This window comes from Myotis nattereri (genome assembly GCF_964212035.1).
Source record: "Myotis nattereri genome assembly, chromosome: 2".
NCBI classification, from domain to species: domain Eukaryota; kingdom Metazoa; phylum Chordata; class Mammalia; order Chiroptera; family Vespertilionidae; genus Myotis; species Myotis nattereri.
Window position 1 is genome coordinate 166,569,352 of NC_138076.1, and position 56,258 is coordinate 166,625,609.

The window sequence follows — 56,258 nt, forward strand, 5'->3', positions numbered from 1 at the left end:
GTTGGAGGAAGCGCTGTGATTCAAACCCAGGCAGTTCAGCTCCAGATGCTGTGCAGGTGATGCGAAGAGGGAATTGAAAGGAACAGGATAAAGTGTGTATGTGTGTGTGGTGGTGGTGGTTGGGGGGTGGGGGGTGAGTTTCAATGCACCCAAAGTGGAGGTGAGAAGGGGAGAGGATGTGAGAGCTGGAAGGATGTGGGCTGCGGTCTGAGAGTAGAAGTCTAGACTTTCATATCGGATGCAGCTGGCTGAAGTGAGGCAGAGGTGACAGTCACTGGAAGGGTGAAGATCAAGGAAGCTGGGAGCCGGGGTAGGGAGTGGTGGGTGGGGGTGGGGTGGTCATCCACAGGACCACTGAAGTATCCCAAAGTGCTGTGGACATGGAGGTAGGGCCACGTCTGGGCAGAGGGCAGCTGGAGCCCAAAGCAGCAGAAGCCACCAAGACAGCGGGTTTCTGTTGCTGACTCCTGTAGAAGCCAGCAGAGGAGCGCTGGGGGCTTCTCTAAGGCAGGAGCACTCCAAGGAGTTATTTAAAAGTCACAAATTTAAGTTTGCCATATATGTTCTTTGTTTAGGATTCTTTATAATAATTAAAAAAAAAATCTCCTGCAGAACACTTGGAAAATGTATTGCCACCTGGTGGTGAAATAGGGGCAGCACCCATCCAGAAGTTTGCAGGCTTGAACTGCCACCCTGCGGTGAGAAGAGGAAATACAGGTGCCCTCCCTTCCCCATTGGAAACCAACCCACACAATCCTGGCTGACATCTCTCCACACCCACATGTGTTGCACAAAGTACAGAAAATATGAGTATGTGGACTTGGATGGACATAAACTCTTCCCTGTTCGTATCCGTCTCCCCCTGTTCATATTCATCAGCCGCTGCCTGTGTTCTGCCCAGGGCCACCTGGCATGAGCTACAAAGTGATCTGCAGATGGCTTCTACTCATCCTGGGCTTGGAGATGCACAGGAAAGGCCAAGCTACAAACCAACACTGGCTGCTGCTAGTGCTGGTCCCAGAGCCACTTAGTGAGAGGTACAGGGCACACCAAGGCCAGATGCTACTTGTTTGAGAGATTTTAGGAAAGTCTGAAGCAGGAGCCAAGACAGGCCATTTGTATGGAAAAGCTACTTGAAACAGCTTGGATGGGCCTGCAAGTTGGGGGGGGGGCAGGCTGAACAGAGTGAGCCAGATTGATGGAGACTCGGGGCACCTGCCTGCTGGCTCTTTGAGGGAAGGGCTCAGAAAGGGAACAATGGCCTCTGCCAACACTTCTGTCTGGGAGAAAGCTGCCCCTCCAGCTCTCACCCTGATGCCAGACACTTCATCTCCTCCTGTGTATTCTTGGTGCCTTTTGAGCTGCTTCCCCAGTGCTGGAACTCAGAGTGAATGAGTCCAAGTAAGTCTGTGCGCTGTCCCTTTAAGCAGTACTGCCTGGGGCTCCAGCAGCCTCCATCTCACTCAGCCACAATCCCCTCTAGTTTTTACAGCCAGAAGTTATGGGCACTTCTTTTCCCAGCACTGGAATCCTGGCCAGGGAGCCTAGCGTGGGGCTGGGACCCCTTGCTCCTCAGGGGGGACCACTATAGCCAAGATATCCCTCTCGATTTTTATCCACCATGTGGGATGGACCTGTTCTGCATCTCTACCCCTACCAGTCTCGATGTGGCTTCTTCTTTATATCCTTAGGTACAGGACATCCATTCATCTAGATTTTAGGCAGTTCTGAATAATGGTTGTTCTGTATTTTAGTTGTTGTTGTTTTTAAATCCTCACCTGAAAATTGATTTTGAAAGAGAGAAAGCCAGAAACATCGATGTGAGGGAGAGACATCAATCAGTTACCTCCTGTATACACCCGACCAGATATTGAACCTGCAACCTAGATATGTGCCCTGACAGGGAGTTGAATTCACAACCGTTTTGGTGTACGGGACAATGCTCTAATCAACCGAGCCACCTGGCCAGGGCTTTAGTTGTATTTGTTATGTAGTTGTGGGAGGATGCAAGTACCACTTTTAATTACACCACCATCTTGACTAGAAGCAAGAAAATTTCAATCATACAAAAAAGTAGAGAGAATAGTACAATGACTGTTACAACCAATATAAATTCATGACCATTCACTTCATCTGTATCCTCCACTCCTCCCAGCCACCCAACTGCATTATTTTGAAGCAGATTTCAGCATATTAATGCATCAGTAAATAATTTCAGTATGCATCTGTAAAAGATAACTTTTAACAAGAGCAGAAGGCATCATTTTAAAATATATATATTTTTTATTGATTTCAGAGAGGAAGGGAAAGATAGAAACATCAATGGTGAGAGAATCATTGACCAGCTGCCTCCTGCACGCCCCCTACTGGGGATCAAGCCCACAACCCAGGTACATGCCTTTGACCAGAATCTAAGCCGGGACCCTTCAGTCGGCAGGCCGATGCTCTATCGGCCTGAGCCAAACCACCTAGGGCAGAAGGCACCTTTTTTAAAAACAAACAAACAAACACGTTTCTATTGATTTTTAGAGAGAGAGGAAAGGAGAGGGAGAGATAGAAACATCCATCAGAGAGAAACACCAACATTGATCAGCTGCCTCCTATACGGGGATTGAGCCTGCGACCTGGACATATGCCCTGACCTCCTGGTGCATAGCTTGATGCTCAACCACTGACCCATACTGATTGGGCTAAATGATAACTTTTAAAAACATAACCAGAGCATTATTAGCATTATGCATTAGCTGTATTTCTTTAAATCAACTATTTAGTCAGTGTTTGTATTAGGTATCCATTGCTGTGTAACTTAGTGGTTTAGCACAACAATGAACATTTATTGTGGCTCAGAGTTTCTGTGGGTTAGGACTCAGGAGCATTTTAGCGAGGCAGCTCTGGCCCAGTGTCTCATGCGATCGCAGTCACCAGAAAGCTTGATCTACTTTCCAGGTGGCTCATTTTACACGGCTGGCAAGTCGGTGCCGGCTTTTGGGGGAGCGGGCCTCAGGTCCTCTCTGCAAGGGGTCTCCCCAGGGCAGCTTGAAGGGCTTCAGAACCTGTGCCTGGTTTCCCCCAGAGCGAGTGAACCAAGGAGCCAGGAAGGAAGCCACAATGCTCTTTTTTTGACTGAGCCAGCTTCTGAAGTCACACACACAGTATTTCTTTGGTCAGATTTGCCAGCCTGCTTCACTGTGAGAGGGTGTGAATACCAGGAGGCCGGATCCTGGGGGCCCATCCTGGATAATGGTTACTACAGATTCAAATTGCCCCAGATCTCTTTCCAGCTCATTGATTTGAATTAGGAGCCAAACAATTTCTACATCATTGCATGTTGTTTTTTGTTTGTTTGGGTTATATATACACTGAGTGGCCAGATTATTATGACCACCTGACATTTGTAGGCAAATTAGCTATAATTTCGCACTGAAGTTGCTAGAGGGCCAGACCATTATAAACAGGGAAGCAGGTTGTTTACCACGACAGTAGAAGTGATTTTTTTCTGAAGATATGGGTAAATAACACGATTTAACAGTCTTTGAATGTGGGATATATATGTATATACACACTGAGTGGCCAGATTATTATGACCACATGGCATTTGTAGGCAAATTAGCCGTACACTGCATCATATGGGATATGGAAGCCTGTTCGAACACCTTTGCTGTCTGCAGTTACCAAGATAAAACGTCTCCAATTCGCACAGGAACACAAGGATTGGACAGTCGAGCATTGGAAAAAAGTCATGTGGTCCGATGAATCACGTTTCCAGTTGCATCATGCAGATGGCAGAGTGAGAATTTGGCGGAAACAGCATGAAAGCATGCACCCCACATGCATGAGTACAACCCTTCAAGCTGGTGGGGGCAGTTTTATGGTTTGGGGCATGTTTTCCTGGCATGATTTGGGCCCTTTAATTCATGTGGAACAATGTCTGAATGGCACAACATACCTAAGGATCGTTCTGATCAGGTTCATCCTATCATGTTGATGGCGTATCCCAATGGAGATGGCTTCTTCCAACAAGACAATGCGCCATGCCACGGTGCCCGTATTGTGCAGGAGTGGTTTCAAGAACATGAGGAGACTTTACCTTGCTTAGGTGGTCCCCACAATCACCAGATCTCAATCCAATTGAGCATTTGTGGGACGAAGTTAAAAGAGCCATCAGGCAGCTGGTTCCACAACCATCAAATCTCATGGAACTGGACAGTGCTATTCATCAGGCATGGTGTCAGATTCCTCACATCACCTTTCAACATCTCATGGAGTCAATGCCAAGGAGAATCGCCGCAGTATTGAATGCAAAAGGTGGCCCAACGAAGTACTGATGGGGTGGCCATAATAATCTGGCCACTCATAATAATATATAGCCCACATTCAAAGGCTGTTAAATCGCATTGTTTACTCATATCTTCAGGAAAAAAAATCACTTCTACTGTCGTGGTAAACAACCTGCTTCCCTATTTATAATGGTCTGGCCCTCTAGCAACTTCAGTGCGAAATTATAGCTAATTTGCCTACAAACGTCAGGTGGTCATAATAATCTGGCCACTCAGTGTATATACTAGAGGCCTGAAGCATGAAATTCGTGCAAGGGGCTCGGCCCTCACAGCCCTCACCGTCACAGCCCCAGCTTCGTCGTCCAGAAGGACGTCTAGAAGGTCATTCAGCTGTCCGGTCTAATTAGCATATTATGCTTTTATTATTGTAGCTATTTCAGAGAGAAAGGGAGAGGGAGAGATAGAAACATCAATGATGAAAGAGAATCATTGATTGGCTGCCTCCTGCACACCCCACACTAGGGATTGAGCCTGCAACCCGGGCATGTGCCCTGACTGGGAATTGGAACGTGGCCTTCTGGTTTATTTGCCGATGCACAACCACTGAGCCACACCAGCCGGACTACACCATTGCATATTGTTGATATGGCTCACTCATAAGTCTGAAATTCTGGGTTCCCTTCCCTCTTTTGGTTTTGTTCTTATTTCTTAGCCTTAGCCTTTTTTTTTTAAATTTATTGGTTAAGGTATTACAAATGTGTCCTCATTTCCCATTAACCCCAACCTCCTCGCCCCCCCGCCCACCCACCCACCCACTCATGCTCTCATCCCCTTGTTGTCCGTGTCCATTGGTTTGGCTTATCTGCATGCATACAAGTCCTTTGGTTGATCTCTCCCCCAAGTTGTTTGTTCTCAGAGTTTTACTGGATTTGGGATTTTGCTGCTTTGCATCCCCTTGATGTGATTTAACATTGTTCTTGGCTCCTGTCTTTCCTGTAAACTGGTACTCAGATCTAGAATTTAAAACGTCATTGGTAATGATGTTTAACTTCCATCAGGAGGCACATGTCAGGATCTCTCTCTCTTTTTTTAATTTATTGATTTCAGAGAGAGACACACATTGAGCTGTTAATCCACTTATTTGTGCATTCATTGGCCGATTCCTGTATGTGCCCTGACCAGGGATCAAGCCCACAACTGTTGCATACTGGGACAATGCTCCAACCAGCTGAGCTACCCAGCCAGGGCAACAGGTTCTCTCTCTTAATATGATGTCGGTGGCTATTTTTTTTAAAAAAAATATTTTTATTGATTTCAGAGAGCAAGGGAGAGGGCGAGATAGAAACACCAATGATGAGAGAATCATCGATCAGCTGCTTCTTTGCAGTCCCCCACTGGGGATTGAGCCTGCAACCTGGGCGTGTGCCCTGACCGAGAATCCAACCATAACTTCTTGGTTCATAGATCAACGGTCAACCACTGAGCCACGGCGGTCAAGCTGATGTTGGTGTCTATTGATTATCATTGCCTACCTTTATTATTTCATCAGAGCTTTACAAAATAGTGATAAATGCTGTAATTCCTTTGTCTATCAGTTGGACTATTTCTGTAGAAAGAAACTTTCACTTACACTACTTTTTTATTACCCTGAAGTACAGTTAGTACAGAACAGAAAGGATAAATACTTGTTTCTTTCCCTTTATTAACAAGTATTCAGAAGTGACTGGTTTCTAGCATCCTCCAAAGGTGACCAGTAAGATATTTTAAAAATATCATGAATTTTAAAATATTTTATTTCAATCCATTGCACTTATAATTCTTATCAATGAGGAAACAATCCCATCTGTAGCCAGTAAGAGCCTCTTTAGGTTGGCCTCTGATTCCCTATGAATTATACTAGTCAGCTCTGATAGCTTTTTTGCTTTCTGCAGTAACAAGATTCCAGGTTCATCTTGTACATTTCCTGGGCAGACCTTTAAGCACCATTTATCCAAGGAGCTCTGTTCCTTTTAGTGGGTAATAAGAGAGACCACAATTTGGGCATTAAGAGTGTAATTTCCTTTCAGTGGGCTCCTCTCCCAGGTTATTTTCCAGTCACCTGAAATGGGAAAATGCAAACACCTTGCTCAGTGGCCTTTCAGTGCTTCCTGTTGCCCTCAGGACAAAGTCAACTCCTTAGCATGGAATTCAGGCTCACCTTGTTCTACTGAGTTCACAGAAGTTGCCTTTTTTTGTTGTTGTTACAATTTGAAGGCAAGACCCTCCATCATCAAAAAAATGACAACTCACTTTATTGTGATACTTGCTTTATCGTGGTGGTCTGGAAAAACCCCACAATAACTCCTAGGTATGCCTGTACTAGGTCTTCTCAAACTTCACAACCTAGCAACATCGAACTATTGACCACACCCAGCACTCCCCATGCTGAATCCTGCTCCTGCGCCTTTTCTCATATTAATCCTTTGACCTGGAAATATCCATTCCCACCACTGCGTTTCACTTTGACTCAGTCTTTGAGATTTAGCCTTACTTAGCTCAGGCATCATCTCCAAAACCCTTCCCTGCTTCCACTGTTCTCAGGGCCCACCGTGCTTACCCATGGAAGCACATAATGCCTGCCTGTAGTTCTCCTGCGCTCAGCTGTCTTTTTTAAAAAAAAATTATTATTGATTTCAGAGAGGGAGGAGGAGAGAGAAACATCAATGATGAGAATCATTGATCAGCTGCCCCCTGCATGCCTCCTCCTGGGGATCAAGCCTGCAACCAGGGCATGTGCCCCTGACCAGAAATGAACCCAGGACCCCTCAGTCCGTAAGCCGATGCTCTAGTCACTGAGCCAAACCAGCTAGGGCCGCTTGGCTGTCTTTATCCCCATCATGGAGATGCCCCCATCTGCTAACCTGCTTAGGCAGGACAGACCGTCTCTTCACCCAACATACAAGGTCCTTCCACTTGTGCACCAGTGACTTCCTCACTCTAGTTCAGGCCAGCAGGTCTGCTAGGATGGAATGAGCTGTTAACCACTTCTGTTTAATTTGTAACTGGGCTCATTGAGGAAAAGACTTAGAAGTTACAAAGACTGGGGTTGGGAGATTTTGCTCAAACCACCGCATATTTCCCTCTTCATCTGGGTTGGAGCTGTAGCCAGAATGACAGTCAGGATGGAAAGGATGGCACTGGCCCAGGGGGCGCTAACTTCAGGGTTGCCTACATAGGGCAACAGTGAAAAGCTGGGGCTCCAGAGACTGCGCTCCTTGGTTCTTTGTAGACATGATCTGCAGCTGCCTGCAGGCATGGTTTTGGAAGCTACTGATCATACCACCTTATTAGGTTACTAGAGGCCTGGTACACGGATTCGTGCACCAGTGGGGTCCCTCAGCCTCACCTGCGGGGGTTGGGCCGAAACCCGATGACATCCCCCGGGGATCCCAGATTGCAAGGGCGCAGTCCAGGCCAAGGGACCCCACCGGTGCACGTGCACCGGGCCTCTAGTATGCATATAAGATCTTTGGTTAATCTCTTCCCACCCTCCCCTCTTCCCTCTGAAATTCATCAGTCTGTTCCATGTTTCCATGCCTGTGGTTTCTGCTCCTGCATTGAACGTCTGCGCCCTGGTGGTCAGTGCATGTCATAACTACCAGTTGAACGGTCAGCCCGTCGCTTAGGCTTTTATATATATAGACTGGGAACATTAAAACCTGTAAAGCATTTGCACAGGGCCTGATATGTCAGCACTATGAAAAAAAAAATGTCAGTACTATGTTGTGCCTTATATCTTACCCCTCACCCCAAATAGAAGGCAGCAGAGAGATAAAATTGGGTTTTAAAGAATCTGACACCAGGGGGGAGGGGAGGGGGAGGCTGGAGAGGATTAATAGAGGGAAAATAGGAGACATATGTTAATACTTTCACCAATAAAGATTAAAAAAAAAAATCTGAGACTGGCCCTGACAGGGTCACTGTTGGTTAGAGAGTCATCTCAATACACCAAGATTTTGGGTTCAATCCCTGGTCAGCATACATACAAGAAGCAACCAATGAATGCATAAGTAAGTGGAACAACAAACCAATGTTCCTCTCTCTCTAAAAGAGCAATGAAGTAAAAATGATCTGAGACTGAGGTTTTTCAGTCAGCGAGAGAAGAGGAAAAATGCTTTAGGTACACTTTCCAAGTTGGGGGAAGGGGTGGCTAGGGGAATGTGGAGTCCAAGGAGGTCAACTGGGAGTAACCTGGACAAACCAGTCAGTTAACAGTCAAATCCTAACAGGAAGCTCTGTGGCTACAATGAACATGACAACCAGAGGGCAAACATGCCAAAACGGAATAACCAGATTGTAACACAAACTTTGGTTTATAATCTCATATATGAACGAGGAAAAGGATGTTTTTCACTGATGATTCCTAGCACCTAGAATAGAGCCTGGCCAATGTGGCTGCACACTGGAACCAACTGCACATGCTGCTACCACAAACCACCTACAATAAAGGTTGGGAAGGGGAGGGCCAGAAAAAGGCCTGGGCTCTATATTGGACAGAGAAAATCCCCAACCTTTGTGGCAAGCTGGGGCTACAGAACGGGTGCCTAAGTGGGTCCTTTTCTTTCTAGTCACACCTAGAGCAAATCTTATCCCATCAACTCCCACCAGTAAGTCCCCCAACCCCATGTTCAGCTGTAGCCTTGAATTTAAAACACGTTAACACCAGGAAAGGTTAAGGAATTTTCTTTATTATTTTTTTTACAAATTAAGACTATGTAGATTTCATATATTTCTGATCAAAAACACCTTTGTCTTCACAGTATGAGTTAGAGAATGCAGCCTGAGCTGAAAACCAATGAACTAGAAAAGAAAGTGGTAATTACAGTGATTACTGGTTTAAAAACCTGTTAGACATTTTCTTTAAAAGTATTTTTTTTAAATTTTTTTTTTAAATATCTTGTCATTCTTGGCACTGTTTCTAAAGAAAAACTCCTTTATCCAAAGCATAAAAGCACAAGAGGTGGAGTTTGGCTTCAAGAGATGTAACTCATTCTCAGACCTAGCAGAGAATCAACAAATTTAATGGAGTTGCTACTGGGGTTTAATGGGAAGTCCCTTTAGTAAGTTCTCAAGCCAGAGGCTGGAGGCAGCACTCAATCAAGGGGCGGCATCCTCCGTGGAAGTGAGCCATTCTGGGTGTCATGCCACCCCGGGAATACACACAGCCTGGGATGAATCTTTTCATGGGATGGCTCAGGAATATGGTGCACTGCAAATCAGTAGGCACTGGGTCAAACTGTACTGGGTGTGAACAGGCAGGGCCAAAAATGGTGTCTTACTGGCAATAAGCTTTCAACGGCTCAGTCCCCTTACACTGAAGCCCTGTGAGCAGCCAGAGCCACAACTGCTCCAAGGCCTGTCCATCTGTGTCAGCTGACTGCTTAGCCCACAGGGAAGGAGCGCGTGTCCTATTAGCACTGCCCTCCCTCCACTGGTGACCAGAACGCTGCAGGGAATCAGGTGTCTTGCAGGTTTGGTCACCTGGGCCCTGCCAGGAAAACTGCAGATTTATGGAAACAGGTGTACAGCCAAAAACTAAAATGCATGCGTAGAATAAACATTATCTCCTGCCAAAATTTCTGGCTTGACACCTTCTATAATTAGGTAGGACACTACCAGGTGGGAGATAACAAAAATGCACCAAACAACCCTTATGAATGCTGCCTCCCAAGTCATCACAGCCCCATTCTGTTGATCTGAACAAATAATCACTCAGTAGAGATTTTGTCCCAAGCAAGCCCTTATCTAGGTTTATCTGACAGGATTAGTAGAGGCTCAACCATTACCCGCCCCTGTCCTTCCTCTCCTGGGATCTTTCATCACAGCCATCTGGTGGAGGCCACTCAGCAACTAAGGTGGTAACCAATAAAATAAAGGCCAGGGGAAATTTGGGAATTCTAGGCTCTACCTTGCCATAAATAATCAGCCTTTCATAACTGCCTGACACGAACAGTCTTCCTTTGGGCTGAAGTCCTCCCAGCTGGGGGGGGAAAGCAGGCAGATTCCCTGAGGGTCAGACAAGAGACAGGAAAGAGAACACAGGGATCCGCATTCCTTTTGTGATGGCAAGGCAGACAGGTGTGTGTGCCAGACCAGCAGTGATTTGGGCAGCTCTGAAGAGGCAAAGCATCCACCAGAGGAGGCTCTTCATGTTCTGTGTAGGGGTGGACTGAAGCTCAGATATAACGAGCCAGAGTAACAACAGGACCAGCAAACTTCCTTCCAAAGGAAAATACACCACCCAGTCCCATAGGAACTGGGCACCAACCAGTGCTGAGGAAGGAAGGGTCGAGGTGGCGCTACCAAACAGTTCAGATCCACTTGGTACAGCTCAGCCGGAAAGCGGACTCCTGGGGTTGTCTCCCTCTGCGGGTTCCACTCCTCACCACGGTGGACTGGCTGCCCAAGTGGAGGTTCTTAAGAAGCTAGGGATGGGGATGACAGAAAAGAGTGGGGAAGAACTCCAGGAATATGAAGCCAAACTCCAAACTATATTCTGCTAATCAGTTTTTTGATCAAAAATTTCAAAATAGAGAAAACCACAAAGTACAAAAGCTTTTCTGATGCTTTTCATTATCACAGAACACGCCACCTGTAATGTGTGCAAAGAGAAAATGAGGGGGCGGAGGGAGTGGAAGCCAAAATGGGAAAGGCTGGATGGTCATTTCACTTCTTCTCTTTCTTCTTGTCCTGAAAATAAGAAAAATTACCCAATTAATTTTTTTTCTTTTTAATTGTTTTATTGCTTAAAGTATTACAAAGAGTATTACATATGTCTCCTTTTTTTCCCGCCCTTGACAATCCCCTGGCCTCCCCTACACCCCGTGTCTTATGTCCATTGGTTATGCTTATATGCAGGCATACAAGTCCTTCGGTTGATCTCTTATCCCCCATCCCCCAATTAATTTTTGACATCAGACATTCAAATTAAAACTCTTTGAGCCAATACTGGCTGTGTTTGGTTAGGGACTGGAAGGGCTTAAAACAAAAAGGAATGAGAAATGCTTCTTTAGCGTAACAGTTGGTCCACTGGTGGACCCCCAAGTTGCTGACAGACTTGGTAAGACTAAACTTCAAGCAATTGTTCCTATGCCCACCACAAGAATACTTAGGTGGGCCACAGAACCACTCTTGGCTACTCACAACCACCACAGCTCAGATCCCAATCAGTGAAGGCTGCAGCCTGGCAGTTTACCCTAAAAGAACTAAAGAGGTCAAGACCAAGGCCAAGACCACCAATTTGCCATTAGGCCTGAGAAGGAAGCATAAATCCTGGGTATAAACCAACATTCAGAAATACTCTAGTCTAGGGAACTCTTCAGTAAATCTTAGGTGGAAGCTCAGTGCATTAAACAAATGAAAGATGAGTTGCTTTGACTGAAACTGGGACACTTGTTTGGTGCTCAGTCCAACTGTGGCACAGACCAAAGAACCAGCAAACCCAACTAGTCACCTGCTTCCACCACCACTGACTGTGTCTTGTTCCACAGTAAGAACTGTAAGAAAAGCTTGTGGTTTCATTGTTCCCCTGCTGCTGGAGTAGACTAACCAGACAGAGACAGAATGCTTCTCTGAAAAAAAATCCAAGACCAACAAATGGATCAACTGGCCTACTTCTGAAATACAATTACAAAAGCTGGTTGCCAATATTATCCTCTAGAACAGTGGTTGGCAAACTGTGGCTCGTGAGCCACATGTGGCTCTTTGGCCCCTTGAGTGTGGCCACGAAGTTTCAATCGCACTGTACGTGCGCGCCCACACGTGGTATTTTGTGGAAGAGCCACACTCAAGGGGCTGCAGTTTGCCGACCACTGCCCTAGGATATTCTTTTCTGAGTCATAACCATCTTTTATAGCCTTTATATTCTTCATACAGACTGCTACCACTGAAGCTCTTTTCACTTTGATACTAGGATTAGTTTGTGCTTTTTATTTTATTTTTTTAAAGGACTGTTTTTACTTGTTCCTTTGGCTCCACTAGCTAAAGACTTCAGGTTTACTTCTTACTCAATGGCCTGCATTACATAACCCTGGACCTACACAGTTGTAAGTAAGTTTTCAAATTCCAAGTACACACAGATACTGAGCTCAGGAGCTATTCTCTCATCTTCGGGTAGTGGGCTGACTGACCTTCTCGTTCATAGCCAGGATCATCATGAGTTTTCTGAAGAGAGTAACGAAGTCTAAGAAGAGGTCAACACAGTGCCTGAAAGAGAACCAGATCACAAACTGCACTTCCACTTTCCTTTACACAAAGATACAAAACACAAAACCCCCACCCACAAGTACTTTCACCAACAAAGGAAGTAAAACTGTCAGAAATCCTTTCAACTCAATGAAGCCATGTAACATAGGAAAAAAAGAAATTCAGGCCTAACTCTAAACCCTGAACTACCCTAACTTTGAGAGAATTTCAACATGAAAAAATACATATATTTTGAAAACTATGGGTATATACTCTCATTATTAAAGAATACAAAAGTATAAAGAATAAAAGGTAAAGGGTCCCTTTCCTTCTCCTTTATTAAAAGTATGGATCCCTAGCCTATTTGGTTCAGTGGGTAGAGCATCAGTCTGCGGACTGGAGGATCCTGGGTTTGATTCCGGTGAAGGGCACTTACCCCGGTTGCAGGCTCCACCACAGCCTTGGGTGTGCACGAGGCAACCAATCAATGTGTCTCTCTCACATCAATGTTTCTCTCTCTCTCCCTCCCTTCCACTATCTCTAAAAATCAATGGAAAAATATCTCCTGGTGAAGATTAACAAAAAATAAAATAAAAACTCCTTAAAAAACAAACGAACACATTAGGGGTTCAATTTTTAAAAATCTGACATTTTTCAGGAATTTAAAGAAACTATGCTATTTGGCACATTGTTCCAAAACCATGGGTATCCTCCCACTTACACCCCCAAAGCTTGGCCAGTACCACCTGGTCTACTCATCACTATAAAGGTGGGTCAGGCAAAGGATTATCCCTAGGATTCAGGAAAGAGCTGCAGAATGGAGTAGTATGCCTCACCCTTCATTCTTGTTAAAGACCAGTTTTCATACTTACCAGATATAATCCTTATCTCCATTTTCAGCCTTTTCAATAATGAGTTGAGTATCAAAAAGGACAAAGCCACACATGACCATCAGCCCCAAATACAAGTTTGCCTAGCAAAAGAATGAGATGAGGTTACCATCTGGTAGACGCCACGGGGGGAAAAGCCATACTTCTTTCTGGCTCGTGGCCACTTGAAAGAACATCGAATGCTAATCCACTGACACTAACATTCATGGGAACTGAAGCCTATAGCGAAGACCTCATTACTTCTGTCAGCACAATTCTGCACTAATTGTTTTGGTCACTGGAAGAGAGTCAATCATTTTAACAATGAGCTGCTGGCTGGGCAGACCTTAGAGAAGTGATCTCTGAGCAAACTGTCTTCTCCTTAGCAACATGCAACCCCTGTTTAATCTGAACTTTTACCCATAGAAGGCTCTATCCTAGTGGAACTTAGTGGGGAGGCTTCAAGGGCACTGCCCAACAAGGTGAGGATTCTTGGTCTATCTTGCTTTAAGGTTAAGCAAGAAAAAGTGTGAGGCAAACAGACACTAGAAAGTTATATGCAAAGACTCACCTGGAAAAGCCAAACGGATCCAAAGAAAAGGTTCCCCAGGGAAGACAAGAGCATCAGGCTCATGGCTGACATCAATATACCTATAAGAGATGACAAAAAGCCATCGTGAGAGGAGCCAAAGTAAAGTAAAGCAATCCAGTTAAAGCCATTACATTTCTGCCCAAATGAAGGCTTCCTACTTCAACCCAATAATCACAAGAAGTTGGGGGGTGAGGGTAGGGAAATAGATCTAGCGAGAATCCTAGCTAGAGTGGAGACCCTCTCCCTGTTTTCCAATCCATACTTACCTCCCAAAAAGAGGTAACTACGGCGTCTGGCATAGAGTGCACTCAGGGTGAAGCAGGTGAATATCATTGCTGTGCCCATGAAGGCAGTGGGAATGATGCTATTAAGGAAAAGACCATTAGATTGAGGGAATACAGTTTATATTTAGAAGGTACATTACAAAAGTAGAATGAATAAGACACTATCAAAATAGTTACCTGGGGTTGATGGCAATGCAAAACTCCAGAGCAGGGCCCAGGCCAACCCCTAGAAAACAAAAAAGTCCAGAACACATTACTACCATCAATTCTTTCTTTTTTAAAAAAAATATTTTTTATTTCAGAGAGGAAGGGAGAGGAAGAAAGAGATAGAAACATCAATGATGAGAGGGAATCATTGACTGGCTGCCTCTTGCATGTCTGACCAAGCCCACAACCCAGGCATGTGCCCTTGACCAGAATCAAACCCGGGACCCTTCAGTCCGCAGGCCAACGCTTTATCCACTGAGCCAAACCAGCTAGGGCACTACCATCAATTCTTGAAGAGGACCCTCATCCAAAAGCTCGTCATTAAATAGCATAAGCATGCCCATTCTCCTAAAAAGACAGACAAAACATGTGGACTAAAGTAATGAAATCTCTCCATTTTCCTTGTTTTCAAGAGAACTTAAACTTGACTAAGTTATTTATTTATACAGAGCTGCAAAATTGTCCTCTTAGCTGAAAATCGTTGATGACCCCCAGGAGGAACAGAGATTAGGAAAAGGAAATAGGATGTCAGACATTTTTGAGCTACATCATAAAGGCTGCAGAATCTGAAGAGGAGTGAGGTGGGCCTGCAATGTGGGCCAGATCAGGAATTAGATTAGAAAAAAAGGACTAAGAGCAAAGCAGAGCCTTGTAGCCAGCAACGTGTAGTCATCCAGGACTGACTCTCTTTGTAGCAAAAAAAGGCCAGACCAGTTCTGCAGGTGACATGTGCCAATAGGACACAGCAGCAGCCTGTTTTGGCTCCGACATTGCCTCTACTTTGGCTACTCTTCTTTCTTCTGATTCAACTCCAAAAATGCATTTAAAAACTAGTTTCCCTCATCTAAAAATCTTAATCTCTAAATCCCTGCCTTTCTACAATTTCTTCAACATGGTATAGATTAGACTCACTCAGAACAAGTTGTACTAACTCAAATGTTGCTGTGCAAGTATTTTTACTGTGTAGCTTTAGTCTGGTTTCTCTTAATGATAATTCCAGAAGTGCTGTGCTTTTAATTCGTTTCATGAGATCAGCAAAGGGCCCTGTGTGATGGTTCTCAATGTATGGCTTTCATTAATTGTCTGCAAGGTTCAGAATAGATGGATGCTTCTATGAAAGTTGCCAGTATTTGTCCAACTAAGATTCTTGGGCCTTGTTTAATCCCATGTCTATCATTAACAAGTTATGCTACCTAAGCTCTTAAACCTCATTCATTCAAGCACACAAATGCTTATTTTTGGATATAAAAATAGACATCGATCACTAGTCACAAATAGCTTACCCTCTGGATGGGGAAGCAAGGTGCACCTACATAAAATAAGAAAGCAGCACAAGGCAAAATACATTCAAATATAAAGTTGGATAGTAAGTATACCAGTTGGAATGAATCAGAATAAATACAAGTCTCGGACCCTGGTCTAAAGAGATACTAAAATATACAGTCTCCACACCCCAAGCCCCAAAATTAGACCAATCCTGTAACATACATACCTGTAAGGAAAGCAAATCCAGCAAGAAGTCCCAGTCGTTTTTGCTCAGTTTCATGGCTATGAGGTGTTGTCATCAGCCAAATCATCAACCCCAGGGAGCCCAGGGCAGAGAGCAGGCCAGCCTGTCAGATCCAGAGTCATAATTGAATACTTGAAAGCATCGAATTTATTTTGCAAGAGACTTTACTAGATTCAATTATTCATCTCAACTTCCTAATATTTGCTTCTAACCTGGAGGCAGTGGAACAGGCATGGGGGATAAAAAGGAGATTTAGCCGAAACCGGTTTGGCTCAGTGGATAGAGCGTCGGCCTGCGGACTGAAAGGTCCCAGGTTCGATTCCGGTCAAGGGCATGTACCTGGGTTGCGGGCATATCCCCAGTGGGAGATGTGCAGGAGGCAGCTGATCGATGTTTCTCTCTCATCGATGTTTCTAACTCTCTATCTCTCTCCCTTCCTCTCTGTAAAAAATCAATAAAATATATTTTTTTTTTAAAAAAAAAGGAGACTTAAAGGACAGGGTTAGGACCGTGGTGGATGCTGGAGGCTTTTCTGACCTGGGGAGTCCATCAACCACAACTATCCTAGTCCAACTATGAGTCTTGCCCAAGAAAGAGGAAAAAATGAATCAAAGTGACAAGTGCTAGAGGCACATTTCAATCTGTAGAACAAGTAGAAATGACCCTTTCTGATCACTTTAAAACACAAATACGTGTACATACAGAGAAAAGAGACTGAGAGAGGGTGTTATAAATGGAATGTGTCCCCCACCTCAAATTCATGTTTAAACTCTAACCCCCAATATGATATTTAGAAATAGGGTCTTTGAAAGATGATTAGGCCATACAGGTGGAGCCCTCATGAAGGGGATTAGTGTCATTATAAAAAAGAACCCTTATCCCTTCCGCCATGTGGAGACACAGCGAGAAGATGGCCGATTATGAACCAGGAAGTAGGCCCTCACCACACAACACAACTGCTGGAGCTTTGCCTTGGACTTTGCAGCTTAAAAAACTACAAGAATTGTTTGTTGTTTAAGCCACTCAGTCTATGGTATTCTGCTATAGCAACCTAGAAGGACTGAGACAAAGGGTAAGTATCAAAAAAGTACCCAAACTGCCCTGGTTCAGTGGTTAGAGCATCCCCGCCCAAGCACAGAAGGGTTGCAGGCTCGATTCCTGGTCAAGGGCACAAGGGCAGGTACCTGGGTTGCAAGTTCTCTCCCTGGCCTGTTGGGGCGAGTGCGGGAGGCGCCAATAATGTGTCTCTTTCACACTGATGTCTTTACTAGTATGTCTCCCTGCCTCTCTCCTCCTCCTTACCCCCCCCTCCTCCTTCTATTCTCTCTAAAAATGTCCTCCAGTGAGGATTAACAACAATAAAAAGTAGCAAAACATTAAGAGCATGTAGTTATTTCTGGGTGATAGGATTATAGTTTTACATTTACTTATCATTAGTCTGTTATCCAAATTCTCTACAATAAACATGCCTTAGTTTTCTAAGAAATTTTTTTTTTTTACAAAGCAAATGGGAAAAACCTATAGGCATTTAAAAAGAGAGAAATCATTAAGGATGTATGTAGGTACTGAAGTTCCTCTCTTCCTTTAAAGTATACTCAAAAAAAAAAAAAAAGTATACTCAATTGTTCTCCACATTAGTTATGTTCTGTAAACTCACTATGGACAATGAATTAGTGAATACTCAACAATTGCTCCTGTGGGAAATAAAAGGTTAGGTCCTTGGGAGCCACCAATCACATTTTCATCAATTGATCAATACATAACCTTGTTTTATGTGTGTTTTCTGTTTGAAGGCACTTTGATATATATTGCTGGTTCGTTAACACTGAGTTCATAGTCACGGCACTGTAACTCATGCCTGAACAAAGCTTATCTAGCACACATTTTCTCCATAAGGAACATAGTAGTCTTCTTGCAATTAGGAACAGTAAGAGGACTGTAGCACTATGCTTGGAGCCATTTTAAACAGCAAAGTTATCAACAAAAAGCACAAAAATGAAAAAAGAAATGTCGCACTAAATAGACCATGAAAAGGACTATTGTTTACAGCTTGAGAGTTTGAAATAAGGTAGTGTGTTGCCTGGTTCAACCTCAGCTGGAACATGGATGTGATGGGCAACTCAAACGTTTTGCTGCTCTGGATATGATTGCAAATGTCTGCAAAAATACTGATTTTAGGCTTACAAATAAATTTTAGTGAGTAGGTATATTTGCAAATATGAAATCCATGGATAATGAGGATGACTTTATTTTACATTACTTAAAAGGGCCACTCTTGCCTAAGAGGTAGATTATGTTTTAGTCTAAATTCAAGGGATCAAATTCCTATCCTTTGAGTATCTAGAATAATTTTTCACATAGTCCCTGCAAAGAAATATCTGAGTGTGGGATAGTTCTCAGCAGTGCCAATGCCAACACAGGCACATCCTTGTATTTACACTAAAAGCAACAAGTCGTGGCTAGTGAGAACTTTAAACTTACTTATTATTTCTCAATTGTCCCCCTTCTGTCCCTGCTGATCAAACCCAAACTCTCCCTCAACACAGGAAAATGAGTTATTGAAGCATTTTTCACTCAAATGTGCAGATATAAGTGTATCAGAGAGTAAAATGGGTCAAATCCTTAAAGGTCTCAACCCTGCCCCTCCCGATAATTAATTGTACAATCAGTGTTTTGTATCTTAGTAGTCCACAGTCATTCAGGCAAAAAAAAGGAAAAAGGAGGAAAAGATAAAAAGGCTACTGTGGAGAAGAATCCCAGCATGCACGTCATGTCTCTACTCAGTGGTTAGGGATCTTGTATATCAGCAACACCATCACTCAGTGTCAGCGCTCAGACTTGCGAAGCTAACCACTTCAGTATCTAGAGCAGCGATGGCGAACCTCTTGAGCTCGGCGTGTCAGCATTTTGAAAAACCCTAACTTAACTCTGGTGCCGTGTCACATATAGAAATTTTTTTGATATTTGCAACCATAGTAAAACAAAGACTTATATTTTTTATATTTATCTTATATATTTAAATGCCATTTAACAAAGAAAAATAAAAAAAAATGAGTTCGCGTGTCATAGGTTCGCCATCACTGATCTAGAGGCAGTTGCCAGAAAATTTAAATGGCTCTGCCTATGTCCTGATTTACAGGCTGCCTCTGGCTGAGTTCAGATGCCAAACTACCGAAAAGGATTAAGGAGGGGTACAGGCTTTGGACCACTCTGCTGAGCTAGTTTCTTTCGATTATAATTTATTGCTCTTACCTGAATGAAATGAGTGACCACATGGACATAGGCCCCCGCAGCCGCCACAAACATGCAGAGGGCAAAACTGGCATAGACCTTCTTCAGGTGCTGCTGTGTGGAGGGGGTTCTGGGAAAGAATGTTAATAACAGCTATCACTCTGGGTCCAATCCAAACTCAGCTCTAAGCTAAGAATCATTCCCTCTCTTCTCCTTCCCAGGGAATATGTGCACGTTACATAACAATTAAAAAAAGAGTATTTTGAAAATAGGTTAACTAATAGAGAATCTTAAATGCTGGGGAAGAGCCCCAAACCCAAAATTATTAACAATCAGCACTGTAACTAGAATAACTAAATGGTTTTCTAGTGATCATACAGCAGTCCTTAGAATCCGGGTGCTTATCTTCAGGATTCTAGTAAAGTGTCTGTGTTAGTTTATATACACACAGAAGTTAATAAACTAGAGGGAAAAAAGATATGAAAGGAAAAGAAACTGTAGACAAGATCAAAACACTTACATATGGGAAAATTTTAAGAGCGCATCAAAGTTTATCTTCCGATCAAATATGTTCATGATGTCAAAAGTCTGTGGGACACAGTCTCCACTCTGTAGAATAAAGGAAGGAAGATTATTTTAAAGGTATCTGTACAGACAAAATAACAAACAACTTTCTTATTAAGAAAAAAAAAAAAAAGCAACATAAGCCCAGCCGGCATGGCTCAGTGGTTGAGCATTGACCTACGAACCAGGAGGTCACGGTTGGATTCCCAGTCAGAGCACATGCCCAGGTTGTGGGCTCGATTCCCAATGTGGGGTGTGCAGGAGGCAGCCGACCAATGATCTGTCATCGCTGATATTTCTCTCTCTCATTCTCTCTCTCTCCCCATCTTTTCCTCCCTGAAATCAATAAAAATATATATATTTTTAAAAAGCAACATACAAGTTTGGAAAATGAAAGCTATTTAAAACCCCAGTTCTAACTCAACCATCTTAATTTTTATATATTTCCTTCTAGAATACATTTGCAATCATAATAAACAATTTTAGTTATTAATAATTTTTCCCATAATTTACCCCTCCATAATCAACCATTTTGAAGGACACAGAGGAAATGAACCTATCTTCCTCTCCCCAAAGTATTTCATTATTAGAATTTTATTTCTATTCTTTCAGAAGGCGATTTAAAAGGTTGTTTCTTTGAGAAATTCTCAATTAGCAACCTAGTCACTGGAACATAAAGCAATTTTTTAAAAAAATATATTTTGTTGATTTTTCACAGAGAGGAAGGGAGAGAGACAGAGAGCCAGAAACATCGATGAGAGAGAAACATCGATCAGCTGCCTCCTGCACACCTCCCACTGGGGATATGCCCGCAACCCAGGTACATGCCCTTGACCGGAATCGAACCTGGGACCCTTCAGTCCGCAGGCCGACGCTCTATCCACTTAGCCAAACCGGTTTTGGCGAACATAAAGCAATTTTATGTCATTGTTTCAAGATGCTACAGAATTCCCTCAGCAAAGGTATAGAACCTCAAAGATTAAAAAACAAAACAAAAAAACTATAAAGGTCTGCACTAGGACTTGCATTTTAAAAATATACATGTAGAAGCTTCTTACCTAATGCATTTAATTGTTAATTTTTATTTATTTTAATAATTCTTTAGTGTTGAAAGTATTACATATGTCCCCACTTTCCCCCCATTGACCCCCTTCCAGCTCACCCCCACCTCCACCCCAGGCCCTCATCACTCCATTGTCTGTGGCCATGGGCCCTGCATATATGCATACAAGGTTCTCGGTTGACTATTTCCCACCCACCCGTCCACCCCTGCCTTCCCTCCGAGATTCCGCACTCTGTTCCATGCTTCCATGTCTCTGGATCCACTCTGTTCATCCGTTTATTTTGTTACTTAGATTCACATATGAGTGAGATCATGTGATACTTGTCTTTCTCTGATGGACTTATTTCACTTAGCATGATACTCTCCAGGTCCCTCTATGCCAGCGGTTCTCAACCTATGGGTCGCGACCCCTTTGGGGGTTGAACAACCCTTTTATAGGGGTTGCCTAAGACCATTGGAAAAACACATATATAATTACATATTGTTTTTGTAATTAATCACTATGCTTTAATAATGTTCAATTTGTAACAATGAAAATACATCTTGCATATCAGATATTCACATTACAATCCATAACAGTAGCAAAATTACAGTTATGAAGTAGCAACGAAAATAATTTTATGGTTGGGGGTCACCACATGAGGAACTGTATTTAAGGGTCGCGGCATTAGGAAGGTTGAGAACCACTGCTCTATGCTATATCAAAGGGTAAGAGATCCTTCTTTTTTACTGCTGCATGGTGTAAATGTACCACAGCTTTTTTATCCACTCATCTACTAATGGGCACTTGGGCTGTTTCCAGATCTTAGCTACTGTAAACTGTGCTGCTATGAACACAGGGGTGCATACATTCTTTCTGACTGGTGTTTCAGTTTTCTTACTACCTAATGCATTTTAGAACTGAACTAAAAAGTGATTCACAATTTTAAAAAGAGTAAAGTTCTTACCTCCATAAAAAGGAAATTTGTGCAAAAAAGATTTTTAACATACCCTTCACCCAGACTAAATGTTACTATTTCACTATATTTGCTTTATTATCTCTCTACACTTAGCAATATCTACCTACCTATCTATCTATCTATCTACCTACCTACCTACCTACCTACCTACCTACCTACCTATCTAGAGACACACACACACACACACACACAGCCCGGCCAATGTGGCTCAGTGAATTGAGGATTGTCCCATGCACCAAAGAGGTTACTGGTTTGATTCCTGGTCAAGGCATATGCCCAGTTGTGGGCTGGTCCCTGGTGGGGGTGTGTGCAGGAGGCAGCTGATCTATGTTTCTATCTCTCCCTCTAAAGTGTGTGTGTGTGTGTGTGTGTGTAATTTTTTTTTGACATGTAGACACAATTCCCCTTTACCTCAAAATATTTCAGTGTGTACATCCTAAAAGTGAAGATTAAAATCAGAAAATTAACACTGAAGCAATTCTATTATCTGATCTACAGACCTTATTCAGATCTTGCCAACTGTCCCAGAAGCCATTTTTATTGACTGAGTGATTGATTTTAGAGAGAGGGGAAGGGAGAGAAAAGGGGGGAGAGGGAGAAGGAGAGAGATATATATCAATTTGTTGTTCTACTTATTTATGCATTCATTGGTTGCTTCTTGTATGTATCCTGACCAGAGATCAAACCCTAAACTTTGGCATACATAACTATGCTCTTACCAACTGAGCCACACTGGCCAGAGTCCAAAGGGCATTCCCCCCTCCCCCCTCCCCCCCACAAACTAAACTATACCCAGGTCACATTATACATCAATACCATAAAGTCAGGCTCTTAAGCTTTGTTCCCTCCTCTATCTCACATGCAATCCTAAATAAACATGCCCAATCTATAGAACTAAAAATCTAATCAAAAGCTTTCAACTCTCCAAATATAAATCTTCCAGATTCTTATTAGACCCATAACCATCCCTTTCAAATTTACCAACAAAAAGGGGCGCACGACTAAAACAGAAAAGGTAAGTTGTTTGAAAGACAGGCCAACTACTCACATCCATTCTAATCAGCATATAACCCGATACTCAGCAAAATTCATCTGCGCAATAAAATTCCACAAACCAATTTTCTGAGGAATCCTGGGCCAGTGGAAAGATGCCACTCTTAGAATTCAAAAGCATCATTACCACTTGTTTCCTCAGGCTCTCCCACAAATGAAACAATTAAAATGGCTGGCTTGCTTTCTAATTTCTTCTTTCCTTTCTTACCATCCCTACTCACCTCAATTCTTTTGTTCTGTTCTTAAGGATGGATACAGTGAGAAGCTGCAGAACCTACTAAAGCTGTTGCTCTCATCTCTAAGTCTCAGGGCTCCGGTCTTCTTGATCTAGATGGTGCAATTATTGCAGGCTGTTGCACTGCCAACCACGCCTTCCATAACCATGATGAATAATACATTCTCTAGAGAGCACACTTACAGGATGGCAGAATCCAGCACCTGGAAAGTGTCTTTGTTTAAAGCTGCCATTAACACCCCTAATGACATCCCTAGACAGAACTTGCAACAGTACTGAAGCAACCTTCCCAGCCAAGTTTCTCAGTAGCATTCACAACAACGATAAAGCATCTCTTGCTTCCAATTTCGAGTTAAAAAAGGAGGAGGTGGGGGGAGGGGGGGTAAATACTCAAATATCCAGGGGATTGTTGGCCAGAAAGGGGCAACACTCTGTAACCAGACCCCACTGAGTGGAAACTTAGGAGGAGAGAATGTCAGAAACTCCTCTGTCCCCGTTCACTCTGACATTTCCCAGGGGGCACTGACTGCCTCTTTTCAGGGCTCTCTTACAACTGCTGATGGAAAAACCAAAATCATCAAAGGTTGTGAGGGTCAGAAGCTATACAGAAAAGATATCTACATTTTAAAGGTCAATAAACAAACTCAGCTAAACAAGATTAAATTGCGTTCAAAACTCAAAAGTAACAGCTCCCGCACCAAAAGAGAGCTTGAGTATTCAAAACCATTAACTAAGTAACTCAGCTAACATCCAGAAGGGCCTCCACAGTTAAATGAAAATCTTTGTTTAAAAAAATATATATTAAAAAGGTAGCCGAAATCGGTTTGGCTCAGTGGATAGAGCGTCGGCCTGCGGACTGAAGGGTCCCGGGTTCGATTCCGGTCAAGGGCATGTACCTGGGTTGAGGGCATATCCCCAGTGGGAGATGTGCAGGAGGCAGCTGATCGATGTTTCTCTCTCATCGATGTTTCTAACTCTCTATCTCTCTCCCTTCATCTCTGTAAAAAATCAATAAAATATATTAAAAAATAAAAAATAATAAAAAGGTAAATTTTGTTATGTATATTTTACCGCAATAAATAAAAAAAGTACACTGTATGTTGCTCAAAAGTTCTTTAATACAGCAGTCTCAACACACATCTAAGCCCATTACAAAACTGACACCAGCATTGGTCTGCCTTACCCCAAATCCCAACTTGTATAGAAAATCTAGAAATTAGATCCTTTCTTCCACTATCCATTTTATATTCAACTCATTATGAAATAAGGAAGTGGGATTATTTACACAGAATACAATGAGGACAGTGCCTCTTGGGCTCATGGGAAATTTGCCTGTTTTACATTTGTACACAAGTAAATATTCAGGTGTTAATCACAACCGAATTCCTTTAATTTGGTTCAGAGCCTCATTTTAAGCCTTCAAGCTTACAAGAGCAAGAATCCCCAAACTTGTCAGAATCTTCAAAATGTGTCATGCACATAATACTAAAACTGTTAGAAGGGTCACCATTCAGTGCCTCCTCTGCCAGAAGCACCCAAAAGCAAAACAAAAAACTCAGTGCATAGCTTTACCAAGAAAGAAAACAAGTAAAAACATTGTTTTGAGTTAGGTATTCTGTGATCTGTTTTTGCTTGGGGAGGAAAGAGCAGCAGGGACAGGCAGGAGGAGACATTATTAACCACCACCACCCCCCCAAGCAAAGAATATATTGCTTATTAAAACAAAGCAAGGAAAACAAAGGGCTTCGCCCTTCAAAATCCCTCCTATTTAACATGGCTTTAACCAAGAAATGAAACATAAATGCAAGAAATATGTACAGGTAACAAAAGTGTATACTCACCAACCCATCTAACGTGGTCTATTAAACCCTGAAGGAAGGATATTCTTCAGATATAAAAGATAGGTCTTTAATGAACAATTCTACCCTACTGCAATTCTGAGCTTTAACAACTATGAGACGACAGACATTCTTATCAATGAACATCTATGTCTAGTTAAATCCATTGTTTTGTTCTAGGTAGCTTCCTTTCCTTACCCTTATCCTAAAATAAAAAGACTACTAAGTGCCAGGCCTTAAATTTAAAAAATTCTTTGCCCTGGCCAGGTAACTCAGTTGGTTAGAGCATTGTCCCTATACACCAAGGTTTTGGGTTTGATTCCTGGTCAGGGTACATACTAGAATCAACCAATGAATGCATAAATAAGTAGAACAACAAATTTCCCTCCCTCCATTCCTCTCCTTCCCTCTGGCTCTCGCTCCAATCAATAAATAAAAAATTACAATAAAATTCTCTGAAATCTATTCCAACACCTATTAAGTACAGTACATATGAATAAAACATGACTAAAAGCTATGCAAAACCAAAACAATCATGCATTTATATGCATTAAAAGAAACAATCCTTGCCTTTGAAAAATAAAAGCCTGCTTACTGCTGAAGCCAAGAACAGCAGCTGCCCCAGTGTATACAATTTAACAACATTAAGCCAGTAAGTCGGATTTAATTTAAAATGTAGACTGTGGCCGAAACCGGTTTGGCTCAGTGGATAGAGCGTCGGCCTGCGGACTGAAAGGTCCCAGGTTCGATTCCGGTCAAGGGCATGTACCTGGGTTGCGGGCACATCTCCCACGGAGGCAGCTGATTGATGTTTCTCTCTCATCGATGTTTCTAACTCTCTATCTCTCTCCCTTCCTCTCTGCAAAAAATCAATAAAATATATTTAAAATGTAGACTGTGAATTATAGTTCTTCATTCTGTTCCTACACATTCAGAAGGGATCAAATTGATACTTAAAAGAGAAAATTAAAAAATCCCATGTGGTAAAATTTTTAAAAAAGGAGATGGATCTGTTAATTTTTCAGTAATTCTTCCTATTGAATAGTTTTCAGAATCTGTATAACCATGTCCTTAACATAGTGGTTAAAAGTATGACCTGCTGTTCTTTCCTTAGCTGTATGACATGCAACAAATTTCTGGGGCTTAATCTTGTGCTTCAGTTTTCTCATTTGTAAAAGAGTAATATATAATATTACCTACTTCACAGGGTTGAGGATTAAATGAGATAATACAAAGTGCTTAGAATAGTGTTTCATACATAAGATTGGCTCAGTATATTAACCATTATTGTTACTAGTGTAAATAATCATTACTCTCAAGTCCTCAGTGTATGCTTATCCCTTGTAAAAGTCTAGTTTTAGAAGACATTTATCACAAGCCTAATTTATATATGCCCTGCAAATTACTTTTAAAAAATATTATTCAACCGTTAACTCACAGTTAACTATATTCTGAAGGCTTAATATTTACCCAAATGAAAAATTTAATTGGGGGGGTGGGTATTTAAGAAAATTATAAACTGAAAATTAAAGAAACTTGACAAATCTTATTACTGACTAAAATTACATTTCTTTAAAGGCCATGCCCCTCGCCCTGGCCGGTGCGCTCAGTCGTTAGAGCATTGGCCCTCCCACCAAAGGATCTCGGGTTCAAATCCTGGTCGAGGGCACATACCTGGATTGCAAGTTTGTTCCCCACTCCTGGTCGGGGCTCATGTGGGAGACAACCAGTTGATGTGTGTCTCACATTGATGTTTTTCTCTCTCTCTTTCTCCCCCTCCCTCCCTTCTACTCTCTTTGAAAAGCAATGGGAAAAAATATCCTCAGGGGAGGATTAAAAAAAATAATAAATGCCATGCCCCTCTTCTGTTACATTTACACTGTACCTCCTGTCCTATTGAGTCACAGGCATTTTGAGACCCTAATAACCACTAAATAATAATCTGATGTGGTAGGGATTTTGATGAAGTAAATGGTCATTAGCTTGATAATTGTGACGTAAATGTCCCAGCCCCTGCCCCTTAATTTGGGCCCAAATCTCTGGATTAGCCAGCACTGAACCCTGTCTCTCTAGGGGACTGGCTCAAAACCAAACCAGTACCTAGAGATAGAATGTCCACCGCCTTCAGGAAATTATTTCTTGTAGCAAACTGTGACACTACTGAATCACCTCTATAACCACAACTGTTTGACAGACACTAAATCATTAAGGCCCCAATGTCCTAATCAGGGGTGGGAAATTTTTCTGCCAGGGGTCATTTGCAAACTTATAACATCGAGGGCCATACAAAATTATCAACTTAAAAGTTATCCTGCTTATAATTGGTCAAACATTTAATTAACTCGCCCCTAATGCCTTGGCAGGGCCGGACCAAATGATTTTGCGGGCCTTATACAGCCCTCAGGCCAGATGTTTCCCAACCCCCCTCGTACATATGTAATCACCTCTCTGTATAAACCAGCAATCCCTTCCGTTAGCACCATATTTAGTCCAAATGAAAGCAGGCATGAATTAGGACAAACAGCACATCCACTCCATCCTCACCCTTGAAGCTCTTTTTTCAAGTGTTTTGGATTCCATTAATTGTACCAAAACTTCTCATACATTTGGTTTTAAGCACCTTCAGAGCTGAGCTTGCATATGAATCAGCTTGCTAGCTAGCCCCCGCACTTAAGCACAACCGGGAGTCTCCAGAGCAAACCTAGACCCATTATCTGAACAAGAATGTTATAATCTCAAATCGACATTCCCCAGCTGGCACAGAGGGAGACCTACCTTGAATGGTCACTCAAGTTGTCCTAAAAGCCAACCTCTACTGTCTTTCTCTCCTTAGTTTAAACATTGTCTTTAGGAAACAAAAATGTGCATTACAACTACTCCATGAAATTTGATTAGAAATTCTGGGGTAACAAAACATTTGAGTGGAAGACACTTCTACTAGGCTTCTATGGCCAAATTAAAGTAGCAAAGGATAATTTAGAAGATTGAACGTCAAGGGAATATTCAGTGTTTTCCCAGAGGAGATTAATACTCTTGGGATAGTTTATGAAATAAAGTGAAACTCTTCAGGCCAGCAGCAGTGCCTTCTATAATAATACCACTGAATACATTTATATAAAATTACACCACTTTCGAAGTGCTTTTATATACATTATCCCCTTTGATCTTTACACCAATGCATGAGGGAAGGGAAAGAATAATTAGTACCACTTTAAAGATTAAAACAAAAGTTCAAAAAGGCACAAGCATTGGATTTGGAGTCACGAGCCCTGCCATTTTCTACCAATAACTTTGGGAAAATCATTTCACCTACGGTCCTCTAGGCTTTCTCATCTGTAAGATAAGGATAATTAATACGTACTCTACCAAGCTTATTGAAAGCCAATAAGCAAATCTGTGTGAAATAACCGTAAAGTACTAAACAGACAGTAGTATTGACTTGACCAACATCAGCCTCTAAAGGCTGGTACTCATTACACTACGACACCCTACAGTAGAAAAGCAAGTGTTCATTAAGGCAGTTCCAGGCATACATCAAGAGAAATCTTTTTTTTTTTCCAAAAATTAACATATGCTGATTCCTATGACATTGTTCTGTATTTTTTAGCCTTTCTACAATAAGCATGAACTATATCCATAGCAACAAATACATATATGGTTATATTGGTTAATTTTCTCTCTCCTATTATTTAGGAGAGTAAGACTTCAGTCAGATCAACAGTAGAGGAGAAAGTGGGTACTAAGCTATGTTTCCACAACAAGATGAATAATTTAAGAAGGAAACACTGAATCTAAATTACAGCTTGCATTTCTCAAGAATTCATTCTGTCCCCACTGAAGGAAAATGGCAGAGAACCTAAATGTCAACATAGTACTTAAGCCAGGACAAAATTCAACAAAGAGGAATAAGAAAACTTCGAAGAGTAAATCTAATAATTACAGAAATAGGTGTGTTCACAGAAGCCATAAGAAACTAGAAAAATCTGACCTGAACTATTCAAAGGATAAAATAGAAGTAAATATCAATAAGTAACTAGAAAAGCCCATTCTCCGTTAACCTTTAACCTTAAAATCTTTGTGTTTCAGACACAGTCAGCTCTTCTACTAGGTTACACATTCACAAGTTAACTATTGCTAGAACAGAGTCTCAAGTTCAAAGAGGTTTTTGTCCTTCTTTGGGGTGGGCAATGCAACCCGGACTGGCACAGGGTAGTATTATTCCACACTTAATACACAAAAATGCCCCAGCCTACTTATTACCACCGCTCCGGCCGGCAGGTCCCAGAAAAACAACAACGCCCAACGCCGCCTTTCCCAATCGGACTTTGAGAAAGACGCCCACAAGGCGCTGGACTCCACAAAGCCAAACCACCTCACCTGTCCGAAGGTAACCAATCAGACCAGAGCCGGCTGCCCGGCGGGGCCAGGAGAGCCGAGCCGAGCCCGCTCTCCCCACACCTCCCGCTCCTCCTGTTGGCTTGCACGTAACTAAGGAGCCGCGCGTGTCACAGCAGTGTGACATCACCCGCCCCGCCGTGACCGGGCAGCCAGCCGCCCAGGCCCCTGCCGCTCACCCAGGGGCGCCCGGTCAGGGGTCGCTATGGCCGTAGCAGAGCAGCGACCCGTCGGGCAGGGGCGGTGGGGGGAGTGCGATCACAAACCCGTGTGGTTTCGCTTTCATTCCCCTCGGAAGGAAGGGGTGGGGGACGTGCCCTAAATTCCAGACGGGCCTGGGCCAAGGGGCCCCTGCGTCTACTCTAAGCGGAGGAAAGGGAGGAATGGAGACTGGAAGGAAGGAATAGAAGCTAAAAAGGGGCTTTCGCTAGCGCTCCCACTTACAGACGCCCCCAAAACCCGTCTGACTTGCCCCCGCCCCTCCCCCGCTCCGGTATCGCAGCGCAAGCGCGGTTCCAGTTCTTCGCTTCCCCCTCCCCGCCCAGCCTTCCGGAGTCCAGTCGCAGAGCAGGGGCCTTTTCCCACGGGGTGCAGTCTACCCGAAAATGGAGACCACTCCCTTTGTCGTTAAGACAATAACTGCTAACCCCTTCTTCACTCGCGGCTTGCGCAATCCTGCTTTCAAACGTACCTTCTCAGCAGCCTCTCCGGAGCCCACGAAGCTCTGTTAACACCGGAAACGCTTCTGACCCTCCCAGGGTCCGCTTCAGACTCTTTACGCTGAGTCCGCCCCTCCAACGAAGTCCCGCCCCAAGCTCCTTTAGGGCCAGTCCTCATTGGCCGGCGCCTGCACTTCTGCCACTTTTGCGGCCGTACATGCAAGAACTTCGGCCGCCTATTTCAGAGCCATTTGCTAATGCCCTTGTCAATCAAGTCTCTGGCCACCAACCGACGTCGTAGAAAAGGTCGTCTCCTTCTTCCCCTATAGCGAGGAAGGATTGCTGTGCAAAGCCACCTCTAGTGGAGAAAGTGGAGAAAGGCAGGCCCCACCCAAGACACCGACCTAGCAAATAATAGAGCCCCCGCAACGCGTAATGGGATAGCGCGATAGCTCCGGGATTCTAGGCTTTTAGGCTTGTTATGGAATGTTAAAGAGGGAAAGAGATTTAGAAAACAAAAGCACTCTCGCCTTGGCCAGTGTCGCTCAGTTGGTTGAGCGTCATCCCATGCATCGAGGTCGGAGTTCATGGTCAGGTCACATGCCCCGGTTGCAGACTCCATCCCCTGTAGGGGGTGTGCAGGAGGCAGCCGATCAATGTTGCCCTCTCACACCTGTGTTTCTCTCTCCCTCTCCCTCTCTCTCTAAAATCAATAAAAACATATTTATAATTTGTTACCCTTTGTTTCTTATTAGTGAGCAAAAGTAAAGCCCTTGTGATTATAGGCTATTATAATTTTCTTTTTACTTTGCTTTTTATAATAATTCTAGTTAACATGTATCATGTACTGCTTCTTATATGCTAGACAATGTTTAAGATACTTTATATATATTAATTAATTTAATTTTTGCAATTACCTTGGGAGGCAGGAACAATTACTACATTTAAGATGAGGAAACTGCTAGGCTGGTGTGGCTCAGTGGTTGAACCAGGAGGTCATGCTTGGATTCCCAATCAGGGCACATGTCTGGTTTTCAGGCTCGATCACCAGTGTGGGGTGTACAGGAGGCAGCTGATCAATGATTCTCTCTCATCACTGATGTTTCTATCTCTCTCTCCCTCTCTCCCTTTCTTTCTGAAATAAATAATAAAAATATATTTAAAAACAGTTTTGGAAAAAAAAAAAAGATGAGGAAACTCAGTTTGACCTTGAATTTGAGCTCTGGGTACCTCATTTTGAAGCCCATACTCTTGTTAAGCTATACTGTCTCTTGAAACAGAGGGTTTTTATGACTTTGATTAAATTTAGCTTTAAATCCTAGTTCTAGAAATATATATATCCTATATAATAAAGAGCTAATATGCAAATGGTCATCATGCCCTCAAGCCTTAACTGCTCAGACACTCAACACTGGGAGAGAGGCATGGGGACCAGCCAGGCACAAATGAGCTCATGAGAGGGGAATGGGGACCAGCCAGGTTGCGGCCGGGGAGAAGGACAAGCTGCCCACCCCGCAGTCCTGGGCGCCAACGGCTGCAGCCCAGACGAAGCTGCCTGCCCACGGTCCCCTGTGGCTTCGGATGGCCCAAGCAAAGCCAACCTGTGTCCTGGATGCCTGCGGCCAGCCGGAGGAGCAAATTCTGGGTCCCGGGTGTGGGGCGAGGCAGAGGCGGTTAGGGGAAATCAGGCAGGCAGGCAGGCAAGCGGTTAGGAGCCAGAGGTCCTGGATTGCAAGAGGCAGTCAGACATCCCCTGAGGGGTCCTGGATTGGAGAGGGTCCAGGCTGGGCTGAGGGACCTGAGAGACCCCACCCCCCTGCATGAATTTCGTGCACTGGGCCTCTAATATATATATTGTTTATCCATGTCTTCAGAAAAAAATCACTTCTACTGTCGTGGTAAACAACCTGCTTCCCTATTTATAATGGTCTGGCCCTCTAGCAACTTCAGCACAAAATTATCGCTAATTGGCCTGCAAACGTTGGGTGGTCATAATAATCTGGCCACTCAGTGTGTATTCATCTCTTGAGACCTAGCCTTTCCCCCTGGATAATCAGCAACCCCCAGGCAGCAGAAGATAGTAGCCTCAACTTGACTAATAGTCACATGGTCTGGACCTCTGGTAGTCTAAAGATAGCATCTTGAATTAAGTTATGTTTCAGATCCTGTGCTCTAAGGGGAAACAACCCCCTGGCTACTTTCCTATAAGACTGGGCATGGGAAGCCAGCAAAAACCTCAGAACTGTCCTCAAGACCTGAAGAAATTATGAATTACTCTTATTACATCTCCAACCAATCAGCTCCCAGCACGACCCCAATCCCTACCTCATCATGTCTTGTGATTTTGCCCTATATAGTAATCTGTAACTACACACCACTGGAGAGTTCAGGTTTTTGAGTATTAGCCCCTCATTCTCCTGGATGGTGCCACTAATAAAATAGGCAACATGGGCTAGCCGGTTTGGCTCAATGGATAGAGTGTCGGCCTGTGTACTGAAGTGATTCTGGTCAGGGTCACGTACCTCGGTTGCAGGCTCTTATCCGGCCCGGGCCTTTGTCAGGGCTCATGCAGGAGGCAACCAATTGATGTGTTTCTCTCACATTGATATTTCTCTCTATCTTTCCCTCTCTCATCCACTCTGTCTAAAAATCAATGGAAAAATATCCTTGGGTAAGGATTTTAAAAAAATTAGAAAAATAATAAAATAGCCAACATTTCTCCATTGAAATTCTTGGTGTCTAGTATTTGGCTCTGCTAACACCTACTGGACAAATTATGTTCTATAAAACTTTCATTATAAAATTGGCATGTATAATTAATGTAATTTTGTAAAGTTGTGTGTATGCACGTTTTTTAAAAAATATGTTTTTATTGATTTCAGAGGGGAAGAGAGCAGGAGAAAGAGAGAGAAACATCTACAATGAGAGAGAATCATTGATTGGCTGCCTCCTACACGCCCCCTAGTGGGGAATGAGCCCACAACCCGGAAAATGTCCTGACTGGGAATCCAAAAGTGACCTCCTGGTCCATAGGTCCCAACCACTGAACCATAACGGTTGGCTGTGTGTGCATCTTTTGTTTGTTTGGTTGGTTTGGTTCCGAAGATTCATTCCTTATTTTGATACAAAAACACACACACAATACCCTTCAACCTCTAAAGAATGCCACTTTTTTCTTTTTTTTTTTTTCTTTTTCTTTTAATTAAATCTTTATTGTTCAGATTATTACATTTGTTCCTCTTTCCCCCCCCCCCATAACTCCCCTCCTCCCAGTTCCCACCCCACCCTCCGCCCTCACTCCCCACCCACTGTCCTCATCCATAGGTGCACGATTTTTGTCCAGTCTCTTCCCGCATCTCCCACACCCCTTTCCCCCCCCAAGAATAGTCAGTCCATTCCCTTTCTATGTCCCTGATTCTATTATAATCAACAGTTCATTCTGTTCATCAGATTATTTGTTCACTTGATTCTTAGATTCACTTGTTGATAGATGCATATTTGTTGTTCATAATTTGTATCTTCACCTTTTTCTTCCTCTTACTCTTCTTAAAGGATACCTTTCAGCATTTCATATAATCCTGGTTTGGTGGTGATGAACTCCTTTAGCTTTTCCTTATCTGTGAAGCTCTTTATCTGACCTTCAATTCTGAATGATAGCTTTGCTGGATAAAGTAATCTTGGTTGTAGGTTCTTGGTATTCATCACTTTGAATATTTCTTGCCACTCCCTTCTGGCCTGCAAAGTTTCTGTTGAGAAATCAGCTGACAGTCGTATGGGTACTCCCTTGTAGGTAACTGGGTTTCTTTCTCTTGCTGCTTTTAAGAGTCTCTCTTTGTCTTTTGCTCTTGGCATTTTAATTATGATGTGTCTTGGTGTGGTCCTCTTTGGATTCCTTTTGTTTGGGGTTCTCCGCGCTTCTTGGACCTGTAAGTCCATTTCTTTCACCAGGTGGGGGAAGTTTTCTGTCATTATTTCTTCAAATAGGTTTTCAATCTCTTGCTCTCTCTCATCTTCTGGCACCCCTATAATTCTGATGTTGGTACGCTTGAAGCTGTCCCAGAGGCTCCTTACACTATCCTCGCATTTTTGGATTCTTTTTTCATTTTGCTTTTCCGGTTGGGTGTTTTTTGCTTCCTCGCATTTCAAATCATTGACTTGATTCTTGCGCTCCTCTGGTCTGCTGTCGGGAGTCTGTATAATATTCGTTATTTCAGTCCGTGTATGCTTAATTTCTAGGTGGTTCCCCAATATACGATCGAGGGTCTCATTAGTTTTCTTGTAGATCTCATTAAGTTTATCGGCGGCTTCTAAACAGTTCTTGAGAGACCTTAAAAGTGTGGTTCTGAACTCTATATCTTCCATTGACAATTTTGTCCTGTTTCTTTGTCTCCGCATTTTGTTATGCTTCCTTGGTGCACCCCCTAGTGGTCTTTGTTCGCAGTCTTATAAACCTTGATTGTTGTAGCTAATACCAGGGAGGGTTTGACCTCCAGGCCAAGTGGCTATGAGAATCAGCTGTTTCTACAGTGAGAGAACTTCTGTCCTCTAGGGAGGTGCTAATCTAGCCTTTGCCTGAGGCTATCCGGCAAATGCCTCTGTGCAGGGCTTGGGCGGGGCGGGTCGCACAGTATCAACAGGGTGGGCCGGAGAGAGCAGTGATGGCGGCTCTCAGTCCTGTCCCCAGGGGCTCTGCCTATCTGAGTCCCAGCAATGGCTGCAAAGCTCAGAGAGAAAGCTGCACTCGCTCTGATCGAAGCCAGACAGTCCCGCTTCTCCCGTTTGAGTCTGGGTCCCTAAAGACTCGCCCGGATCTGGAGCTCAGAGTCTGCAACTCCCTCCCGATTGAAAACGCCAACCGCGCCCTCCGCCGCCAGCCCGCTCCGCGCACTCTGCACCTCAGAACTTGACTTCAGCACTGCGCCTCCTCTGAGTGTCCGTATGCGTTTCTCTTTCCTCCTAGTTGTAGGACTTCCACTCAGCCAGCGTTCCTGTGGTTCTGGGTGATGTCCCTTCCGTTTTTTGGTTTCACTTTTGAAGTAGTTGTTCAAGGCAGCAAACTCCGGCGTTAACCTATGCCGCCATCTTGGTTCAACCTCGCCACTTTTTTTCTTATTATTGTAGAACAAACTCACAGAATATCTGTTAGCAGCTCCAAGGATATCACATATGCTTTCAGAAAAAGTCATTGCTATTTGGATTCAAACACACATCAATGTGGAGGAAGGACTAACTAATTATCTCCCTTTTCTGATTTTTCCATAATTTTTACTAAATCATCGAGGAAAGCTAGTGGTTAGGATATCACATAATTATGCTAAAAATCTGCTAAGGGAGGTGAAACCAGACATCTGAATCCAGCTAAATATAAAAAACATGACCTTTTATTGCCCTTCTCTCCTGTTTCTGAAGTAGGAGGGTTCTACTTTATATCCCCATGGGCCAGCACTAGGTTTGAGTTATATGTAGGTGATTTGGGGTATAGTTGCAGAAGCAGTCATTCAATTCTTAAGAGTTTGACATCTCCTGGAAAGAAATAAGCTAGAGGCAGATTGCTAAGCTGGATTTGCTTAGATGGAAAACATTTACGCTAGGAGTCCAGCTAATGTGCAGTTAACATGGAAATAACCAGGCCTGGGGCGCTATCCCAGAAGCGAGGAAAGCCACGGCTGCTGCCACTGCCACAGGAGGCATGAGGAGATAAAAACATTCAGATGGCAGATAACAGCTTTTCAGATGGGGCTCCGTCAGATTCCTTGGAAGCTGCTAAAGATGCAAGTGCTACAGAGAAGCTCACCAATCCGGTGATGCCGGAACCCTCGAGTTTGGGCAGCCTTGAGGAGTGGCTTGACAATGCCTCCCACACTCCTTGCAGCTACATAGAGTCTTTACCTACAGCAGTAAAAAGAAGAATCAATGCATTGAAACAACTTCAGGTGAAGTGCGCTCAATAGAACCCAAGTTCTATGGAGAGGTCCATGACCTGGAGAGGACATACGCGGCGCTGTACCAGCCTCTCTGACAAAAGAACGGAGCTTGTCACTGGTGACGCTGAGTCGACAGATGGAGAATCGGAGTGGCACAGTGAGAATGAAGAGGAGGACAAACTGGCTAGAGACATGGAAAGTAAAGTAGTCGTTGCAGAAAAAGAAGTCGAGACAGCAGAAGAGCCAGCCCCAGAGGGATTCGGAGTTCTTTCACCGTCTTCAGAAAGCGGATGTGCTGAGCGAGTTAGTCCAGGAATATGATGAGCCAATCTTGAAACATCTTCAAGATATTAAAGCGAAGTTTTCAGACCCTGGCCAGCCTATGTCTTTTGTATTACGAGTTCCACTTTGAGCCCAGCGACTACTTCATCAATTCAGTCCTGACCAAAACGAACAACAAGACGAAGTCCAAGCCGGATAAGGCTGACCCCTTCTCCTTCGAAGGCCCTGAAATACTTGACTGTGACGGGTGCACTATTGATTGGAAGAAAGGAAAACATGTTACAGTCAAAACGATCAAGAAAAAACGGAGCCCAGCCAGGTGTAGCTCAGCAGTTGAGCGTCGACCCAGGAACCAAGAGGTCACCGGTTCGATTCCTGGTCAGAGCATATGCCCAGGTTGTGGGCTCGATCCCCAGTGGAGGTCCTGCAGGAGGCAGCCAATCAATGATTCTCTTTCATCATTGATGTTGCTATCTCTCTCTCCCGCTCCCTTCCTCTCTGAAATCAATAAAAATATATTAAAGAAAAAACGGAAACACAAGGGTCCAGGCACTGTCAGAACCATCACCAAGCAAGTCCCCAATGATTCTGTTTTTTAACTTCTTCAGTCCGCTGGCTGAAAGCATCTGGGGATGGAGAATCACTGGATGAAGATTCCGAGTTCACAGTAGCCTCCGGCTTTGAGATTGGACACTTCTTCCGTGAGCGGCTAGTCCCAAGGGGTGCTTCAACGGGGGAGGCCATAGAGGATGACGACAATCTTGAAGAAGGTGAGGAAGGAGAAGGGGAAGAGTTAGAAGGAGACGAGGAGGGAGAAGAAGAGGATGATGCCGACCTGAGCCTCAAGAAGGAGCCCAGCCAGCCCTCTGCGTGCAAGCAGCAGTGAGCAGTGAGGACCTGTGGGCGCAGCGCCCGCATCTGACCTTTTTTGAGCGCATGGTTTTCACTTTCACTTTCCCTCTTTCCTTATTATTTTGCTTAACCTGTACAGCGGCCACTTAACTGCGTTTCAGAAGTGGGAGGTTTAATCTAATCCCGGCACCCTCTGCGGCCTTGGGTGCAGCTCAGTAAACTTCCCCAGGCCTGCTTTCGGGGGGCCAGTAGACCACGTGGGGTACCACGTTGGGTGGGAAGGCCCCTGAGCCCAGGACTGACGACTGGAGATTCTGCTCCCATCTCGCCCTTGAAGACACCACAGGCTTCGTTCCCAGCCACCTGGCCCTCTGTGTCTGATCTCGGCGCGGGCTGGGTCCGTGCTCCTCCGTGTGTTCTCACTTTGGTTTTATTTTCCTCGGGGTGGGGTGGGGTCGTAGCACCTGTGGTGCTGAGGCGTCAGCTGGTGTGGTTCATCCTCGTATTTATTTGTCCCTTTGTGCTGTGAGCCTCGGGGCGCGTGCTGTCACTTGTCCTCAGGTTTCTGAAACCATGTTTGTGACTGGAGACCTGGGGACTTGACAGGGAGGAGGTGGCAGCGGCTCCTCTGGGAGCGCAGACTGCGAGAAAGAGCTCCCTCTTGCCGCTGACAGCTGGTGGCATGAGCGCGCCTCCAGGACGGGTGGGGTTGTGGGCAGTGCTGTGTGCCCATCTTCCGTGGGGAGGGCTGGGCGGGGCACACGTTTCCTCGTGTGTAAGTGTCACGTCTCCTTAGCTCCCATTTCTCAGCCCCACGTCCATGTGTCTTAAAAGCCCTGGGTTCAAAGTGACGACCTGTCCTTGGCTGGCGTGTGGGGCTCCAAGTTGTGTGACCGAGGTCCCTGGTCCCTGGCAGCCGGGTTCATGGGGCCCACACTGACCAGGCCTGGAGAGTGCTCAGCCTTATTACTTAGACACATTTGTAACTGAAGATGCTGTTTTCAATTTGTACAGACTAGTTAGAGTATTCTATTAAAGTGGTAAAACCTGGATAGACAGATGATAGATAGATGATAGATAGATAGATAGATAGATAGATAGATAGATAGATAGATATAACCAGGCCCATACTAGTCAGCAAGCTCAGTCAGCAAATCAGGATACCATCCCCAGACCGTTAAGTGGCACATCTGAAGTTCTCACTGTACAGTTGTGGCTTTGGTTCCATCAACTATGGTTATCTTCTCTGGTTTTAATGCCTATCAGTCTTTACCAGATGTAGTAGCCACTGCTTGATAAAACTTTGCCACGAAGTCTGGCTCACTGACCTCCAGCTGCCTGACAAATTCATGGCGCTCCTCCTCAGCCCATCCTCGAAACCACTGATCTCAAAGAGGTAGCTGGCACTCAAAGATACAAGGTGATCGGTTGGCTCCAGACACACTAAGCTGCTGTAGATCTTGTAGCGATGGCTGTAATTTTCCTGGCACTGCTTTAGTCACCAGGTCTTATAGGAAATGTTCAGGCTGGGGACCTGACCAACTGGCAAACCAGTGAAGAACACACTTCATTTCCTGGGAATGGGGTAAGACACTGGGGGAGGGAAGAGTTCATAGAATTGTCTGGCACTGAGGGTAAGGGAAAAAGGAAGGATAGCTGCATCGAAAATAAAGATGATTCCAGTGGCATACCCCCCTTTTCTCTCACAGGGCACCAGGAGACCCTCACAAGAGGGCTTAGGCTCCAACTATCACCACCGCTTCCATGTTTCCTGAAAACCCTAAGTTGTGTGCGCGTTTTTAATAAAACCTTTGAAAGATAATGGCAGTGTACCTTAAGGGCTAAGGGAGAATAAGAGGATGTGGGGAGGAAGATGGGAAGATAGCAACAGGTTCTGAATTCCAGAGTTTAGGGAGGACGATGTGGCAAAGTTAAAGAAGAGATGAAAAGCAGTTTGAATTCCTCAGCCTAGGGCAGGGGTGGGCAACCCCTGGCACGCGTGCCAAACATGGCACGCCAGTAACTTTTGTTGGCACGCAAAACCCTCTCTTATAATCTTTCATTTACAATTTTTTTCTTAATATCGACTTTTTTATTTTTCAGATAAATTCAGTGTAGGTGCATCTTAGATAAATAAATAATTTTACATAACAAGTTATCTTGAAGACCATAGACATGGATTGACAAGAGAGGGGAAGAGCAATTTCTATGCCTCTGCCTTAACTCTCCCTGCCTTCCTAGATCCGACCAGTGTTTTGGTTTCAGCCTCAGACGCAACGGGTTTTCATTGACAAGACAACCGACTCACCTACTTATTCAAAATTTCACTCTATAAAAATGAAACCTTCTCTCTCACTTTGCCCACCGGTACTAACGAAATAAATTTCTATGTTTCTCTCGATGCGCGCTACAGCAGTAACCCGGTGACATCGTCATCACACCGTATCCGTCTGCGCTGAAAAGTAAGTTACATAATTACCGTACTTCTATTACATTATGCTGTATTTGTCTATGCTTTCTTCTTTATTCTGTTATTTTCCTTAGGAAATATTTTTAGTTTGTCACATTTTTGTTGTTATCCATAAACCAAATCTTATAAATAAAAATAATAATAACTGATATGCATACAGTGTATTATGATTTATAAATAAAGGTTCTTCATTTTGTGATTTTTTACATGCTTTATCTTTACTGTTCCCTGAGTTGCGCCCATCTAACCATTTTGTAGGGATAGCAAACTATTTTTCTTTCTATTTACTTTAATTAAAAAAGTAATAGCAGTACAGTAGTTTGATCAAGCTAATTAATCACTTACTGACATTTTACTTTTCATCTTTCACCTTTTTCACGTATACCATCATCTCATGTATTTTTCTGTCCTTCTAGATTGTGCAGAATGTCAGGACCACCAGCTAAGAAACGATGTCGTTCAGCTGAAGAGGATGTTAGAGAATTTCAAAAATACTGGACAGAAAAGTTTGGTGTGATTAAGAAAGACAACAAAGCCTTATGTGTTTTCTGTTCTGAAACTATTGTTTGCAGAACATCTTCTGTAAAAAGGCATTTTGAAAATGTTCATAAGAACATAAGCAATAAAACCGAAGAGGAACAAAGAGAATTAATTTCTCGTGAACTCAGCAAAACAAAAAAACAGGCTGATAATTTTATGAACTTCATCTCAGGTAGGTCCAGTTTCAACTTAGTTGCTGCTAGTTTTGAAGTTTCAAAAGTCATTGCCTAACATGGAAAACCACTCAGTGATGGAGAGTATATTAAAGAAGCTTGGCTAGAATGTACACCTTTCCTTTTTGACAATTTCTCAGAAAAAGAAAAGATTATTCAGTACATTAAAGATACTGCTGAACAAGTAACAAAAGATTTGTCTTCATGTCAATTTTTTTCTATTTGTATTGATGAAAGTACAGACATTACATCGTCATCTAGGCTGGCCACTTTTTCTCGACTTCGTAAAGGTGATGAAATATGTGAACAGATGGTTGCCCTTCTAACTCTACCTGAGCGTACTACCAGGGCTGAAATATGTAAAGCAGTTATGAACGAATTCTCTTCTCGACAAACTGACATTTCAAAAGTAGTGTCTGTCACCACTGGTGGTGCTCCTTGCATGACTGGTGAGAAGGCAGGTTTTGTAAATCTGTTTGCGAAAGAAGTTGGTCATACACTGATAGGTTTTCATCATTGCATCATACATGAGGAAGCTTTATGTGCAAGAGCTGGCCCGAAGGAACTGCAGGAAGTGATGCAGTTACCAAAGTTGTTAATTACATTTCTGCTCGGGCTTTAAATAAAAGACAATTTCAAGTTTTACTGAATGAGGTAGAATCTGTGTATAAAGGACTGAAACTGTACAACAATGTTCAACGGCTTAGCCAAGGTTTGGTTCTGAAACGATTCATTGAATGCTTAAACGAGATAACGCTCTTCTTGAATAACCAACATGTTTCTTACCAAGAATTGTCTGACGCCACGTGGGTTTCTAAACTGATGTTCTTTGCAGATTTTTGTGAACATTTGAATGACTTAAATGTTAAATTACAACGAACTGTCAAGACACTTGATGTTATGTTTGGTTACATAAAGGCTTTTGAAAAGAAACTGGAAGTCTTTAAGAGAGATGTGGATGGTGAGAGATTTAGATATTTCCCAAACCTCAAGAGGCACATCAAAGACCTCCCAAAAGATGACAGAACAGACTGTCAAAGCCTTCAAAAGCTGTTTTTAAACATCATCGAGTCAACTATTGAGCAGTTCTTCTCAAGATTTGCGAAATTCAGAGAACTGGAAGAGACAGCAAAATTCATGAGGTTTCCAGAGAGCATGAAACTGGAGGAACTAAACTTACAAATGTTTTCATGGATAGACATGGCTGACTTTGAAATGCAGTTGACTGAATTTCAGAGTAGCTCAATTTGGAAGCAGAAATTTATTGACCTTAGAGTTGACTTGGAAAACATTGAAAAAAAATGATTAGAGACAGGAGTACCAGAGAGAAGTGTCGAAAATGAACTATTGAGGACTTGGAATGCCATTCCAGAAAATTTCTTCTGTTTAAAAAACTTTGCAATAGCGTTACTCTCCATGTTTTCATCTACTTACGCTTGTGAATCTTTGTTCTCAGTGATAAATTTTGTTAAGTCTCGTAATAGGAATAGCCTGACGGAATATAAACCTGATATAAAATCTCTGTCATCAGTGATGCAGCAGCAAAAGTCCCACTGATAATATCAAACGGGGTCATAAAGTTTTCTGTCGGACTATCAGTGTACATGTATACATTAAAAAATAAATGTATTTTTCATCATCATATACTGTGTTTTTGTCGCTCGAATGAATTGTATTATTTCTTCAAGGTTCTTCACATATGTACACCTTAAGAGATATCAAATAGGCGTAACATGTTCTCAAAAAATTAGGGTTGGCACGCAGAAGAATTTTGAGTCAGAGATTTTGCTGGTTTTGGCACGCACTCACAAAAAGGTTGCCCACCCCTGGCCTAGGACAAGCATAGAAAAAAGAAGGGGTGGGGATTGGAGGGCGCAACTTGGGAATGACTTGGAGCCCTTATCTAAACTTAACTTTATAAAGGCCAGCGGTAGTCCCCCAAAAATGGGGATAAACATGGCTTCCCCCTGGAAAGAACCTTGTGGTGAGGAACTGAGGCCTTTTGCCAACAACTAGCAAGGAACAGGGGCATCCTACCAACTGCCATGTGAGTGAGGTATCTTCTAAGCAGTCAAGCCTTCAGATTACTGGAGCCCCAGCCAATAGCTTTATTGCAACCTCATAAGAGACCCCGAGCAGAAGCACCCAGCTAAGCCTCTCCCAGACTCCTAACCCTTAGAAACTATAAGATAATGTTTTGTTGCTATTTCAAGCTTCAAAGTTTGGGGGTGATATGTGAAGCAGAAATATATAATTAACTAGAGGCCCGGTGCATGGATTCATGCACCGGTGGGGTCCCTTGGCCTGGCCTGTGCCCTATCACAATCCAGGACCCCTCAGGGTATGTCGTAGAACTGGTTTCAGCCTGATCTTCGCAGGCCAGGCTGAGGGACCCATCTGGTGCACAAATCTGTGCACTTGGCCTCTAGTATGCATATAAGATCTTTGGTTAATCTCTTCCTTCCCTCCCCCACCCCTCTTTCCTCTGAGATTCATCAGTCTGTTCCATGTTTTGAGTGTCTGCCTCCTGGTGGTCATTGCGCATCGTAGCTACCGGCTGGTCTGCTGGTCGGCCGGTCGGCCAGTTGGCCAGTTGGCCAGTCGCTTAGGCTTTTATATATATAAATACTCTTACTCAGTTTCCTCTTCTGATTCTAGCTGATAATGTGAAAAGGTTAAGGGTTCACCACTTGAGCACATTAGGATACTAACAATTGGAGTAAAAAAAAAGAACTAAATGGGAAGGAGATTTCATGGAAAACTAGGCACATGACTGGATTAGTGTATAGGTCTTTGTGTGCCCATATGTTTCCTTTTCTTTGGAGTAAATATCTAGGAGTAGAATGATTGAGTCATATGGTAGGTATATATTTACCTTTTAAAGAAACTGCCAAACTCTTTTCCAAAGTGATTATAGGTTTACACTCCTACCCACAGTATATGAGAGGTCATTTCTCCACATCCTCACCAGCACCCAGACCAGACTTTTTTTTTTTTTTTGTAAGTGTATAATGGTATCTCACTGTGGTCTTAATTTGCAATTCCCTAATGACTAATGACACTGAATATCTTTTCATGTGTTTATTATCATACTTTTATCTTCATTGGTGAACACTCTGTTCAATTATTTTACCCATTTGTTTTTGGGTTGCTTGTTTTCTTATTATTGATTTTGGAAGTTATTACATGTCTAGATACAAGTCCTTTGTCAGATATATGATTTACAATATTTTCATCTAGTTGGTCTTGTTTTTAGTTCTCTTAACATTGCCTTTCAAAGAGCATTAGTTTTTAATTTTGATGAAGCCCCACATATCAGTTTGTTTTTTTTTAAAGAACTGTGGAATCATAGGTAAGATATTTGCCTCACCCAGGTAACAGAAAAGGGAAAACTGTAGTCTGAAGAATTAGACTAATGGGAACAAGACCAAAGACTAAACTAGCCACCAGGGCACTGAGCAAGAGGGTGGGGAAGGAGGAAGAGACCCAGTTGCAGATGATAAGACATTGGGTAGATTTCAGACATGCAATGTGGCAGATATGGTTAATTAGCATTCAGCACATATTCTGCAGAGGCTGGAAAGGTAAGGATTATATTTCTCAGAATACCTTGCAGCCAGTCAGATGTACTTGGATGAGATTTAGAAGGCAGAAGTGAGACAAAAACCATTATACACTACATTAGCTACTCCTCCTGGCAAGCAAGGTCATGGAGATGTGACATATGTTTACAGCAGTGATCCAATGATGTCTCTAGCTTTGCAAATATTGAGAGGTGGTTGCATCAGAGCGTAGCCACGGCAATGTCCTGATCATAGTTTCAAGATCCCTGGATCAGAGTTGTAGCTGCTTGCTCTTAAGCCCAGTCATCAGTGGTGACTTACAGCTGCCCCACCCTCCTGACTGTGGCAGAGGTAACAGCTTCCCTGGCAGAGCACTCCTCACATGTTCTGGAGGTCATTTCTGGAATTTCAGCCCAGAGGGCCCCTCTCGGCTTTCCAATTTACTTTGTAAGCCTCTATGTCCTTGTATCCTTAAACTTCTTGGAGGGGTTTTTTTTCCTCCATTGAGCCCTAAGTGATAGGAGATTGTATCTGGGAAGAACGATAAAGAATAAAAGGTCTCTCACCATGTGGGAAGGATGTGACAATGTATGAAATAATTTATTTGTTTAATGAGCATATAACAGACATGAAGTGGATCCTATTGTTAGATACTTGGAATAGCAACTTGCCCTGAAGGTGCTTACACAATCTGATGATATCATGGTATGTTGGGACTCTGTGTGCTCACAGACAAGATCTCAATCAAATTTGGAGAAATCATGAAAGAGGTGACTTGTGAGCTGTTTTGTTTTTTGTTTGTTTGTTTTTTCAATGGATGAGTAGGAATTAGTCAGCAATGAGGAAGGGGATGATCATTCTACCTATAATCTGTTAAGCAAAACTTTTAAATATCTGTGTTCCCATTTCTCCCCCACACCTTCTCAGGAAAGTGAAGGAAGGAGCAGGTGTGTGTTTCTAAAGACATTAGAGGAGGGGGCGTTAAGGATAAAGTAGGAGCTTCCGGGGGAAAGTGAGGCAGAAGTTTAAAAGTGTTTTGAATAAGGAGGTGGCAGCAGTTGACCTAAGAGAGATTCTGGGCTTCCCTAGAGACTAAAGGTAAGGCATCCTCAAGCTGGCCTCAACTTTTCAGTCTTCATGCCCTCACCTATCATAAGAGAGTCAGAATGGCATGGGATTACAAGGCCTAGGCCAGGTTTAGTGTCAGGGTTAGCACTTACTAGCATATAGACTTGGACATATTATTTAACTTCTAGTCTGTTTACTCATTTATATAATGAGGATACGGATAATACCTCCCTCCTACAGTAAAGGTCAAATCAGATAATGGATGTTAAAAAAAGTTGTAAATTATAAAGTACTACAAAAATACTAGTCACTATTATATAATAGGTCTTGTTGATTCTATCTAAGGTATATATTTCCGTTATAGACTGAAGTATGTCCTTCCCAGATTCATATATTGAAGCCCTAACACTCAGTGTGACTGTATTTGGTGATAGGGCCTTGAAGAAAGTAACTAAGGACTTCATAATGTGGAGCCATAATCTGATAGGACTGATGGTCTTGTAAGAAGAGGAAGAGCCCAATGGATATGGCTCAGTGATTGAGTGCAGACCTATGAACCAGGAGATCACAGTGTGATTCCTGGTTAGGGCACTTGTCTGCTGGGGGTTGTGCAAAAGGCAGCAGATTGGTGATTCTCTCTCATCACTGATGTTTCTATCTCTCTCTCCCTCTCTCTTTCGCTCTGAAGTCAATAAAAAAAAATTTTTTAAGAGGAAGAGACACTAGAGCCCTTTTTCTCAGGCTGTGCAAAAAGGAAAGGGCAGGTGAGGACACAAAAAGAGGTCTCACCAGAAACCAATCCTGATGGCACCTTAAGCTTGGACTTTTAGCCTCCAGGATGGTGAGAAAATAAATTTCTGTTGTTTAAGACACCTAGTCTGTGGTATTTTATTATGGCAGCTCTAGCAGACTAATGTAATCATTCCCAAACCTTTTCTGTCTTTTTTTTTTTTTTTTTTTTTTTGCTAATCCTCACCAGAGGAAATTTTTCCCATTACTTTTTAGGAAAAGTGGGACCGAGTGAGGAAGAGAGAGAGAGAGAAAGGGAGAGAGACATGGATGTGAGCAAGACACATTGATTGGTTGCAACTCAGGTATGTACCCTTGACCAGGAATCAAACCTGCAACCCTTTGGTGCATGGGCCGATGCTCTAACCACTGAGAAACACTGGTCAGGGGCATTCTCCCCAAACATTACTTCTTATCCTCCATGCCTGATTTGGTTCAGGACCTTATCTTCTCCATATCATCTCTGCAGACCTTTCTGTATTCTCAAGTGGTGCTAAAGGAATCTTTCCAAAGAGTTTAGTTAAAAACTGTGTAGGACACAGAACTATCTATACTAATAATAGCCTAGGTCAGTGATGGCAAACCTTTTGAGCTCGGCGTGTCAGCATTTTGAAAAACCCTAACTTAACTCTGGTGCCGTGTCACATATAGAAATTTTTTGATATTTGCAACCATAATAAAACAAAGGCTTATATTTTTGATAGTTATTTTATATATTTATATGCCATTTAACAAAGAAAAGTCAACCAAAAAAATGAGTTCGTGTGTCACCTCTGACACGCGTGTCATAGGTTCGCCATCACTGGCCTAGGTGGTCATCATGCCCTCACATCACCTCAAGATGGCCGTCACAAGATGGCTGCATGCACAGCAGAGGCTGGTCCCGGCGTCTCTGCTGCCTTGCGTGGAGGAGGCAGGTCCCGGTGGAGGAGGCAGGTCGTGGCAGGGGAGGGCAATTGTGGGCAATCAGGCCGGCAGGGAAGGGCAATTGGGCTTCAATTAGGCTGGCAGGGGAGCGATTAGGGGGCGATCAGGCTGGCAGGCAAAAGCAGTTAGGGGCAATCAGGCAGGCAGGCAGGTGAGCAGTTAGGAACCAGAGGTCCCAGATTGTGAGAGGGATGTCCAACTGCCAGTGTAGGCCCGACGGGATCAGGCCTAAATCGGCAGTCGGACATCCCCCGAGGGGTCCCAGATTAGAGAGGGTGCAGGCTGGGCTGAATTTCGTGCACCGGGCCTCTAGTTTACTGCATAAAAGGCAAATTTCTCAGCTGAGCACCAGACTCCTCTTGAACTTGATTTGACCTGCCTTTCTAGCATTGTTCTAGTGGTCCTTTCACTACCACTCTATGCTTTAGCCGTACTGAAATTCTTACCGTTGCTCAGGCATTCCATGCTCTTTCACAATTCTCCATTTTGGCCTGTGCTGTTCCTCCTACCCAAAATGCCTTTCCCCCTTCCTGACCACCCCTCCTCCTATCACCTTCTCTTCTCACTGTCTCACTTGTTTCTCTGGCACATCTATTCATCTTTCAGCCTTGGCTCAGGTGTTGTCTAACCTCCTGAAGCTTCGTTTACAGCTGCATCCTCAGTTCTCTCAGCAGCACTTTGTACACCCCTCTGTTACAGCACTTATCACACTGTTTTGTAAACATTATTTTGAGAGTCTTTCCTACTAAATTGTGAGCACCTGAAAATAAGATACCTATTCATCGTTGAATCTTCCTTTGTACCTGAAACAAAGGAGGTACTGGATACATATGTATTAAACAAACAAACAAAAATCCCACAGTCCAGACAAGACATACACAAAAAAATTAAGCAATAAAAGGCAGCAGAGAAACCACGAGTTATGTATCTGGGAATTCTTCATGGTACCTGGCACAGCGTCTTGCATGTAACAGACTCAGTAAATGTTGTTGAATCAAGTTCTAAATGAAAAATAAAAAAATAAGATCATAATCATTTAAATCTGGGAGAACTCCAGGATGGGTTTTAAAAGCTGGTACCCACAAATATAACACAACTAGGGGCCCAATGCACATATTTGTGCACCTTGAAAGAAACTGTGGGCCACGAGGCTGTGGTGGGCACAGGGGCGGGTCTCGGCCTATCCTCTGCGCCCCTGCCTGGCCCCTCTCGCTGAGGACCCTGGTCTGCTGTCTGCCGGCAGTCCTGCTCCCGCCACAGCCGGTCCCATGCACTGGTGGCACTGGGCCTCGCTCGCACCCGCTGAGGGCACAGAGCAATTGGGGCTGGGGCCAACAGTGGGTGTGAGTGGGGCTGGTGCCAGCAGTGGGTGCAAGCAGCAGCTCCTGCCCTGATTGCCCCTCAGGAGCAGAGGGAGGTGGAGAAGCCCTCAGGGGTGATCGGGACTGGCAGCCACCACTCACACCTGCTGATGGTACTGAGCGAATAGGGCCAGCGCTAGGCACTGGCAGCGGGTGTGAGCCATGGCTCCGGTGCCAGCAGTGGGTGTGAGTGGGGCCGGCGCAGGCAGCAGGTGCAAGCGCTGGGCAGGACCACAGCATATGGGAGCAAAGAATTTTCAGTAAGCACCAGAGACTCACCCTGATGATAGCAAATGGCAGCTGCCTTGGTCTGGTGCCTCCACTTACCTGCTCCACCATCCCACCACAGCAGATGCCCGCCATGTTTCGCGCTCTGCCTCCTGCTGCCAACACCTGCCATATTCCATGCGTGCCCCCTGGTGGTCAACGCATGTCATATCAACTGGTTGTTTAGTTGTTTGGTTGTTCCACCGTTTGGTCTATTTGCATATTAGGGATATATATATATGATCCATATATATATATATATATATGATCATATATATATATGATCCAATCTAGTGCCTTCAAACTTGGTCCATACTCCTCCTTCATTTTTCTACCTTACCCCTGGCTCCATACTGTAAGCTCTTTTAAAATTAGGGGATCTCTTATTCATCTTTATATCTTGCATTAGAGACTCAGTGCACAAAATTCGTGCACTGGTAGGGTCACTAGTGGCTGCCAGCTGCTGGCCAGTACTCCCTCCCTTCCCCCAGCTGGCCCTTCCCCCTGGTCGAACTCCTGGACAAACTCCCGGTTGCATACTATGCTTTTATTATATAGGATTCCTTATCTACTATAATCTAGCCAGATGCTTTGCACATGATAAGCATCCAATAAGTGTTTGTTCCATTTTGTTAAAAACTAGATTATAGTACCCTACCTGGTTTGGCTCAGTGGATAGAGTGTCAGCCTGTAGACTGAAGGGTCCCAGGTTCGATTCTGGCCAAGGGCACATGCCAGGTTGCGGGCTTGATCCCCAGTCGAGGGTGTGCAGGAGGCAGCTGATCAATGGTTCACTCTTATTATTGATGTTTCTATCTCTCTCTCCCTCTCCTTTCCTCTCTGAAATCAATAAAAATATATATTAAAAAACCCCCCAACAGCCGAAACTGGTTTGGCTCAGTGGATAGAGTGTTGGCCTGCGGACTGAAGGGTCCCAGGTTCGATTCCGGTCAAGGGCATGTACCTGGGTTGCGGGCACATCCCCAGTGGGAGATGTGCAGGAGGCAGCTGATGGATGTTTCTCTCTCATCTATGTTTCTGACTATCTCTCTCCCTTCCTCTCTGTGAAAAATCAATAAAATCTATTAAAAAAACAACAACAACAAAAAAAAAAACCCCAAACCCCAACAACCTAGATTATACGAGCCTGGATGGGATTTGAATAGGCTGTGTTAAAGAAAACAGAAATCCAGATCAGGGACACAGCAGAAGCGTATTCATTTCCTATTGCTCCTCTAATAAAGTACCACAAACTTGGTGGTTTAAAACAACACAGACTTATTATTTTATAGTTCTATAGGTTAGAGGCCTGAAAATAGGTCTTATAAGGTAAAAATTAAAGTGTCAGCAGGGCTGTGTTCCTTCTAGAAGCTCTAGGGGAGAATTTGTTTCCTTGCCTTTTCCAGTTTCTAGAGGATGCTGCATTCCTTGGCTTGTGGTCCTGCATTATTCTGACCTCTACATCTGTAGTCACATCTCCTTCTCTCATTCTGACCCTTCCGCCTCCCTCCTAAAAGAACCCTTGTGATTATATTGAACCCATTGGTTGACCCAGGATGATCTTCCTATCACATCTGCAAAGTTCCTTTTGCCATGTAAAATAGCATCTTCACACGTTCTGGAGATTAGTACCAGGGCTCTTTGGAGAGCCATTATTCATTCTGTCTACCCCTAGGAGAAAAGCTGAAAATATAAGAATGCATAATTAATGTTTGGATATAGACTTTTTCAGCTGAAGCAAAATGTTCATGAAATATTTGAGCCAGGTAAGAGGAAAAGTAGACTAAAGAGGCACTTGAAGTTTAGAGATGATATTAACCAGCGGTTCTCAACCTGTAGGTTGCGACCCCTTTGGGGGTTGAACGACCCTTTCACAGGGGTCTCCTAATGTTGTAATGTACCCCGCGAATCATACAAGGACGCCTCAAGTAGTCGAATTAAAGAGTCACATTTATTGCAAATCCGGGACTATGAGGGGGCATTTCACTCTCCCAGACCTCACAGTGCCCGCCCCAGCCCCAACACCAGATTTATATTGGCAAAGATCACAAAGGTATTGATTACATCCCAAGGTTTGGAATGAGGAACCTGGTTTGCAAAAAAAAGCAGTTTACAGAAGCTGAAGCAGTTTTACTTAAGCATGTTATCTAAATTATAGTTTTGGGTCTCTGGATCACTGAATTGACAGGAACACATTATCTAGAGACCTTGGGTCTTGGGACCACTAAGTCAACAGGGACATATTATCTGGAGCTCTCTGACCTTGGGATAATTGTGCTGTCCTTCCCAGGTACAGAAGAATGTGCTTTCTAAGATCAGTATGACCACAACCAATGGGATATTCACATTACAATCAATAGGGTATTTAATTGAATGGGATGATTTATATAATTCAGAAAATCAAAATAACTTTTCTATTATTTTAGCAAGCAAATAAGTACAGAAACCAAACAGCAGGGTTAGAGTTAAACTACAGTTTCTACCTGAGATGATTGCTACCATACTTCACTAAGACCATCGGAAAACACATATATAATTACATATTGTTTTTGTGATTAACCACTATGCTTTAATTATGTTCAATTTGTAACAATGAAAATACATCCTGCATATCAGATATTTACATTACGATTCATAACAGTAGCAAAATTACAGTTATGAAGTAGCAACGAAAATAATTTTATGGTTGGGGGTCACCACAACATGAGGAACTGTATTAAAGGGTCGCGGCATTAGGAAGGTTGAGAACCACTGATATAGACCACTGAATACCAGGTCAAGTTTTGGTGTTATCCTATATAAAGTAAGAAAGCTTTGAAGATGCGTGAGCAGAGAGTTAACAATGAAAGGTAATCTAGCAGACTCCAGAAGACAATAGAGTATGTAAATCTGGTGGGCAAACAAAATGAAAAACAAAAGATTTGGGACTGAGAGACCGCACAACGGTGAATACACTGCTGTTTACTGTCTTACCAAAGCTCTCCTTTCTGCTAGATGTTTCTTGAGCATCCATAATAAATGAACGATGAATTATTTCCCCTTATGAGTTTACATTTTTTGCCTAGTAGAAGTATTCAGTTGTGTTATAACTCCTCTGCCCTAGAAGAGGCTGCTACTGTAGCTGGGAAAGTGTGTGGAGTGATAGGAAAAGGAGTTAAGATGTGAGTTGGCTGGTTTGTCCAACTAATTGGTAGAGGCTGAGCTTCTTGGGAGAGAGTTTAAAATGGTCTATATCAGTGGTTCTCAACCTTCCTAATGCCGCGACCCTTTAATACAGTTCCTCATGTTGTGGTGACCCCCAACCATAAAATTATTTTCGTTGCTACTTCATAACTGTAATTTTGCTACTGTTATGAATCGTAATGTAAATATCTGATATGCAGGATGCATTTTCATTGTTATAAATTGAACATAATTAAAGCATAGTGATTAATCACAAAAACAATATGTAATTATATATGTGTTTTCCGATGGTCTTAGGCGACCCCTGTGAAAGGGTCGTTTGACCCCCAAAGGGGTCGTGACTCACAGGTTGAGAACTGCTGGTCTAGAAAGACAAGGACTCCATTTTTTGGTTGTAAACAACAGAAACCCAATTCAGACTGACTTACAAAAAAGTAGAATTTACCAGCTTTAAAAAGCATCAATATGCTGATTTCCAAATTGATATTGCCTAGATTTTCAGTCTCATACATATCCAATTTCCTAGTGGTTACCTTTACTTGGATGTCCACTCAGCAAATCAAACTCAACATGGCCAAAAACCTGTTCCTGATTTTCTCTTTCCGTCTCTCCTTCATCAAATCTACTCTTCCCACAATCTTTCTTCATTTCAGTTAATGAAAACTCTACCTCCCAGTTGCTCTGTGGGGTTTTCTTTTATTCGCCTTCCACATTCAAACTGTCAAGCAATTCTACTGGCTGTACTTTCAAATCGATCAAGAATTTGACAACATCCGGGGCTTCCAGTCCAAGATAGTGGCCTAGGAAGACCCTGAGCACCTCCTCCCATGAACACATTGAATTTACAGCTACAGACAGAGCAAGTCCCTTTGAAGAACTGAGAGTTGACTGAACAGCTTCAGTGCAACAAACGAGAGAGAGAAAGAGAGAGAGAGAGAGAGAGAGAGAGAGAGAGAGAGAGAGAGAACAGAAACGGTAAGAGAGCCAGAGATAGACACTGAGGGCCCTCCAACCCAATGTTCAGCCTTGCAGCCTGGAGGGATCACTGAAAGGCCTAGGTCAGTGATGGCGAACCTTTTGAGCTCGGCGTGTCAGCATTTTGAAAAACCCTAACTTAACTCTGGTGCCGTGTCACATATAGAAATTTTTTGATATTTGCAACCATAGTAAAACAAAGACTTATATTTTTGATATTTATTTTATATATTTACATGCCATTTAACAAAGAAAAATCAACCCAAAAAATGAGTTCACGTGTCACCTCTGACACACGTGTCATAGGTTCGCCATCACTGGCCTAGACAGACTTGTCCACCCCGGGGTACAGGGAAAAACAGTGGTTTAAGGGACGCCTAGTCTATATGGGAAGGAAATCCATTTACTAACCCTGGAGCATCTGCCAAGGAGGAGGAGAGCTGTGGAAACTCTCGCAGCTGGGAGGCAACTCCCGCATCCTTGATCACAAGGGCAGGAGCTCAATCCAGGCATTTTAGCCACAGTCTAAGGCCATCTCAGTTCCTCCTCTCACCCAGGCTCACAGCATGTCCGCTGCTTGACCCCTGGACTCCCTGAGGCCCTCACCTGTTCCATTCACAACTCTGGCCAGTCCGGTTTGTCCATGAGTCTCCCTGTGGCCTGCACCAGCTCCAGCTTCCAGCCAGCCTGGTAAGGCAGCACAGGGGTGACTTGCCCCTAGGATTCCCCTTGGCTCCATCCCACTCTAGCTATAGCTCCTTCCCAGGTGTGGCTTGTCCCTGGGGCTGCAGGCAGACTTACCCAGGGGAATCCCTGGAGCTTGCAACTGCTCCAGTGTAGGTTCCAGGCCCGGTGTGGCTTGCCCCTGGGACTTCCCTCGGCCTGTGTCCGCTGCAGCTTCAGTTCCAACCTGCCTGCAAAGACACCTAGACCCAGAGTCTACAAAGGGGAAGCTCCTACACAACGACCACTTGTGTTGTTTTTAAAAATATATTTTTATTGATTTCATAGAGGAAGGGAGAGGGAGAGAGAGAAACATCAATGATGAGAGAGAATCATTGATTGGTTGCCTCCTGCATGACCCCTACTGGGAACTGAGCCCACAACCTGGGCACATGCCCTTGGCCGGAATTGAACCTGGGACCCTTCAGTCCACAGGCTGACACTCTACCCACTGAGCCAAACCAGCTAGGGCCACAAGGCCACTTCTTCAAGACAGGGAGAGGTTGTTGTTTTGCTTAATTCGTGGAAACAAACACAGAGAGATGCCAAAATGAGGAGACAGAGAAGTATCTTCCCAAGAAAAGACCAGGACAACAATCCAGAAACGAAACTAAATGAAAAGGTAAAGAGTTCAAAACACGGGTTATAAGGTTGCTCAATGAGCTTAGGGGAAGAATAGATAAGCTCAGTGAGAAGTTCAACAAAGAGATAGGAAATATAAAGAAGAACCTATCAGCCTTGGCCAGTGTAGCTCAGTTGGCAGAGCATCATTCAGTTCATAAAAGGGTGGTGGGTTTGATTCCTGGTCAGGGTATATACCTAGCTTACAGGTGGAGTCCCTGGTTGGGGTGTGTATGAGGAACAACTGATCGATGTTTCTCTCACCTCTCTCTCAAATCAGTAAACATATCCTTGGGTGAGGATGAAGAAAAACAACCTATCAGAACTGAAGAATACAATAACTGAACAAACAAATAAAAAATACACTAAAGGGAATCAATAACAGATCAGTTGATACAGAAGGAGTTAGCAAGCTAGAAAACAAAGAAGTGGAAATCACCCAATCAGAACAGCAAAAAGAGAAAAAGAATTTTTAAAAATGAAGATAGTTTAAGGGACCTCTGGGACAACATCTGGTGTACCAACATTTGAATCATAGAGGTCCCAGAAGGCAAAGGGAAAGAGAAAGGGTGAGAAAACCTATTTAGAGAAACAATGAATAGCCCTAGCCGTTTTTGCTCAGTGGATAGATCGTTGGCCCGCTGACACAAGGGTCCCAGGTTTGATTCCAGCCAAGGGCACGTACCTTGGTTGCAGGTTCCCCAGCCCTGGTTGGGGTGCATGCAGGAGACAAACAATCTGTCGCTTCTCTCTGTCTCTTCCTCTCCCTTTCACTCTCTAAAAATCAATGGAAAAATACCTTTGGGTGAAGATTAACAAAACAAAACAAACAAAATAATGACTGAACACTTTCCCAGTAAGATATCCAGGTGTAAGACGCTCAGAAAGTCTCACATAAAATGAGCCCAAAGAGGCCCACACCAAAACATGTCATCAGTAAAATGCCAAAAGTTAAATCAACTAGGATTTTCTTTTCTTTTTTTTTAAGGATTTTCTTTTTAACTTCAAATTTGGAAACAAAAATAAATAAACTTAACAATATATCAAATGATTAACAACTGTATTAAAGAAAAATGGAAAAGAAAGAGCTCAAGTAATTTTTATCTATAGTACTTTCATTATCCTCAGTCTGAAAATAAAGGACAAAAGAAGTGCAAAGGAAACTTAAGTTTGACTTCATAGGTTAGTAGGTTTATTGTATTTTTAAAAATATATATATATATATATTTTTTAGAAATATATTTTATTGATTTTTTACAGAGAGGAAGGGAGAGAGATAGAGAGTTAGAAACATCGATGAGAGAGAAACATCGATCAGCTGCCTCCTGCACATCTCCTACTGGGGATGTGCCCACAACCCTGGTACATGCCCTTGACCAGAATCGAACCTGGGACCCTTCAGTCTGCAGGCCAACGCTCCATCCACTGAGCCAAACCGGTTTCGGCTAAAATATATTTTTATTGATTTCAGAGAGGAAGGGAGAGGGAGAGAGAAAGAAACATCAATGATGAGAGAGAATCATTGATCAGCTGCCTCCTGCATGTCCCCTACTGGGGATTGAGCCCATACCCAGGCATGTGCCCTTGACAGAAATCGAACCTGGGACCCTTCAGTCTGCAGGCTGACACTCTATCCACCGAGTCAAACCAGCTAGGGCAGTAGGTTTATTGTCAATAGTAATTTTGAAGGAAATTTATGTGCACTGTAGAATTGAGCAAAGGAACAAATATACTGAGCTTCTTGGGGAGCCAGGTTTCTCATGGTGAGAGAAAGGAGCTATAAATATAAAATGGTGAAAGGCAAGAATGATACAAAATGGCTATTTTTCTCACTCTGTCCATTGACAGGGCATAAGCAATGACACCTTCGTGGCAATGAGCACAGCTCGTTTCCAGATCTTGAGTTCTATTATCACTCCCCATTAACAGGGGTCCTTAGTAAAATGACTGTGTTCAGGCCTAGGGCTGGGAGAATAAGCCTAGACCATGTTGTGCCAGAAGTAAGAATGTGCTCAAAGAATGACAGGCACAGAAGCCAGCTTGAAAGAGCTCCCACTGGCCAAATCTAGGACAATCTGAACATCAAAATAAGTGATGATAGTAATGGATTATAGTCCATTGAATAAAATCAGAATCATTGATCCATTTTGACAGAAGTAAATAAATAAACAAGGGAGAAGGGAAGACCCAATGGTAACGTGTTAACTAATAAATGCAGAAGGAATGATACCAGTGTGGCTCAATTGGTTGGAGCGTCATCTGGTACACCAGAAGGTGGTGGTTCAATTACCAGTCAGGGGACATACTCAGGTTGTGGGTTTGATCCTCAGTCGGGTTATGTTTGGGATGTTTCTATCTCATATCTCTCTCTCTCTCTCTCTCCTCCCCAACCCCCTTCATCTCGCTGAGATCTTCTTTAAAGAAAAACACACCACTATTTGACAGTCATAATAATTTGATTCAGGTAGAAGCCATCAATGTACTATAAGAAACAGGTTATTCACATAGCTTCAGATAATCTCTCCACGGGTTTGTCATTAATTACAAAGTAACTAAGTAAAGAAATTTGGAAGACATGTCC

General features: G+C 43.3%; 1 protein-coding gene and 2 pseudogenes across 3 annotated transcripts; 1 reads left to right on the forward strand and 2 right to left on the reverse strand.

Annotated features, from left to right (window-relative positions):
- Nucleotides 1-8,983: 8,983 nt before the first annotated feature.
- TMBIM6 (transmembrane BAX inhibitor motif containing 6) lies at nt 8,984-30,090 on the reverse strand. Its single transcript, XM_081083367.1, has 10 exons — nt 29,992-30,090; nt 19,714-19,802; nt 19,215-19,323; nt 15,945-16,065; nt 14,423-14,471; nt 14,228-14,325; nt 13,941-14,020; nt 13,373-13,473; nt 12,446-12,521; nt 8,984-11,006 (listed from the first exon to the last, which is right to left on the reverse strand). The coding sequence occupies exons 2-10, from the start codon at nt 19,767-19,769 to the stop codon at nt 10,983-10,985; spliced, it is 714 nt and encodes a 237-aa protein (XP_080939493.1). The 5' UTR covers nt 19,770-19,802; nt 29,992-30,090; the 3' UTR covers nt 8,984-10,982.
- A 5,568-nt stretch (nt 30,091-35,658) lies between these two features.
- On the forward strand, nt 35,659-37,051 carry LOC308514226 (nucleosome assembly protein 1-like 4; annotated as a pseudogene). Its single transcript has 2 exons — nt 35,659-36,486; nt 36,715-37,051. The product of its transcript is annotated as a nucleosome assembly protein 1-like 4 (transcript).
- A 1,228-nt stretch (nt 37,052-38,279) lies between these two features.
- On the reverse strand, nt 38,280-38,706 carry LOC308514448 (uncharacterized protein C14orf119 homolog; annotated as a pseudogene). Its single transcript has one exon. The product of its transcript is annotated as an uncharacterized protein C14orf119 homolog (transcript).
- Between the last annotated feature and the right edge of the window lie 17,552 nt (nt 38,707-56,258).

Coding starts and splice junctions, on each gene's coding strand:
- TMBIM6 (XM_081083367.1), bottom strand. CDS start 19,769: ATGAACATATTTGATCGGAAGATAAACTTTGATGCGCTCTTAAAATTT. Junction 14,021..14,227: donor TAGTTACCTCTTTTTGGGAG/GTAAGTATGGAT, acceptor CATCTCTTATAG/GTATATTGATGTCAGCCATG. Junction 13,474..13,940: donor GATCCGTTTGGCTTTTCCAG/GTGAGTCTTTGC, acceptor TTCTTTTGCTAG/GCAAACTTGTATTTGGGGCT.